The 52,384-nt window shown below is 42.8% G+C and overlaps 7 protein-coding genes across 10 annotated transcripts; 3 read left to right on the forward strand and 4 right to left on the reverse strand.

The window, feature by feature from the left end:
- Positions 1–12,123: 12,123 nt before the first annotated feature.
- On the reverse strand, positions 12,124–21,026 carry LOC130527625 (uncharacterized). Its single transcript, XM_057036299.1, has 6 exons — positions 20,849–21,026; positions 17,088–17,495; positions 16,876–17,016; positions 16,742–16,792; positions 12,861–12,926; positions 12,124–12,758 (listed from the first exon to the last, which is right to left on the reverse strand). Exons 1-6 carry the CDS (start codon positions 20,898–20,900, stop codon positions 12,688–12,690), a joined length of 789 nt encoding a protein of 262 aa, XP_056892279.1. The 5' UTR covers positions 20,901–21,026; the 3' UTR covers positions 12,124–12,687.
- Positions 21,027–21,934: 908 nt separating this feature from the next.
- On the reverse strand, positions 21,935–27,759 carry vps37c (VPS37C subunit of ESCRT-I). Of its 2 annotated transcripts, XR_008951084.1 has the most exons (6): positions 27,227–27,759; positions 26,766–26,875; positions 25,782–25,953; positions 24,933–25,015; positions 23,745–24,518; positions 21,935–22,580 (listed from the first exon to the last, which is right to left on the reverse strand). XR_008951084.1 is itself a non-coding variant. In XM_057036298.1 (5 exons), the coding sequence occupies exons 2-5, from the start codon at positions 26,856–26,858 to the stop codon at positions 23,805–23,807; spliced, it is 1,062 nt and encodes a 353-aa protein (XP_056892278.1). In that variant the 5' UTR covers positions 26,859–26,875; positions 27,227–27,759; the 3' UTR covers positions 21,935–23,804. The 2 variants fall into 2 exon arrangements, 1 of the variants encoding a protein (XP_056892278.1); XM_057036298.1 differs by having other exon boundaries at positions 21,935–24,518.
- A 1,473-nt stretch (positions 27,760–29,232) lies between these two features.
- On the reverse strand, positions 29,233–32,264 carry si:dkey-9i23.16 (uncharacterized protein LOC571915 homolog). The gene is made up of 7 exons (XM_057034998.1): positions 32,246–32,264; positions 31,999–32,104; positions 30,696–30,777; positions 30,500–30,610; positions 30,298–30,354; positions 29,860–30,036; positions 29,233–29,754 (listed from the first exon to the last, which is right to left on the reverse strand). The coding sequence occupies exons 3-7, from the start codon at positions 30,771–30,773 to the stop codon at positions 29,647–29,649; spliced, it is 531 nt and encodes a 176-aa protein (XP_056890978.1). The 5' UTR covers positions 30,774–30,777; positions 31,999–32,104; positions 32,246–32,264; the 3' UTR covers positions 29,233–29,646.
- On the forward strand, positions 32,038–36,064 carry tmem176 (transmembrane protein 176). The gene is made up of 7 exons (XM_057034995.1): positions 32,038–32,315; positions 32,594–32,722; positions 32,882–32,992; positions 33,127–33,183; positions 34,145–34,291; positions 35,490–35,606; positions 35,730–36,064. The coding sequence occupies exons 2-7, from the start codon at positions 32,597–32,599 to the stop codon at positions 35,781–35,783; spliced, it is 612 nt and encodes a 203-aa protein (XP_056890975.1). The 5' UTR covers positions 32,038–32,315; positions 32,594–32,596; the 3' UTR covers positions 35,784–36,064.
- Positions 36,065–36,468: 404 nt separating this feature from the next.
- On the forward strand, positions 36,469–37,732 carry tmem109 (transmembrane protein 109). Its single transcript, XM_057034994.1, has 3 exons — positions 36,469–36,759; positions 37,070–37,172; positions 37,257–37,732. Exons 1-3 carry the CDS (start codon positions 36,484–36,486, stop codon positions 37,628–37,630), a joined length of 753 nt encoding a protein of 250 aa, XP_056890974.1. The 5' UTR covers positions 36,469–36,483; the 3' UTR covers positions 37,631–37,732.
- Positions 37,733–39,420: 1,688 nt separating this feature from the next.
- On the reverse strand, positions 39,421–44,497 carry wu:fc21g02 (uncharacterized). 3 transcript variants are annotated; one of them, XR_008950906.1, is made up of 13 exons: positions 44,353–44,497; positions 42,904–42,952; positions 42,542–42,689; positions 42,402–42,459; positions 42,249–42,330; positions 41,579–41,694; positions 41,322–41,490; positions 41,096–41,226; positions 40,911–40,997; positions 40,800–40,823; positions 40,657–40,724; positions 40,429–40,554; positions 39,421–39,561 (listed from the first exon to the last, which is right to left on the reverse strand). XR_008950906.1 is itself a non-coding variant. In XM_057034992.1 (12 exons), exons 2-12 carry the CDS (start codon positions 42,950–42,952, stop codon positions 40,548–40,550), a joined length of 939 nt encoding a protein of 312 aa, XP_056890972.1. In that variant the 5' UTR covers positions 44,353–44,497; the 3' UTR covers positions 40,428–40,547. The 3 variants fall into 3 exon arrangements, 1 of the variants encoding a protein (XP_056890972.1); XR_008950905.1 differs by lacking the exon at positions 39,421–39,561 and adding an exon at positions 39,761–39,890; XM_057034992.1 differs by lacking the exon at positions 39,421–39,561 and having other exon boundaries at positions 40,428–40,554.
- Positions 44,498–44,979: 482 nt separating this feature from the next.
- stx3a (syntaxin 3a) lies at positions 44,980–50,791 on the forward strand. The gene is made up of 10 exons (XM_057034993.1): positions 44,980–45,398; positions 46,031–46,105; positions 46,201–46,300; positions 46,583–46,657; positions 46,823–46,893; positions 48,199–48,307; positions 48,500–48,573; positions 49,216–49,350; positions 49,951–50,061; positions 50,207–50,791. The coding sequence occupies exons 1-10, from the start codon at positions 45,369–45,371 to the stop codon at positions 50,282–50,284; spliced, it is 858 nt and encodes a 285-aa protein (XP_056890973.1). The 5' UTR covers positions 44,980–45,368; the 3' UTR covers positions 50,285–50,791.
- Positions 50,792–52,384: the final 1,593 nt, after the last annotated feature.

The following is a 52,384-nucleotide window of genomic DNA, read 5'->3' on the forward strand; positions in this document are numbered from 1 at the left end:
AAGAGCTCCATATTTGATCTCTTCACATGTTAAAAGGCTCTCGTTGAACTTGTGATCCATTTTATGCAGGCTTGTGAGCACGCATGACTTCAGTCGGGCCTCAGGGCGACATGCCCCGAGGGGGAGGGGGAGGGGGAGGGGGAGGGGGGGGTCACTGTGAAACCACTCAGAGGAAGGATGGATAGCCTTTAGTTATAACCCCTCTGTTGTCTTACCTACTTCAGGAACGCTGTGGTTCAGGAAGCTTTTCATCCATCTATTTTTCATGCACATGTAGTTTTCATCTGTATCGGGGGTGCAGCAGAATCTCTCTGTGTCTCCCCCCGCCCATAAAAATAAGAAACCCTTAATATCATCCACTACCTGCAACCCCTGTTTTCCTTTGTCTGTGCCTCCGGAGGGGGGAGAGAGCATTTGAATGTGTGCGTGTGCATGAGCGCAAGTGTGTTTAGGATGAACAAGTCACCTCAGAACTCGTCTCTATCCGGAACAAATGCTTTCTCATTGAATTTTGCTCTCAGCAGCATTTTCATCCCTCAAACAACCTCCCTTTTAGAGTGAGAAGGCATACACAAAATTACACACGCATTTGTACTTCCATCTTTGTGAGGACTTTAATTTGTGTGAAACAGTCCCCCACCCCTAGCCTGACTGGTGTCCATCCCAACTTAAAGCCTGACCCAACCGTGACCCTAAATTTTCCTGTCTTCAGAACTGAAGAGGCCACTTGGATGAGAGGTCAAACATCAACAGGAAACAACACGGAAGTCCAATTGACCCATTTCAGGCTGAAGAGTAGAGGTCTTTGACCTGGATGACCGACAATATTTATCGACACTTAACTGAAACCCAATTTTAACCTCAACTTAATAAAAAGCAAGTTCAGAAAAGCAGAGAGAGCCAGTTTTAATGGTATGGACATTTGGTCAGATGCCTCCCTGGAGAGTTGTTTCAGGCCCGTCCAACTGGGAGGCGTCCCCAGGGAAGACCTTGGATCCGCTGGAGAGATTATATCTCTCAATGGGCCTGGGAACATCTTCCCCAGGAGGAGCTGGTGGACGGTCTCAGGGAGAGGTGTGTCTCAGCCTCTCTCCTGAGGCTGCAGACTGCAACCTGGAACTGAACACTTGGCTAGAAGATGATAGGAGACCTTAAAACCAAGTTTAACCTTCAAACAAGCCTTTGAAGTTGGAAGAGCCCATCTAATGTCCTAGCTTTACAACTTCAATGCATGTGGCGTGCAAGTAAACACACATATGCTGACATTCTACTTGCCTCAGTTCAGGGGATGTTGTGTTCACCACTCTTGAACATGTACGAGTAGAAAAACTGGTGTCATGTCAAGAGTGACATTAGTGGAGCAGTGAAGTAGAAGGAGGGCAGGAGAGAAAAGGCAGAAGGGAAGTGTGTGTGTGTGTGGTGTGTGTGTGTGTGTGGTGTGTGTGTGTGTGTGTGTGTGTGTGTGTGTGTGTGTGTGTGTGTGTGTATGTGTGTGTGTGTGTGTGTTGGAGGAGTTGTAGATGACCGTATGTGATTGTGAATGCTGTTGTGATCCATCTTTGCAGCTTTAGAAGCTCGAATTATGACTTTGCTCTGTAATTCTGCACATTTAAGCAATGATGTCACATTCTATTTTACATCTCCATGACAAGTCAGGTGATTTATGTCTGTATGTTCTTGTGTTACTTTTGCCACAATGTTAACACAATGTATGGCTGGGCGAGTGCCCGGTAACAGCCATTGTTAAATAAAGTGCTCTTTTTTTAATCCTTCTCACCAGTTTGTGTCACCCAGCTGCTGTTATGTTCTTTTACCGTGTTTACACATTAATATTGTTTTTGTTGACCAGCCTGAGAGAAAAAGTGGAAGGCACTTGGCAAGGGAGCTGCCACAGACTGCAGCAACGACCCGTAGTCAAAGAAAGGCTGTTTGTGAGGAAGAGTGAAGGAAGGAAGTTTTTAAATCCTCCTGGTGAAACAAAAATAGAAAAATTTAATTTTGACTTGGAACAAAGATGGGAAGAGTTTAATTTGACTCGATAACAACCACAAGAGCATTGTTCTTCTGTAGCAAACTTTCATTTATTGGTCAGAAAGATTATTGTCTTGAGGAAATGTTCGGTTCACGATTAGTTTTGAGGCAGTTTTTCTAGTATTGAATACATATTTTGTGGGGAAAAGTTCCTGAGTTATTGGCTATTTTCTCCATTTGATTGAATAATCAAGTTGGTTAACAAAAAGTTTCTTGATTTGATGCTTGGGGGGGTTGAAGCCCAGGCCTCCAGGGGCCCAATCCAACCAGGTTTTCTAACCTACCTGCTAGAAAACTCTTTGATCCCGCTGTTTTCTGCCTGGGAGGCTAGAAAATCCGGCTGGATCACAGCCCCAGAGGACTGGGTTCCAGCACTTCTGCTCTGGACCTGTGCAGTAATACAACCTCTAAGCTTGGCTGTCTATTTCTCATCTGTTCTATAACACATATTTTGCACATCCATTGGTGCATCCTGATCAGCTAGTGGATATCATCAGCCTTTCGGTGCTGTCAGACTTGTTATTGAGCCGGCAAAGACGCCCCACAGGTCACGACTTGTCTCTTCTTGTGAGAACATGCAGGTAACATTGTGTAATATGTCCCTTCTCTAACCATTAGTCCATGGCCTGGGGTTTTGGCACAACTCCTGACCAGTGTGTGCAACCGTGCTCGGGCCATCCCGCCTCCTAATTGAATTATCGGAGTGCAAAAACAGGCATCAGGCAGGATTCATGTCAGACTTGCCCCTGAGCGCACAGCCAGCCAGTCAGGCATTTTCTGGTTATTTAAAGAGGAGAACTGTGTGTGTAAATGCACGAGAATCCCTGCTGCCCCGTCAGTGTGTGTGTTCATGCTTGTCTGTGTAAGTCCGAAGATTACGCGCATGCGTGTGTGCCGATAGGCTCCAAAGAGAGCACTCTAATTTGTGTCTCAGAGGAAAGTGTGATTGAACAGAAACCCTTTAGCCGGCGGGTCGAAACAGTCACTCGCTGCTGCAGCAGCACACAAGCAGATAAAAAAGCAGAAGTCTCATTTTAACCTCTATTTTCCCTCTGTCTTTTACGGCTTTTTCTGCTCTGTTTTCCTCCTATTTCATCTTTCACTTCCCTCGTTGCATTGAACATCTTTTAGTGCTTTCTAAAATTTGTTTTCTGCTTACACTGATTTGCTCTTAATTGCGTATTACAATGCACAAAGAGATTCAGCTCATCGGCTGTAATTCTAGTTAGCGTTGCTCTGCGTGAATGTGTTTGCATGCATGTGTGTGTGTTTGTGTGTTCCGAACCATCTGGTCATGGTCAGACCTGACCATGGACACAATCACGGCAGATTAGAATTTGGTGAAGGGGAAAGCTCCTCTCCTCTCCTTCATTTAACTCATCCCACCGTGACTCCTTCGCTTCATTTAACCTGCTCCACTTCTTAAAATTGGCTGCGAGCAACAGGGCGTGTGTGTCTGTGAGAGAGAGAGCGTGAGAGAGAGAGAGAGAGGAGAGAGAGAGAGAGAGAGAAGAGAGAGAGAGAGAGAGAGCCGTGTGTGCACCAAAGTTCGCTCTGAAATGTCACTCAAGTGCGATAATCTGGAATTGGTCAGTAACTGAGAACAAGTCACCTATTGGCCATTAACAGACTGTGTTTACCTTCTGAAGAATGTAGCTAACCGGGTCATCATTCTGCTCGTGTGGTGCTGGTAGGGGCGTTTCAACTGCTGGAGTTCCTGGTAAATCCTGGGGGCAGGAACTTTACAGGAAATGTTTACCGTCACACGGCAAGTCGCCAAAAGCAAAAATGGTGAAAAAGTGACGAGGAAGGAGGTAAACATGAAAGTAGCTGAGGCGGTGTCATATTCTAATAGTTTAGGATTTCCTACAGCTCGCTGAAGTCTGCAGTTACGGAGTTTTGCCCATGTAAACCTTTTTTTCCATTCCAGTCTATCACTGCAGTCTGTGTCTGTGTTTACATCAGTGTGTTCATAAATAACAATTATTGTGTTGTGTTTCTGGTAGTTGAATCGTAGCAACTGGACTGTTGGAGTTCCAAGAGGCTTCATCAGATCTAGTTGACTGCTGGGGAGGTCCAGATCCTTATACTCTTCAGGAGCCATGAACACCTTTGGAGCTTCAGTCGCCTGGTTGTTAGTTGCTCCACCCCTCATTATGAAGGTCGTTGAAACTTCACTGACACAGTGGGGTTCGTTAGTGTGAATGGCCTTTTCTTCTCCTGGGGAGGTTTTTCAGTACTGGATTGTAAACAGATGAGAGGTGTTGCCTCAGACCCCCACCTCTGGTTATGGATGATCTTTCCAGTTTGACATAGATGGCTTCTTTCACTCCTCTGGAACCATCTATCTTCCCTGGTGAAAAACCTGTACATCAATCAATCAATCAATCTTTATTTATATAGCGTCTTTTACAATCAAAATTGTTTCTGGGTGCTTTACAGAATCCCAGGACCTGACCCCCAACAAGCAACAGTGGCAGGAAAAACTCCACTTTAACAGGAAGAAACCTTGAGCAGGACCAGGCTCATATAGGGGGACCCTCCTGCTGATGGCCGGCTGGGTAGAGAGACGGGAGAAGGGGGAGGAGGACAGGTAGAGGAGACGAGTGTCCTTTGTCCTTCAGATGCAGGTAGACAGTGCTGCAGCACTGCTGGGTGGATGAGAGGTGAAACGTCTCCGTGGAACATCATGCTATGATTCAACTTCCAGAATTACCATGACCTGGATGACTGAGAACCTTATCGGACATATGTGTGGTATTTAAAAAATACAAAACATGACAGGCGGTTGCCGCATTTCTGGTATGTGTGTTTGTGCACACGGCGCTGCAGTGAACGAGGGGAAGCCTGTCTGCTAAGCTAATGCTCTTCTTCTGCCTGGTTCCATGTCACATCCTGCTCCAGGTTTAGCCAATTAGCACCAAGTAACCCTGGAGCAGGGACTCGGTTAGGCCCCTGTAAACATTCCCCTTTTGGGGAGGGGGGGTTCCTGCAGTGCACTGACTAAAAAGCTAATGGCTAAATTTTTGTTCATTTGAGCTTCATGCAAACAAACCAAGAGCACAGATACAACATGTTCAATATAAGAAGAGTCACAGGGGAAGAAGTGTGCATTGTTCACAGCGCCAGGGCTGCTGCAGAGCCATTGTGTCCTCCTGGGCGAGGCTGCGGGCTGTCAAACACATATTCACAGGATGAGGTGTGCATGATGGAGAGGCTTCACAAACCGACCTTGATGCTATGTCCTGTTGAGGAAGGGCTTTTTTTTTTAAACAAGAGCAATATGTGCCGTTCTTTAAAGCTTTAATAATTGCTAATCAACTCAAATTATTCTTGCTGTGTATCGCACAGATAATTTCTACATTCTTTATTATTGCACATCAATGATTGAAGTCCATTTTGTCAGTTTTGTCCATTTTCAGGAAGACAAAATACACAATAGTTTTAATTAAAAACTCAATCAGTGCTTAATAGGCAGGCAAACTAGCAGAGCATGCTGGGATTTGGAATCTTCAGAGCAAAAACAGAGCGGGCCTGCATTATTCTGCTTTTCCTGTCAATCAGTACAAAACAAAACACCACTAAAAGGGATTATGGGCCCATCAGTTTACCACTGGTTCCAGGACAGTTGTCCCACGCTCAGCCCAGGCAACCCAGCAGTGGCTGAGCACGGTCGAGCTCATCGTGGTGGAACGCAGCGGTGACACCACACCAACCAATGAAAATGAAAAATATTCAGACAGCTGCGCTTGTCGTGTTGTGTCTGAAAGGCGCGAGTCATTCATATTTTATTGAATACGTTGAACTGAAACCTGGGTTTTATCTGGTGCTGGCGCAACAATGAACCTGAGGGATGAGGAGAGGAGATGAGACGAGACGAGAGGAAGCCATTAACCAATGAGGAGAGAGATAGACATTCCCCCTTTTTTTAAACTTGGAAGTGCACTTGCTAACCCTCAACTTATTTGTCTTGTTCATGGCCATTGTGGCCTTGAATCAGGAGCTCAAACTCAGGCTAAAGCAAAGGACCCAGGTGTACTGCCTGTATCAGTGAAGACTTCACCATGATAGATGCTGTGTTGGTGATGCCAGTTTGATATGAAGAACAGCAGCCTCCTGCAATAAAGTCTGATGTTTTCTTGCCTCATTCCTCCACCCCTGACCCTCTATGATGACACATGCTTCTGCAATCACATTCACCGGACTTCCATTGAATTCATTCTGCAATGGTTTGGCAGGATTTATGAGCAAACAGGAATTTAAAAAATAAAAGTACAGATTACTCAATAAGATGAACTTGTCTCAGGGATTTCTCTCGTTTTGATGGAGCTCAGCCAGTGACAGCAGACTTTGTTTCACTGGTGTTTTTATTTTTCAGTGGAAAGCAAAGAGCCGTGGGGTCCAGGAGCTTTCTTTCCTTTCAATCCACAGCCCTTTGACTCAACACCTCTGAGTAAAACTTAAATACAAGTTTAGAAATTGCCGGATACTTAGATTAACAAAGAGTGCACATTTCATTTTCATTCAAGAATGGTTTTGTCTGCCGTCCCTTTATTACAAAAAATAAATAAAGGGATTTTGCATTTACATATAGATGTTTGTGTGAGGCATTCAGAATATTACTGCAGGACATTTTCACTCTTCTCTTTTCACACTTTTTCAACACACTAAAACTGTTATTTTTCCAGTTGCAAAGAGACAATTTTCCACACCTGAATACTATTAATACCCAGCGGTGGCTCCAGGGCTCGTCGTAACACAATAAAGTGTTGAATGGAGATGAGCCCTGACTTGTGATAACAAACGTGCCAAGCGTGCACGCTGCTTCTTTGGGGAGCAATGAATTGCAACATTGCCATCTAGTGGCGTTGGAAGCAACAGCAGCCTTAAAGTGGGCAGTGAAACTACCACCTCCACTTCAGTGCAGTGATATAAAAACGACCTTGTGTAAATCATCAGGGACATTAATTCAGGGACATTTTTTCAGGTATTTGATACAAGGAATATGCATTCGTGCACACGCACATGAGTGCATTCATGGATAGGAAATTGCTGCGTATAAGCGAAAGAGCTGAATGAAAACACTGAAATGAGACAAACACATTTAAATCATGTTACAAATTGGTGTTTTGCATTTCATATCCCATCTGAGGTTCTTTCATTTGCTTTCTTTCTCTGGTTTTATAAGGTAAAAGTCCTTGAAACACATTTAGCATATTCTTCCTCCTTTAGAGCTCGGATTTGGTGCTCCCAGGACTTGCTGCTGTTGTGTGGTGTGGAGCTTCATTTCATAGTTGCTGCTATAAAAGGAGCTCTTGTGCGTCTCGCTGCATTATCTGGGAGAAAATTGCCAACGATGGATTTGCAGCCAGCAGTGAGACCTCCCTTCAAAAATTCCCCTGATTCTTTTAAAAAGGCTCTTTTTTCCTTTTTAAGGAACAGTTCTGTGATGCCACGATTTGAACGTGATCACCTTTAATTCCTTCATCTCTTATGCCTGTCCTCTTCTGCTTTCTTTCTGTTCATCTGAATGGGTTTAACTCCTTCACCGTTTATTCTGCAGCCTTCGGGTTTGAAACCTGCTTTTCACATTTTTATTATTATCAGTCATTGCAATGAGTTTTTGTTGAATCTACTGGGAGTCTGCAACACAAGGAAATCTTAAATAAATGTACTCTGACAACTGAAAACGTCATTAATGAAATATGTAAATGCCCCCCACTGCTGCCTGGAAATGCATGAGACAAAGCACATGCAAAACACGCACACACACAGATTTCTGCACACTGACTCTGGGCTGCAGAGGGTAATCAAGCAGCTGACGTTTGACAGGTGGATGTAAACAGTGGTTGTTCCTCTGCAGGCCTTGGCCCCTCCCTCCATGCTGCGGACAAGCTCGAGCTGAAAACAGCAAAGCTGAAAATCCTGTGAATAACATCTGCACCGATACACACAGCCGGTGTCGAGAGAACTGTGCACGGGCTGCCAGAGAACCACACACACTCACACACACTAAAACAGGGTGCTTTGCATTTGTGACATTTATGGATGCCGGTGGTCACACCTCATCCGTTGCCACAGGATTCGCTAAAATATTAGCAGAAGGCAGTAACACAGGCTTTACATTTCAGGTCCCCATCAGGAAGCACAAGGATTTTATGGCTTGAAGAGCAAACAGGTCTTTGAACTGATCTGTTTCATTCTCTAATTACCTTTTATTGCAGGAGGAGCAGGTGTGACCAATCAGGTTCAGCCATTCCAGGAACTCAGCTGCCAAGTTAATGGCTTTAGACTTGGCAGATTGGGTCAATTGGACAATGTCTGGAAACTAAATCTGGTACATTTCCACACTCATCTGGACCAAAAAGGACCATTTTGCAAAAGCCACGCCGTGCTGTCTGCTACAGACGCACGTTTAAGTCACCTGGATTGCTTCCAAAAGCGTCATCTGTGTGTCCCAGTTTTGTGGCGCTCCGTGTTTGGTCAAAGCCGCTAATGTGGGTCGCAAGATCGGAGTCGAGGGATGATATTATTCCTGACTATTTTTAGTCAGGAATATTAGTCCTTATGTACAAAAGCCGGCATGGTCAAATAGTGCATTTTTATTGAGTCACCTGACAATAACTTTACCCCCTATACAAGGTCTTGTTCTGCACAACCCGGTAAAATATTGATTTTCTTTATTATTTAATTTTATTATGGAGCTCACTTTATATGATATGGTAGCACACAAACAACAATGTTTCCATTTGAGCTTCACAGTATACACAGCCCAGTCAGCGAGCAGCAGGAGGGTCCCCCCACACACATATGTGAGCCTGGTCCTGCTCAAGGTTTCTTCCTGTAAAACGAGAGTTTTTCCTGCCACTGTTGCTTGTAAAACACCTACAGACAGTATGTAAATGAAGAAAGAGAGCGAGAGAGAGATGCATACTCATACTCTCCTCTCATATCCTCTATAACTATATAACTACATCCATATATACAGTCTTAGGTCCTCCTCTATGTGTCCTGCCTGATGGTTCCATCCTCAACATCCTTTAATCAATATTATTATATATTTCCATATTTACAGCCTTTGGGCATGTCCAAACTATCCTCACTTCTGCCACCTCCAGTTCTTGTATCCTGTCCTTTGCGCCACTGTCTGTAAACTAAACACACTTCCTGGTCCAACCACCATCCTGTCGACACATCACATGTTTCTCTAACCTGTCCTCTCTAGGACACGCCTCCGTCTCTCTCGGCTCTCCTTCACCGGCACCCCGCACCACAAATCGCTACATCATCTGCAAGCATCAGCACTCATCAATGCAGCTGCCTCCCACCTCTTCTGTACTTCTCTGCCGCAACCTCAACACAAATATTGCATCTGGACGACTCCTCTTTGCTGTGGAACCATGCTGCTGCTCACAAATGCTCGCTAGTCTAGCTTCTACTGTTTTCCCGCAACTTCATTACACGGCTCATCGACTTAATTCCTCTGTAATTGCCACAGCTCTGTACATCTCCCTTATCCTCGAAGATCTGCACCAGCACACATCTCCTGCGTTCCTCAGGCATTTTCTCCCTCTCTAACCTCTTATTGATCAACCTAGTCAGGAAGTCAACAGTTAAATCCTTCAGATTCTTTTTATACCTCCACCAGTGTGTCATCAGCACCAACTGCCTTCCCACCTTCATCCTCTTCAATACACAAACGGCAAATATGTCGACATCGCGTAAAGCTGCATTGCAGTTTTTAACCAAACTTTACATGTGCAAATGAGATTAAACATGCTGAGGACGACTCTTCCACTTACTGAACCATGAGCCAGAATGACAGATCATTCGCACATTTACTGTCAGAAGTAATTTATATATAAGTATCATAGGATGTGGCTGCACCTCCTTCTGAAGGAAGCATTAGACATTAGAAACAAGTGAGAGAAAATAAGTCACATTGTGTGTGTGCGCGTGTGTGTGTGTGATGTACTAGATGTGAAGAATATAGAAGTTTGACCATCGAGGGCGCCGCTGGATAAAGTTCTCCATTCTTGTTTCTTCCTGATGTTCTGGCCGTTCAAAAGAGAAGAGATGCTGTTCCGATGGAAATGTCTGGAAGCAGCCCAAGGTGTGAAGAGGCTAACAATGCAGCCCAAAATATAATCCCCAAGCCTGATATATAAAATAGCCCAAAATATAACACAATAATTGTGTAATTTTAGGGCACAGCAAGAACACACTGCTACGTTCTACTTTGCTTCAATCATGTTCAAGTTGCCTCACTAAAGAAAGGGATGCTTCTCTTCAGTGGAAAATTATTCTTAAGACCTGAAGAGGCATCTTGGATGAGAGATCAAACACCATTGAGAAATTACAGAAAAGTCCAGTTGAACTGGTTTATCGCTATAGGCCTGAATTATTATTATCACATTATTCTTATTATCTTTGACCTAGATAACAAAGAACATTCACTGCCATAGAGAGGAAGGAACTTTACCCCTTGTCTACATATTTTTGGGCAAAAATGCAGTGTGAAAGAGGTCTATATCCTCTTAACTTCACTCCTCCTAATCTGTGCTACTTCCTACTCCATGTCTTCCTCTCTTCGCTCTCTTCATTAATGCTCCAAAATTCTCTTTCCATCTTCCTCTCACTTCCTGTCCTGGCATTCATCCATACTTTCTATCTCTATCCCCCATCAGCCTAACCTGCTGCATATCCTTACATCTTCATAGCTCTACCTGGCCAACCTTTATGAATCATTTTCTTCCTTCTTACTGTCCAACCTAGCATACAAGCCATCTTACGCCCTGTGGTTAGCCGTTACCTTCACTTTACACTGTATCTCTGTACATCTGCAGGAAACTCCTCTGGATGTTCTACCAGTCTGTGGTCGCCAGCATCTAGTCCTACGCTGTGGTGTGCTGGGGGGGAGTGTGACAAAAGCGGACCTCTCCAGGCTGGAGAAGCTGATCAGGCGGGCCAGCTCGGTGGTGGGGATGAAGCTGAAACCTCTGGCGACAGTGGCAGAGAGGAGAACTATTGACAAACTGCGGGGCATCATGGACAATGTCCGCCACCCTCTGCACACTGTCATCCACAGCCAGAGAAGCCTGATCAGCCAGAGGCTGCGCCTCCCCAAGTTCAGGACAAACAGACTGGGGAACTCATTCATCCCCCGAGCCATCAGACTGTTCAACTCCCCACTGGGGGGGAGGAGGGCCAACAGAGGGACTGGAATAACACTGGAATAACATAATACTGTGACATCCATTCATTCAGTTCATCCATCCATCTATTCATTTATTTGCATTTTTATAGTTTTATATTTATATTTATATTCTATTTTTAATTTATTCTATTTTATTTCTTATTTTATTCTATTTTTATTATCTTTAATAGGTTTAATGGTGTGTAATGGTGGTGGGTAATTTTGTACAGTGCTGTACGTTCTTTTTGGAGATGCTAATTTCCCTGATGGACACCCCCTAAAGGGATCAATAAAGTACTCAATCAATCAATCAATCAATCAATCTGTTGACTCTTTCTTCTTTCCTTAAACTTTCGTATTCCACCACCAAACCTTCTTATCTTCTTTCCATCTTGCTAAAACACCACAGTCTTCCTGAGAAGATGTCTACCTGTGTGCACATGTAATCCAGACTAATGTGCAGTGATACATTCTCTCACTTCCCAAATCAGTGCAATTACTTGTACTTCTTCACATGAGGCACTACGTTTTTAGCTAGTCCTCTGTACTGTGTACTCTGTACTCTATAATTGCACATTTGCTTTGCATTTGTCCCATTGGGGAGGAGAAAAGGATTTTCTTATTCCTAACAACCTCTTCACATCTCCAAGGTAACACATCTTCTCATCCTCACATGACAGCACACCTTGAACTCTGCAAATAAATGTCAAGCTTTACTGCTCTTCCATCCGGTCTATGAGACATTCCACCCTGTCTATGTCCACATTCCTGAACACAAAATATAGTCCGCCCTTTGCACAGTGTCCCTTAGCTCTGATAGAGAGACATATCGAGGGAGGGGAAAGAGAGAGAGGGAAAATAGAGGGTTTCTTCAGATTCATCCACAGTCATCCTAATCTGATTTAAAGTTTAATTAACTGGCAGCCGTCAAACAAACATTACACAGCAGTCAAAAGAAATAAAAAGTCAGACCTTTAGAATAAAGGCAGATGATAACAGAAAGGCAAAATGGGGACAGAGTTAGGAGGAGGGCTGCAGAGGTTGACGGAAACTCAAACAGGAACTGCTGTAAGCTGCAAGGAAAACCATTTTTCTGCACTTAGCAACCACCTGTGTCTCCCAGATGTCCTCCTCTGCAGCTTCTATGGTTTTCTTTCAGCTGCTTGAAACACTAAAATCTGGTCAACACTGACAACTGTCAACTTGAGATTTCTTTATGGAAAAGTCACAAAACATAAACAGTAGAATTGCATAGTGATCCCTCGTGAGTATTTTATCACAGTTTACAGACACTTGAATTAAATAGTTGACCTACTTGTGAAACCTGCATAGGGATTACATGTGTAGAATATACCCAGCTGCTGTGTATACATGGATATGACATGTCACAATTCAGTTATAATCATGTAATGAGTAGAGAGAAATAATAATGAGGAGGAGGAGGAAGAAGAGGAAGATGATCAGTAGTTGCAGTCACTATTTCTGTTCGACGAAGGCTCCCTGCTGTCGGTTACCATCAGTCGCTCCAGTGCTGGTTTGATAAACACAAAAAGAGAATTCAGTTATTTGGAGTTACAACTGAAATCATGGCTTTAACTCAGTTAATCACAGTTATCCTCAATGTGTGTGTTACCGGGGTAGGAGAGTCGCTTCTCTTTGTCATTGTTTTTAACGGCAGTTTGCTCTCGATGGTAAGACACTGAGACAGATAATGAAAGATGAAGTTAGGAAGATAAATCAAATGTTGTGTGTACCAGCTTTCAGGTCATTCGTTTTGAGCGACTCCAGTTATTGTACATTTCTTTAATCCACACTTTTTATTATACTCAGAGGTTTTTAATTTTTTTCAGAGCAAAGTTGAAGTGTGATTGTGTTTCAAAATAATGCTCTAAATCTCTTCCTCGCCCTGCGGGGCGGTGCCTCCTTCCTTCCTTCAGACTCGGGTCCTCTACCAGAGGCCTGGGAGTCTGAGGGTTCTGCACAGGATCTTAGTTGTTCCTAGGACTGCGCTTTTCTGGACAGAGATCTCTGATGTGGTTCCTGGTATCTGTTGGAGCCATCTACTCAGCTTGAGTGTTACTGCCCCTAGTGTCCCAATCACTACTGGGACCACTGTTGCCTTCATGCCCCACATTCTCTGTCTCCTCCTTCAGCCCTTGGTATTTCTCCAGCTTCTTGTGTTCCTTCTTCCTGATGCTGCTATCACTTGGGATTGCTACATCTATCACCACCACTGTCTTCTGGTGTTTATCCACCACCACTATGTCAGGCTGGTTGGCCACCACCATCTTGTCAGTCTGGATCTGGAAGTCCCACAGAATCTTGGCCTGCTTGTTCTCCAGCACTTTCAGGGGTGTCTCCCACCTGGACCCTGGGACCTCCAGTCCATACTCAGTGCAGATGTTCCTGTACACTATGCCAGCCACCTGGTTATGCCGCTCCATGTACGCCTTGCCTGCTAACATCCTGCACCCTGCTGTGATGTGCTGGACTATCTCAGGGGCATCTCCACACAGTCCGCACCTGGGGTCTTGTCTGGTATGGTAGACCCTGGCCTCTATTGCTCTGGTGCTCAGGGCCTGTTTTTGTGCAGCCATGAGTAGTGCTTCTGTGCTGTCTTTCACTTCGGCCTTTGTCAGCCACTGGTATGTTTTCTCGATATCAGCTACTTCCTCAATTTTTCGGTGGTACAGACCATGCAGGTGCTTGTCCTTCTATGATAGCCCCTCAGGTTCCTCCTCCTTGGTGGGCTTTTGTTGCATGAGGCATTCACTCAGCAGTTGGTCAGTGGGGGCCATCTTCTTGATGTACTCTCGGAGGCTTGTTGTTTCCTCCTGGACAGTAGTTCGGACACTTACTAGTCCTCAGCACCCTTCCTTTTGCTTTGTGTACAGCCTCAGGACACTGGACTTAGGGTGAAACCCTCCGTGCATGGTGAGGAGCTTCCTTGTCTTGATGTCAGTGGCTTGTATCTCTTCCAGTGGCCAGGGTATTATGCCAGAAGGGTATCTGATTTCTGGCAGGGCATAGGTGTTTATGGCCTGGATCTTATGCTTACCATTCAGCTGACTTTTCAGGACCTGTCTTAACCTCTGTAGGTATATGGCTGTGGCTGACCTCCTAGCTGCCTCCTCATGGTTACCATTTGCCTGCGGGATCCCCAGGTATTTGTAACTGTCCTGCACATCTGTGATGTTCCCTTCAGGTAGGTCAACCCCATCAGTTGCAATCACATTTCCTCTTCTAGATACCATCCGCCCACATTTATCTAGCCCAAATGACATCCTGATGTCCTTGCTGTAGATACTAGCGAGTTGAATCAGAGAGTCGATGTCACACTCATTCTTGGCATACAGCTTGATGTCATCCATGTAGAGGAGGTGGCTAACGGTTGTTCCACTTTGGAACTGGTACCCATAACCACTCTTGGTGATGATTTGGCTGAGGGGGTTTAGGCCTATGCAGAACAGCAGGGGGGACAGGGTATCTCCTTGATATATGCCACATCTGATGCTCACCCGTGCAATTGGCTTTGAGTTGGCCTCCAGAGTTGTGTTCCACAGCTTTATGGAGTTCTGGATGAACTCTCTTAGTGTCCTGTTGATGTTATACAGTTTTAGGCACTCCAGTATGGAGCTTATTCTGTGAGCTTTCTTGTAATCAATCCAGGCAGTGCACAGGTTGGTGTGCCGCGTCCTACATTCCTGGGCAATTGCCCTGTCGACCAGACGCTGGTGCCTGGCACCTCTGGTGTTGTTGCCTAAGCTTAGCGGCTATGATGCCTAATAGGAGCTTCCATGTGGTGCTGAGGCAGGTTATGGGCTGGTAGTGGGATGGTATTGTGCTCTTCTGGGGGTCCTTCATTATGAGGACTGTCCAGCCCTGGGTTAGGGACTCTGGGTGGTTTCCTGATGTCAGCAGCTGGTTCATCTTTGCTGCCAGGCGTTCATGAAGGGCAGTCAGCTTCTTAAGCCAGTAGGTGTGAATCTTGTCGGGCCCTGGTGCTGTCCAGCTCTTCATTTTGGATACTTTTTTTTGGATGGCTGTTAAGGTGATGACTATTGGATCCTGTTCTGGAGGTTAGGTGTGCTCTGTCTGTAGGTCTTGTAGGTCTATATATAGGTCTCTAAAGATTTATCAGTAAAGTGAATGATATCTGCAGTGCCAAACAAATAACAATAGACAATATGATATGAGATAACCCTTGACTCTTAAAAGACACAAGCCTTATACAATATTGTAGCATTAATCCTGGAATACGGCAGGGTTCTGTGTTTGGACCAGACCTCTTCAACTTTTACATTTTATTTGGAAGCATCTCATACATTTTCAGTGTTTACTTGTCTACCCATAACAGGCACAAAAACAGACAGTAAACTAAAGTTTGGTTTTTGTTTAGTTTTGAAAGACATAAAGCATTGAAAGAACATTTCCTTTTTGGTGCCAAACCCCACAGGAAAAAACTTACTGAATCTATCATTTCTCCTTTTTTTCTCTTTCAGTTCTGCTGTGAACTTGTCTTCATTGATTAGCAAAATGAGTGGAATACTCATTCCCTAAACCTGAATTCAACTGCACCCCTCTGTATTAGCGCAACCACCTCCTACCAACTAGGAAAGTGTACAATAGAACAAGCCAAGAGCACAATCAGAATGTCCAATAATCTCTACAGAGTGGCACAGATGTAAAGACCAACAATAGTGATGACAAGCAAGACTCCACCCAGAAGACTTAGCCATCAGTGAAGCCCCCACATATATAGAAAGAGTGTCAGACTATCAAGGACAGCACACCAGGAACCAGTCCAAGGGAAGGCAGAGCTAGGCACAAGGCCCCACATTAAGCTGATAGCTTTCACCTGTTTGGGATAGGTAGGAGACAGGAGCACAGTCCGGATCCTTGGTGTTCATAGACCAGTGTGATCTCTTCAGTTAAAATTTGGGCTCAACTCCTGGTCAACAGTAGCATCAAGATGGCCAAAGGCACTTATGCCCAGAAGATCAGTGATCCCATCACCTATCCACAGAGCAACTCCCACATCCATCTGTTGTTCCTGGCCTTCCAGCCTTGAAAGGGTCCCCCAGGATCAGGTACCTGTTGAACCCTATACACAACCCTAATATGTAGCTAAACCTGCCATCCTCTGTAACTCCATGTCTTTTCTTTGTGTGTGTTTCTTTCTGTTTTCTTTCCTCCCACGGTCTGTTTTTAGGTGTCACTGCATTTAGCTGTTTCAGCAGGGGGTCTCACTCTGAAGTTCTGTTACTGTTAGTGCTAAGAGACGGGTTGCGTTATATCTTCTAGAAATACATTTGAGATTAAAGACCAAGTGTATGAAAGCAATAAATGCACAATTGACAAGGAGAGTTGGCCAAGTTATCACCTCAAAGCCACAATATTTCGACTGTAAAACCATTGACGCTGTCTTTGACTAATTGGCGTTAAACTGGAACAGGAATATGTTTACACAACCATCTTTCACTGTCACTCTAGGTGTTTGCATGTTATCCTCACCACTGTGACTTTGCGTTGGTCCGATCCACCGATTCTGCCTCCTGTCAGATACTAAAACAAAAAAGTGCAAGTGAATATGACGATAAAAAATACATGCAAAGGAACATCCAGAGTGTGTGTATGCGTATACTCACATCGCTTCTGCAGCGCTTTGACTGTTGGTCTGGTGAAGCGAACCATTAACAGCAAAAGCAGCGCACAGCACAACAAAGCTGTCATCACTTTGAAGATCCGCAACTGACCCTTGATGTCTCCATCGGCTCCCTCAGCTGCAACTACACATACAGAATTCCACTGGTTTGGATGCATGCCCGAGAATAGATGTGTTAGTTTAGTTTTTACCTACCTGTGCATTGGACAGTGAGGGCCTCACAGCTGAGCACCGGCTTAATTCCATTATCTGTTAAGTTAACCCCATCCTCCGTGTTTTTGCCATTGGACCAGCGTGGCGCCCCTTTACAATTTCTCCTTTTCTGACACACAGTTTTAAAAATGCTGTCGATCTTCATCTGACTGCCGTGACACACAAGTGAGAGAAGGGAATGTTGGTAAAGCTCAACATCTCCTTTACATTCACTTGTCCATGTGACTTTGAGGAGACCCAGTTGTAGGAGACTGGAACTTGGTGTTGGGGATGAAGCAAGGACAGCACAGTTACAGTTCCTATGGATAGTTGTGGCCGGAGTGGGGTCGGAGGAGTTCCCCGTCCCATTCACCATGGCTCCTGCTGGTCTGAGCCCTATCTGCTGTGATCCTGGGAGATGACATGAAGGAGCAAAGAAAGAAAAGGATCATTTCTTCAGTATTGATGATTATGGATCACAATAATGTAACAATGTCATGTCCATGAAGTTTATCTATTCAGTCATAATTCCTTTCATAATATTTGAGAAAAAAGTCTTTGTGATGGTTTTGGGAGTACAAGGACACCAGATGGGTCTGGCCAAGCTGGCCATATTGTTGACTTTGTGTAATATTTTACAATGACCGGGAGGTTATTTTTTTGTATTATTTACATTTGTTACTTTAAGTTAATGTCAGCCAGTTTCATGTTTTCGACAGATGTGGATTAACATCAAGGAAATTAAGGTTAGAGTGGAGCCTCCTACACTAACACTGTGTCGTGATTCAAAGTGAAAGTACCGGTCATTCACTTTGTCATGCCACCTTTAAAGTTTGTGTAAAGTTTGGTAGTCTGCCATCTTCTAGGGTGACGTGAGGAGAAACTGCTAACTGTTCCTCACTCTGTGAGGGGTTCTTTCAATTTCTGCCTGAAATTCACCCTTCCGCCCTTTATATTATTGGCAATTGTACAAATGCCTGAATCATTGCAAACATTACAACAAATTCAGCCCCACTTTACGCAGGGGTGCATGGCTGAAGGAAACCAAAAACCTTCAGAGACGCAACCCAAATTCTTAGAAAACAGTCAAAACTTTTGGAAAAGAATGAACAAACGAGAAGAACTTTGAGACCTTTAAGAATGTGAGTACGTCTTTGGGATTTGCATGGCTAGAAGAGCACAAAATTATTGGGACTGCGTCATTTGGACAGAAATGGAGATCTTAGACCAGAGTGGATGAAGACAGGTTGTGTTAGGATTCAGAAGCTCTGCTGATTTGGGGAAAGAGCTCCTCAAGTGTCAAATAGGGACAATTCAGAAGCTCCTTCCCTGCTTTAGTTATGCCACCCAGGGGTTGCAACACAACTTTGCAAAAACCACAAAAGCAAAGTTGTCAAAATCATCAGAGATTTGAATTTTCATGGTGGCTCTTCAAGAAGACATGGTTAATTAAGTCTGCGCCTGTTTTTAAAAGAGCTCTAAATAAAATGATGGAGCTTCCAAAAAGAAATAAGAACATGCTAAACACAGCCACAGCTCTGTAACTTCACAGGTACAAAAGAGAATGAATTAAACAGACTAACTATAGCTCACACCATTTCGAATAAGTTGCTTTGAAAATGAATAAAATATGAATATTCGTGCTGGACTAATATTTGTCGCAGTGGGAATGGAAATATGTCCACGCAGTGGCTGCAAAGGTGAATCACATCATTCAAATTTCCTGTTACAGCTACAATGAACCTTCTTTTTGAGCCATATTATTACAGAATTATTACGAAGGTCACGTCGTAGAGCTGACAGACAGACGGAGAGACAGACAGAAAGTGTTGTGTGTCAGTCAGCTGCCACTATAACCATTAAAATCTCACTTATAATAGTCTCCTGTCTGTTCGCTGTTGACTGTACACATTTTATTTGTTAAGTTATGGGCTCATCTATAGTCCTACAGTTTATAAAGTAAAACGTCTCCATCACCACAACAGTAAAATAGCGGCTGTAAAGGTTTGTGGCTGAGACGCAGGAGAAGTGCAAGCTGCACTATTTCCTCCTGGTGGAAAAAAAGGTTGCTGTTGTATAACATAACTTTGCATTCTAACTTGACCCGCCGACTATGGCTCTATATTTGCTTACAAGTATACACCCCAAGGACATTAAAGCATTATTATAAAATGAAATTATTAACAATGTAACACTGAACTATTTGCGTATCTAATCTGTTCTTGAAGTCATAATCTGTGTTGACCTGTCTGTCGGCTGATCCGCAGACTTACCACTAAAGATTTTATAAAGAAGTGACACACTGCCCTGTTGGAATGAAAAAAAAATAGGCAAGTCTTAGGTGGCACTTAGTAGGTATGGATTTACAACCACACAGAAACATGGTTCTGATGGGCCAAACTGCATCCTCTGCCTGGAGACACTCTCAAACGAGGAGCTAAACGCCTCAAAACTACGCATCACCCTGCTGAATCTGAAAAGACAACAGATGAAAATAAGAGCATTTTACCATCATTATTGAACAATGTAAAAGTAAGAAAATCCACATTTCCTTATCCAATTAAATTAAATGAAACATGAGGCGATCATGAGATAACAAAGTATTGTCTCGGCTCGATGATTGTCTCTTACAGACATAACTGTAAACTTTCACAAGTGTTTTCGGAGCTGAGAATCTAAAGTCTTAGACGATGTTTGCTGTGTTGCCCCGATGAGATGAAGCTTAGAGCTCTGAAGACAAGTAAAGACATTCGTTATCATTTATTCATTCAGCATTTAGCGGCTGAGCAGGACAGCAGCAGCCGCTCAGCGTGGCCATCACACAGAAGCAGCCTGGCCTCCCCAGCTTTACATTACCGTTGACATTGTTGCTGATTTAGCTTTTCAACCTACTAGACAGATATTATATGATTATTACATATTATTATATGATATTTTAATAGAATTTATGATACAATGTTATACGTTGATATTTTTAATCGCTTAGCAGAAGTCAACGGAATTCAAAGGCGCGGTACTAAATATGGAGGTTTTATATATATGGAACAGGAAAACACTCCCCCACATACCCCCCCCCCCCCCTTCCAAAAACGCTGCAACATCAGTGAGCAACCGTGTGAGTGAGGGCATCTCCAAAGCCACCAAGTTTGATTATTTATCGTTTTATTCATTCAAACACACCGAAACTCGTCACATAATGAAGTGCTCTTGAATCTTTTGGAAAATGTATGCCAGCATAGGCTTCAGTTTATGGATTACCTTCATTTTTATTCATTTTAAGGGGAGGACGGGACACAAGATGACTGTTATTTGGGCGAGAATGGAAGCATTCAGTAATCTTTATCTTGTATCATCATTTCCATCTAGTTTTCCATTTCAGGTTTTATATCTTACTCACTTCTTTTTTCCATTTTTGAGAAACCTGCAGAGGAGTGAGAAGCTATCTCTAGTAACCAAATGATGCAGGAACCGCTCATGTCCTCATCTACGGAAGGACTTAAAAGGAAACGTATGTGCGTCAACGTAGAGGTGCTCAATGTCCTAACAACTCAAGTTCAGGTGCACTCACCTGTGCTTCTGTTGTGTTTGAGAGCTCTAGTAAGTAGCGTATTGATAGGACTGTAGCTTTGAAGGCTGAGCGAGGCCCTCCCTGATTATTATTATATAGTGGAGGACAGTGAAGAGCAGTCTCAGCTGACCCTGATCCATTGATCTGCCTCTATTTCACCCTCTCATATCCATAACCAGAACATGAAGGAACTCACCAGCAGTGATGAGGAAAACAGCCGCCATGCTTAGAACAGCCTGCACATCCATGATGAAGACAGCGAAAGGTGACTAAATCAGAACACGACAGCAGGGAAAAAAATACATCTGACAAAGGAAATGCACGAGTGTAAATCTCCCTCTCCGTGCTGCTGCAGAAGTGCAGATTTCCTCCCTTCAAAGCATGCTGGGTGGGTGAAGAGGGGGGGTGAAGACAGGAGGAAGAGGTGGGGAGAAGAGTTACGTGGCTAAACTTTCTTTTTAGTTTTTCTTTCTTTTTTTGCTTACTTTTCCAAACGTACTTTGTGCTCCACAATATATGAAAAGCGTGTGAATCAAAGAACAGCAACCCTTATCTGTGTCTGTAGTTACGCTGTAAGAGCGTGTTTTATTAAAGCTGGTCCAGCAGCGCCGGGCCTCCATCTGCACAATCAGAACTGTTTGGAGGTTTGTTGAAAAGTGAAGTTTCCTCACTGGACCTTTTACCCATGTTCAGTATTTGGGCATTCTTCAGGGTTGGCAGGTGAAGCCATCAATAGTCAGAATGAAACGATTAAAATGATACATTCTAGCTTACGGGTGGAACAAGTATGATTTATTCACTAAAAGAAAATAAAAACTGGATGTTTTAATAGAGGTTAAGAGTCTTGTCTATAATCAACATTCATCAATACATCACATCCTGCATTTTTTCCTAAAGATGCTGAAATACTACTATACCTGCTGTCCTCAGCAGATTTTAATCAATGCTTTGGATATGTGAAGCCGATCATGCTGCCGTCGTCTGAACTCACACAATCTGGCTGGTGGATTTATGTGTGTAAACAGTGAAGTCAGAGTTGTTAAGGAACTCCTGGTCTAAAGTGTCTGTTCAGGTTTATGTGGTTAGCATCTTTAGCTACTCTGGTCATTCTGGTTCGGCAGCTTGTGAAATTAAGTAATTTTTCCTTTGTGGGCCAAAGAAAGCCTATTTTACAATTTAAATGTAGCCTCTAGGGGGCCAGGCTAAATATAAAAGCAGTATAATTTATGACCAAGTGGTAAAAGCTGGAAAAGGAAACGTGTTTCTAAACACTGAGCACCAGTTAATGTTGCCTAACTTCATTTTATTCATCGAAGCACTCAGGAGATATGGGCATGTTTCAACATTTGTACATTCAGCACAATCGTGACCGCTCATACAGCTGCTGGCTTGGAGGAAGAGGAACAGCGGACAGTGATTTAGACTGCAGTACCCATCTTAACCATTGGGTGTCAGTGTTGCGAACAGATTTTTTAATGCACACGATCAAACGTCTTTGCAATTTCATGTTTGCAATCATGTTTTTTTCAATATATATTTTAGCCATCATTATCATCGTCATCACAACTACCACCATTTAATTTACTGTGTTCATTGAATACTTTTTGAAAACATAAATTAGTCCAGCTATCGATGCACATACAGCCCACAATAACTGAAAGCAATGCAACAGTGTGAAAGTAGTAATTGTGAGATTGAAAGAAAAAGATTTGAAGAATAATTCCCTTTTTTCCCCTCAGAATGCTGACAGCCTTACGATATTTGTGAAAGATACCTGTTTGATTTTTTTTCCCCAAGTTGAAAGCAACACATTGAATTTACAATAAATACATGTGATAAAATCAGCACTGTAGTTTCTGACATCACTGTAGCACCTCGGATGTCCCGCTCGTCGATCCAGCCCACCCGTCCAACTGATGACACTTGAACTGGGAGATAAATGTATTTATAAATTATCAAATTTATAAATACATGTATAAAATGTTAATAAAACCGTCTGGGAGGACAAGATTAACCATGATGAAAGTCAGATTTAGAAGGTGGCATCAACTTTGTTATATTACACAAGTCATTCTTAAATTACCAACATTGAATTTCATTGACTAGAGTTAAACTTGATACAGAACTTTATATGGTATATGGAAGCTTTATATGGTCATTCCACTCCACTTTACAATACATGTCCATGTTTAGTCCGTGAGACCGATAAAAACTATTTTCGTCTAGTTCTGGAGGTCTTTGACTGGCAGTTCTTGTTGGATGAAGCGACACAGAGGAGTGGAGGGATAGAGAGGTGGTCAGGATAGCTGTGATGTGGGTGACAGAGACTCCAGTAGGTATCATCGTCTCTAAATACGCTTCCCACGGTTGACGTCATTCTGCTGCTCTGAGCGCTAATTCCATATACTGTCTCAATGTAACTTGCATATATTGATAAAACTCTCAGGATCCATCTACACTCGTTTAAAGAAATAAAGTGTTTGAATTTAATTGCATTATTTTAAACATTGTGTTCAGGATATAGAGGAGAAAACTCCACCCCTTATTACAGTCTATTTGCTGAAAATGTTTCGACGCAGCGGGCAACCTCGACATTAAAAAGATGATCGATCAGCAGGATGAGGGTGGAGGTTTCTAGGGTGTAGTGGTACACTTCTGCATTGACGCACGAAGAAAGCTTCCTGCAACTCATCTCATTCATGTTTGGAACAAAGCTTCTAAGAAGGGAGCGACATATCGCAATCGGGATGGTCGACAACGCGGGCCGTCTTCTGCAGGCTGTGCTCTTACGTTACGTGTTATAACAGCTACCAGACACTGATGTAGAGTTTCAAATACTGATTTCTTTGTGTAGTTGTCATCAGACAGAGTGCACTTGTGTGTTTACGAGAAGTTTCTGATTGCCAAATAGCTATACACACATACACACCTGGAAATGGAGGAGGGGAGGGAGGGAGCAAATGGAGATACGAGCACTTTTACATTTTGACACAACCTGAGACTAGTATGGGTGGGTGAGTGTTGGGGGGAGGAAAGAGAGAACGAAATGAGAGATGTTCAAAGATAGTGCAAAGAGAAGTAAAGCAAGAAACCTCTTGTTTCCCCTGTCCTCCTCTTGTGGAGGATGAGAAGGTGAATGAGCAGTGGGGTTTTCAGGAGTAGGGCTGCGGCACGCCATATCCTGGTCTGAACCTCCCAGGAGGAGACTGTGAGCTGGAGTAGGCAGGCCTGGTTGGGTAGCTGTAGCCGCCATAATTGTAGGAAGCTGGGTAGGCCACTGAGCCACTCTGGGGGTTGACGGGGGTGTACTGGCCAAAGGCAGACTGTGGTTGAGGGGAAGGGAAGGAGGGCTGGGTTGGGTAAGGGCATACGGACGAAGCTACGGGCCCAAAAGCAGGCCGGGGACCGGAGTAGCTCCCTGCAGGGGAAAAAGGGGAACCAGATCCTGGGTATGGTGGGAACTGTGATGGGGGGTTGGGCGGACCAGAGCCTGCAGCCACGGGAGTTGGGTTTGGGGCAGCTGCGGGGTAGGGGGAGTACGGGAGGCCGGAGCAGCCCCCTGCAGATGGGGTGGGCTGCATGGTGTCCGGATAGCTGGAGGACTGAGAATTGGAGTTTGGTTGCTGTTGACTTGTTGTAGTTGTCCTTGGCGGCTGATTCCATGGCGATGGCGTGGAGGAGGGGTCTTGGTTAATGCTTGTCGACGTCGCCATGGCATTGGGGTTACCCTCAGATTTTTGTCGAAGCATCTCCTGGAGTTTCTCTATCCGCACGCGTCTTTTATGAGCAAGGGAACGGAGGGAAAGGAAATGGTCAAGGAAGGAGTCCAATGGCAGCAAACCTTCCAGATACTCATCAGCCAGGGCCTGAAACACACAGATATGCCTGAATACTGTACATGTTGATGAAAAAGGACTTCTAAACACAAATAAGCCACTGTAAGGCTACAGGTTGGTTGAGTTAACTTGTTTTTCTATTGTTTGTTTGGTCATAAAATATGTCACTGGAAAGATTCCAATTCCAACAAGCTAATAGGGAATATTAACTCCTTTAATGGCAGCACAAAATACATTGGACTATTAATCAATAATGCCCAAATGATTGTACCCTTCTATTACAGGGAAAACAGAGGTTAGGGCGTTATTAAAAGTTTCCACTCGTGTTCAAGGGTTAAAAATGCTATTTCCACATAACCATACAGCCAAAATGTGACAGAAGTTCCCCATTTTCATCAGAAAATGGGGCCTAAAATAGCCAGTGTGTATGTTCTGTGCTCTCACCTCTGACTCCGCTTCTGTTTTGCTACCCTCTGCCTGAAGTCTGGAGAATAATGCTTCTGGAGACACCTGACCAGCCATTCCATCTGCGAGGAGAGGGGGAAAACATGCAAAAATGTTTTTCTACACACTGATGAGAAACCGCTTATGATATTTGGATAATTTTTCTTTTTGCTCTTCCAATTACTGTAGATGGCACATGAACACTACAGTCGCTTTACATCTAGGTCAGCATTTTCCGATACTGGCCGGTAATCTGGCAGCATTTAGTATTAGAACATGGTGATGATATCAATCTCCAGTTTTTCCTGCACTGTCATTTCACTAATGTAGGTTTCAATCATCTTTCCTCCCTCCTTACAGGTCTTGATCTTCTCATCATTTCATTTCAAAACCGTGTGGTTGTTGCTATGTGCCATAGCAAAGTTAACAAGCGTTTAAATGCATTTATCTGCATGATGCTGGGAGGATACTTTCCAGATGGAGGTCCTCGACACACGTTTCCTTTAAAAAAAAAATCAGTCCCCGAGATCATGCTACAGTAATTAAAAATGACTATTAAGCCCCTAAACCTTTTTTTTGTCATTTTATTGGCTCTTACTGAAATAGGAGTTCAGGATAAAATGTGTCCATAGTTATACACAAGAATAGTTTTATTTTTACCTTTACTTTCATAGCCGGATTATATGTACCGGTAATAATACAAAAGAATTCCAGAAACTGATAACCAGTAAAGATTAACACACAGTAAAGTATGAAGGACTCTGTAGAAGAGAACACTCAATTCAAAATCAGGAATAAGATGAAATTACAGGTTACAGCTCAGACCGATCTACATCCATCAGGTCCTACCTCTGAGGGAACAGTGATTCCGATAGGTCTCTCTGACAGACTGCAGCTGAGCATATCTTTCCACCAGCACCTCCTTCTGTGACTCCAAACGAGGCTTCATGTCCAGATTTTGTTCGGCTAGACTGCGATTTGAGGCCAGGGCCATCTCTCTCTCGAGCTGAATATTCTGGATCTAAATGGAACAAGATGTACATTTCCTAAATAATGCTATAATCATTTCTGCAACCTAATTCAAGTTTGAGGAACTGAGCAACCGGGGAGCCCCGGTGATAACCAATTTCCGCTTGGGGGCTTGCATTAGTAGCAGGAATTGTGCATTTATCAGACATTAACAGTTCCTCTTTACCCAAAGCAGTAAACTTGGCATTTGTTTCAGCTAAATGATACTAATTAAACTGCACTTTCTACATGACTAAAAGGAGTCAATTCGACCTCCCTAAATGAATGATATTTGGTTCAAGAGCCGAAATGCTGAGCACTGGATGCCTATGCCAATCCATAATTCTACAATCTGCTGGTTTGGTATTTTGTTGATTTATTTTATTCAGTTATTCTTAAAACTGCTCTAGATTAAGCTTTCTGTACTTGGCTTGCCTCTTGTCTCTAGCGTATACATATCAAATGTTCTGGACTCATCTGTCTGTTGTTGGCTGTCATATTATTAGTCGTTTGTAAAACTGCATGAGGGTCCTATATCTTATTGCCTAAACATAGATTTTTATTTGCTGTTGTGGGCATCTAAAATACAACTGAAATGAACATGTTTACTACAATTAAAAGGTAACATTAAGTGCAAGGAGAAAAAGATGATATCAAAAGTAAATTAAAACTAGCTCTTTGCATGTAAACATACAAACCTACAGTGCATTTCCCAAGCATTGCCTTGTGTGGTTGAACAGTGTAAAGGACATGTGGAAGTTCTAGATTGTTTAACTGGGATTTGCTGTCTGTAGATGTTTTCCAGCAGTCATGACATGACTTTACCTCGTCAGACTCCAGCGCCATAGACTCCACCCTCTCGGGGTTGTCCAGGAGCTCCTGCAGCTCTGATTGGCTCAGGTCCTGAAGCTTATCCATTTGATTTGCCAGGATGACTGTCAGTCAAACAGGAACCAGGAAAGCGACATGGTAAAAACAATGTTTAGCCCCCTAAAGTTAACAATCGCAGGCATGTTTTCACTTAAGTCAGTATTGCTAAACTACTAAACGTAACACACACTGTAAACTTCCAACAGCTGCTACCGTGTTTATTAAATAACCACGTTCGAGCTAACTGGGTGAATTTCATCAGCATAAGCAGGCGTAACACGTTTATAACATTAGTGTTGTTAAAAGTCAAAGGAAACACCGAGCAGTGTTCAACAGATTCACCGTGGGGCCGCATGAAAAGGAACACAGAATAAGCCGTTCAAGCGAAACGCAAAGAAACGAGCAAGGATACTTACAAGACGCTAGCAAACCAAAGACCGGCTGATACCGACGGCTGGTGACATCCAACACCACCTATTTAATTCAGCTAAGCCAACTTGACACGCAGCCCCCCAATCCTCGGTACGCCTTGACGGAATCTGAATGATCGAGAAGCCGAACGCCCCTTTGTAATTGTCGGCGACCTGGTTAGCTTAGCTTGACGGTTCTGTCAACCTCCAATTCGGCGTGACGTTGGCGGATTCCAAGCGAGCCGATGACCAAAACAGTCGATGGGAAGACAATGTCACGCAGTTAGCCGTCGTCAACTTCGAGGAAAGCCCCAGCATTGAGCTACTAAAAACGGAATCCCGGAAGCTTCTGCCTCGTCCAGACCAACAGCAGCAACAGAAATTTTCGATGGGGTTTAATGCTCTGGTTAAAATGCACCTGTTGGTACTAAATCTACCCAGAACGTGCACATTAGGAAATTAAAAATAGGAAAGTTTTACACCATTTAGAAAGATATCGCCGCCATTTTAAGAACCGTCCACACTGTAGTGTATAATAGGGGTGCAATGGCCAAAGTACAGTGTTTTAACTGCGGCCCTTAAAAGGGACGAGTAATGGTATGGTCCGCAGATCAGCTGACACAAGGGGACTCCTATGTGACGGTTATGTTCAAGCAGCTGCACTTCCGTAATAAACTTAGAACGTCTCTCAGTTTGACCGTGACGTATTCAGCAGCTAAATATGCTTTAATTTAGAAAATATCACATCCCTCTATTTTCTGGGTACCCATTGTGTTCATGACATTGGCTCTATGTATAATACTTTTACTGTACATTAGGTAGTCTGTACAGTCAAAGTTTTAGGTGGAGCCTATAAATTCTACAGGGTCAGCACCCCCCATATATATATATATATATATATATATTATATATATATATATATATATATATATATAATATATATATATATACATATATAGATCCCTGATATAGATGCATTTTTGACAGTTGACCAAAACCTGAATTTAATGAACTGAAGTTATTGACTAACACTAAGTGCAAGGTGCGCACAAATCGTGTTTTCTTCTGGACGGTGTCACTTCAGAACTGCAAAGATAATGTTGGGGTTGGTTCTGTCATGTCTCCTGGGCAGCCTCTGTGGGTCTTAAGCTAGAATCATCCTTTCATCTATTTATCCAATCCAGGATAAATCCAAAGGGTTAGGCTTCAAAGGGCATGCAGCATTAAACCTAGGCCCTAGTAAACACGCAATTGTATGACTCTCAAACCAGACTGGTGAAAAGATTCTCTATGGGATTGCCCCAAATGGATAGGATCAGGAATTAGTCATAGTTCTGTAGTGGACAAATATCAATGTGTCTTTGACTAGTTATAATAGCTGCAGTCATAGTCAACAACAGTAGCACAGCTCTCACAGTATAACTAATGATGTTTACTTATAATCTTTCACTACTTATATTGAAAATTTTAAAAATATTCTAAAGAAATTATATTCTGCAGTCCACAGGGTTTTTAGGGTTCCCCAAAACATTTTTCTTCCCACCCACAATTTGCCTAAGTGTTTAAATTTCATGCAGATCTGGAGATATTTGGGCTCAGGATGTTGTGACAGGACTGCAGATTTGGATACGGTGTCGGTCAGAACACAATAGGAAGAGTTCGGGTGTTAAAGCTGTGAGATGTAAGTGGCGTTTACTTGCAACAAGCCGATCTTTAAAAGTAGTCCTAATCAATGCCAGTAACGTTGGGCTTATGTTTTTTGATATTTCTGCAGTTGCTGGCTGTCCAAACACCTTGTGAGTTTGTCATAATCTATGATGCTTTATAACAACCAAAGCTCCTTTGAACCTTTGCACTTGAAATATTGTGTGTTTTTGATCTTTAAACAATGTTTGCTCTTATTTCTGCTTGAGAAAAAATCCTGTCTTTCATGTACAAGATGAAGACAGAATAGTACATCTTGTTGAATGTGTCAAGCTGGCGATAAAATAAATGTAAAATGAGAAACTAGCTCCAAGATGTCACAGGGAGGTTTTATTTATTAGTATTTGAATGATCAAAAACGTGCCTGGCACACTAATTTGTATATCATTAATGTCCTAAATTTTGAATTACTATCAAATGAAAACAAAGTGCACTAATGTGCTTCCAAAACTGTGAAATACAGGAAGTATTTTCAGACTGCAGGGAAAATACTGGTAATTAATAGGCATTGAAAAATATTTAAAATATATTCCTTTACTTGAGATTATACATGTAAATATGCATTATTACCACCTCTCATTATTATTCAGAAAAACAAAGTGAACTACATATGCTTTCCCTCACTGACAAGGCCCCTTGCCAGCCTTACCAGCCATCCATCATATAACTATCCAACAAATTATGCCAATACATTTGTTGACTAGTGAATCCACAGACGTGATTCATGTTGCTTTCAATGTTTTGATGGCCGACAGGGACAGGAATCCATGGAGGAAGATGGCCCCACTGTTGTAGAGCAACAGCAGCATGATGATGCTCCAGGTGTAGGCCTGCAGGGGTGACATCACATCACATCACATCACACTTATTCCCTCGGCAACGTTTTCTCCAGTCAAGACAGTAAAAGTTAGTGATCGGAGGGCAAGACAACTGACCTCCATGAGTTCCAAAGGACATCCAAAATACGTTGACCTATAGTAATGGTAGGAGCTGGGAGTTGGGGGCAGCGGACACGTGGCCTTTGGCAACACGCTTAGGCTGTAGCAGTAGAGGCAGAAAGCCAACAGCGCCCCCACCAGGCCGGCTACATTGCTGCTCGCGCATTGCTGAAGCTGTGTTGAGGTCGACACATTTCTCATGTCATCTGCCATCATATTAAACTTAAAAACATCTAACTCAAACAAAAAAGATACTTTCACTGGCACTCAGGTGATCCACTCAGTATAACATGGTTGGTAGTAACAAATAGTTCCTTAATGGACTTGTTTAGGTCCCTTTAAATTAAATGTTAAATTGAGGAATGTGTTGAGACCTATGCAACAGTTTTATAAATCTTCCATTATTCTTTGTTTCAGGTTGTTATGGGAACATACCAGTGATCTACTGGGATTCCTCTCATTGGCCATGGTGAGGGATCCCCCTGCCATAATCTGTACACACACACACACACACACACACACACACACACACACACACACACACACACATACACAAGAGTAGCGGGTTTTACATTTTAAGCTGCTTTGTGTTGATTAAATGTTTTATGACACTTGAGGAGAATAAAATGAGACATACTAAAATCCCTAAAAGGAGTGGCAGGATGAAGATCTTTGGCAGAGTTGTGTCGGTGTAGACCAGCAGGGCTGACATTAGCACCTGGAACAGCCCCAGCAGTATGGTGACCACCTGTGCACAAACAAGGAAGCAACGCCACAGTCAGACAAATGCCTCTTAATATGGGGATTCTTGATTCTCGGCGAGTTGAGCTCACTGCAGCACTTTCAGGATCAAACCAGGGGAAGAGGCGATGTAACCTGGGCCCCCCCACTGGCACCTCCTCAGAGGACATAGCGCTGCAAAAGAGAATAAATATTTAAGTGCCCAACTCAATTTGTACAAGGTTTAAGTTGAAGCAAAGAGCGAAGAGGGGAAGTGTGCCGTTAATGGGGTGTTTAAGGAGCGATCTGACATAGCGTGGTGAAGTGTTCGGTGGCGACAGCACAGTCTTGTGAGGAACTGAGAAGCCGGAAGCTGACTTCAATACATTTGTTGTCTTCTGGATCCTTGGAATGCATTTGGCTTTCCATAAACTGCTTCCACAGAGTCGGGATGAGATCAGATGAATGGAAGTACAGAAGAAAATCAGGGACAATTTATTTATGGCCCAGAATCACGGCTCTTTACATTCTCCAGTAATTTATAACACAGATTCTGGGCAGTGCACTATTCAGTAGTAGCTCAACACAAACATTTAGTAAATAATTTTTGTTTGTTTATTCCAAATTATAAAAATGAAGTCTACCCAGGCCACTAATGCAGTGTGACGTACGTCAATACTTTAGTGCAGGTACGATGTTCAAAAAAACTACCAAAAAACGTATTCCTTTTTTATGGTTCACAGTTTAAGCTATCACGTGGAACACGTTGTAAACGGACACACAAGAGTCCAGAGAAATGGAGTTGTGTTCATAAACAAGGGATGAATGAGTCATGATCACGTTGCCAAAGGGGCCAGAACAAGCGGGAATCATGCTGGGATGAACAGCCGCTCTCTAGGCTTGTGCGTGCGGGCAAAATAACGAAGTTGCGAAACAGCGGAAGTGGAGATTGTGTTAGTTCATCAAAACCAAATGTCAGGGTCCTCTGACAAAAGGAGGAATGCAGCAAGATGAGAAGCAGATGTGGTGACAATCTGAGGGAAGCGGAAGGAGGAGGAGGAGGAGGAGGAGGAGGAGGAGGAGGAGGAGGAGGAGGAGGGATGCAGGGGGCGACTAGCAAAATGCAATAATACAAACACTATTTTATCCATTTGATAATTTTATGGTTTATTGTGGATTTTGTCTTATATCTAAAACGAAGATGTCTTCTCTCTTTCCACTCAGTGACATGTTGCACTGGGTTTTTTAGGAATCACGGCAACACACATGCCAAGATTTGATGATAGCATGAACGCAGCAAGAAAACATACACAAAACAATGATTATTTTTCGCCTGGATCTGGTCCAATGGAAATAAAATTGAGCCACAGTCCTAAAATACCCAAGCAATTCACATGAGAGGAGCGGCTTACTAACCTTTGGTGAGACGGTGAGCCCCAGAGACGTCTCTGAAGTGGAGAGATTGGATGTCTCTGACTTTCTCAGACGGAAAGCTGCTGTCCTTCACATCAACCTGTAATGGCTGAAAACAAAAAAAGCTGAATTTTGGAAATTAAAGCACGACGGGAAGAGGAGGAGCTCTGGGGATCTCACGCAGATACAAAAAACTTTGTTTGTAACAGGCAGATTTGCTGAGCAGAGCAAAGTGAGTCGCGGGAGGCACCTTCAAATCAGCCGTGATCCAGGGGGAGGTCAAAACTTTTCACGGACACATTTTCCAGACAGGCAAACCGGTAGGGATCCTTTTCATCACCCTTTAAACCCAATCTGAGGGAAATACGAGTGTATGAGTGTGTGAGGCTACTCTTAAAACTAAAAATCCAAATTACAACTGGAGTTCTGCTCATTTGCAAAACAGTGTAGCAAATGAAATAAATGGGTTTTTGTTTTTTTTAATCAAGTAGTTGGACATCATTAGCTGGGGCTGTAGAGTAGTCTCTGGGGGAAGGGCAGGGTTGCGTTCCTGAAGTTTTTGGGGGTGTGAACTAACTCCTGCCGCTGTCGTCTGCAGGAGATGGCTGTGGCAGTTTCCAGGGATCTGAAGGTGCACATGTTGGAGGATGTGAACACTACCAAGCTCGTAGACAGACAACAAGCTCTAAGAGCTGCCATTCAGAAAGGGGAGCCCAAATGTTTAGGGGTGAGCAGGCAGAAAGAATGTCCTGTGGGTGACACATTAACTTAATTGACTGTTAACAAACATTGATCTTTACATGATAAGATCAAAAACGTTGCTTTGAATGTGTTTGTACATTAAACACACATTTATCCTCATTCTCTCTTTGTCTGTGTGAGACAGGTAACCCAGCTGATGCTGGGGCTAATGGTCATGTCCTACTCGATTCCATTACACCTCACAGAGGTCACGGAGGTGGTTAGGCTCCTGGTCCCCTGGTGGAGTGGCCTGGCGGTATTGTAATATAATAGAGCCATATCAGAGAATCCAGTCTACATTAACATTGCTTGATTTGTGTTTTGATGCTTTCTTATTGAGTTTCAATGGGTGATTTCCATTGTGGTTGTGTGTCTTTCTGCGTCTCCTAGTTTTTAACAGCTGGAATATCTGGGATCATCTTGGACAAACACTGCAATATGAAGATAGTAAGTAGGAACACACAAGAAGCTTCCCATGAACAGCATTACACAACACCAACTCAACACCCCTTTCCTCATTCTCTGGTTCCTGCTGATGTCATCTGTCTGAAGAAATGAAACTTTTGTGCCTGTTTACTTGGTTTCAAATGTATCTTCAAACGTCTCATTTGGCTTTCTAGTTGTTTAATATTAGCTGCAGCGTATCTTATTAACTGAATTTTGGCAGCAGAGGAAAATACTATCAATTCAGTTCAAAGGTTTAAACTCTTCTTTTCATTACATTACAGAAACAAATAAATCCAGCAAGGTGGCACAATAGTTAATGTATGTCTTTCTGATTGTCAGTAATCAAAAAGTTATCAACAGATTGTAATGAAATGTTCAGGACATACAAATCATTAAAGTGGTGGCATTTGAAGTTCCAGAGGGACGTTGTCCGTTGAACTTACAAGGATTGAAGGCTGAAGGTTGAAGGCTTTCCTCAAAATGTCCATATGATGATCAATATGTTGAGAAATAAGTACCGTTATACACTCTTGAGATGGCTGTTATCATCTTCGCCATCGTTATCATCATTGTCATCATCACACACTGGAAAGTCAGTTTTGTAGGTTTGTAAGTCACTTTACAAAAAAATGTAATTTATGATAATATAATATACTTTCCCATGTCATTTTACATGGTATTTTGATAAAAGTCATCCTTGCACCATTTGAACCACACCACACCTATTGAATAAATTAAAGTCAACACACCAAGACCAGTGTAACCCAGCAGTCCAGCGACTGATGCTAGCATCGTTTCTCCACAGCCAACGTGACCAGCAACGTACATCACTTACTGACGGCTTCTATAAATTCCACATCGCTGAGCCATCCATCGAACCGCCAGGCTTCCTTTTACATGTCGCTAAAATGGCCACGACTCACACGTTCCCGTTATGATGATGGTGTTTGTGTTTCTGCAGCTGGGAACCTGTTTGATGACCAGTTTGGTGTCTGCTGTGCTCTCAGTGGTGGCTGTGGTCCTGTATTCTGTGGACTTGATCAGGAACCCTGAAGTGCCTTGTGTCAAGCTCCCGTATGACGCCTGTGATGACCAATATTATGCCGTAGTCAGTACACTATTTATTACTGTTGTACAATGAAAGCAGGATTTTAAAGATTATTTGTGTTAAACATGTACAAAATCACACACACCATCACCATTTACTTACTGGATATGTATTTTGCTTGTACATAATTCAGTGGGCTATTAACGTTTCTTTTTTTATTCATACAGTATAAGGACTGTTTATATGTATGACTGCTTTTTATGCATTGTTATAACAAACTATTCATCATAATAACAAATTAGAAATGGGAACTGCTCTTTGTATCCTAGTTTAGCTCATCCAGTCAAAGCCTGATTGTTACAAGAAGACAGGATTGTTTTACTGCTAACAACTCAAAGGATCAGTCATATATAATATTCCTATTATTATTTCACTTTTTCCATCACGCTGCTACAGGCAAAGTTGGAAATATATCCTTGAACTGCATCTTGGAAACAAGTGTTTTACTGTTATGCTTATGCTCTGATAAGACAAGGCCTTTATATAGTGGGGAAAAAAAATTCAAGGTGCTTCTCTGTATTTTAGGCTCATATTTTGTCCAAATATTGCCATTACCACAAGAAAAAAGTAACTGTTATCTATTTCCAGCTGTTTCTCTGTTCAGACACAGGGAGCACAAGGGGAACCTTATTTATCTACAGGAGAGAATGGACTACTGTATATTGTTGAAATGTAAGAAATAGTGTAAAATAGATGCTCGCCTTTAGTCTTCAGTGGGCCAACCCTGCTGACCCACTCAACTCTTATACCAGCAGTTTGTCATAGTTAATGTACTTGCTCGATCTCTGCCTATCCTCCCCCCTTCTCCTCTCTCTCTACCCAGCCGGCCATCAGCAGGAGGGTCCCCCTACATGAGCCTAGTCCCGTTCAAGGTTTCTTCCTGTTAAAGGGGAGTTTTTCCTTGCCACTGTTGCTTGTTGGGGGTCAGGCCCTGGGGTTCTGTAAAGCACCTAGAAACAATTTTGATTGTAACAGACGCTATATAAATAAAGATTGATTGATTGAAGAACAGCTGATTAAAAGCCCAGGACACCTCGCATCCATTGTCCAACCACAGATCACAGCACATCCTGGCTACTTATATCTCCTGCTTTAAAGCCACTCTGATCGTTATGCTATTTGGCATCCTGTGGCATCAGAAGTCTTTTTTGCCCCCAGCACTAGTATGAGTCAATGTTGCTGGTTGCTGTTTCCACAGAAGCTCAGCAGGGGAGTCAAATGGTCCCTATGTGTCTTCACATTGGCTGAGACAGTCGTCTCCCTCGTCCTCTGTGGCCTCCTCTTCAAGCGGAGACACAGCTTTGCACAGTATAATGTAAGAATTTTTTTTTTCAAACAACTTTTATTTATAAACACTGAAGAGCCATCAGGTCATGTGGCTTTTACATGTTTCTGAGTGCATTCGATGACGTATGCTGATGATTTTCTGTTTTTCTAGATGCTCACTCAAGCTGTTCCATCCTCCACACAAAGTACTGATCCCTTGAACTGAGCTGTTGTCTTGGAATTTACATCATCGTTGTGTTTTGTGTCATAGAATCGTCTATATGATCGTGTTTATACATTGATTTAATGATAGTGAACAATGTTTTAAGTAATAAACATGATCTTGAATGTGGTGTAACAGATCAACTCCATATATCTTTGTTATCTATGGAACTATGCAAATATTTTGATATAACAGATATTTGCATCAATGGATTAGAGAATATGAATCATATTAATGTGTCTGTATAACTGGCCTATAATAAATTGAAAAATGCTAAAAACACACATTAATTTCATTTTTCATTTCTAAGATGAAGAATAATTTCTAATCATATATTTCTGCATTTATACAGTATGCATGTGTGACTGCTTGTGGAACACATTTCTACTGTACCTATGAGCATTAGCTTTTATTTTGTTCACCCAAATGATACTATACAGAGCCTATACAAATCGTACTATCTCTTTTGATCTAGCACTTGAAGTCATATTAGCACTTTTTACAAATAGATTTATTCTTCAGGGTAATGAATGTCTAACTATCATTAGGAGTGTTCATTGAATGTATTAATGAAGGTACATATGGAATCCACCCACCAATGTGCAATAACCAATAACTTCTGGAATAGGTATATTTTCGCAACACCAACGAGTCAGTTATTACCCACGAGAGCCAGCAGGGGGCGGACGTTTGCCGATCTGTCATGCGCTCCAAAGTTTGTCCCCGTGACCACATCCTGTATGGAAGGAACTTTTCATCACCGCTGCAAATCCATGAGCAGATCATGGCTTTCTCCTGGGTAAGACGGGGCCTTTGGGTTCTCATCGCGGCCTTAATCTGCGTGTCGGCAGAGAGAGGTCCGGAGAGTCGGTCCGGTTTGATCCTGGAGCTCCAAGCGGCCCTGAATGAGTTGGTCGAAGACGGAAAGGGTTACTTGGGCAAGTTGGCCGGAAAGCAAACCGTACTGTCGGTGTCCAAGGTGAGTTATGGCAGGATTACAGAATTGTACACTTACATAAACGACTGGAAACAAGCCTTTAAGTTTGTGTTAATTTTTTTCATTCATATTTTTCCATGTATAAAGACTGAGTTCCATAAAGTAGAAACAATTTAACACAAGCTGTTCAAAAGGGGCAACTATGGACGCACCTTTATGTGGACCTGAAAACATATTTCGTACATAACTCTTTGTTTGGAGTTATTCCTACTTGTTTAATTTCTTTCATTAAAGCCTCATTAATATGTTGATATTTGCGAAAGGAAGTCAAGTGACCTGCACTCCTCCCCAGGCCTTCTCTCTGGTTCTGGCTTCTGTGGCAGAAAATGTGGCTGCAGGTCTAAATGTTCTTCTCCAGTATGTTTCACATTTCCTCCAGACTGCTGGGATTCAAGGTAGCTTCCATTCAACCCTCCCTCCCTCACATCCAACCATCTCTCTCTCTGTAATATGTTACCTATCTTTTCTTATTTCCACAGTGGACATTCCCATCCATGAAGTCACCCCCGAAGGTCTGGTCTTTGTCACCCAGTGGGTGCTGACTGCTCTCATCGGTTATTGGATGCTCTCGCTCGCGTTTCACCTGGTGACCAAGACTCTGAGACAGGCCTTCTGGCTTCTGAAAGTCAGTGCAGCTTTAGCCTGTTTTGTCTACATCCTGAGTGACCGCAGCGTGGCTACAGAGACCATAGCCATCCGAATGGGCGTTCTGGTGCTGGTCTGTTTCCTGTTGGGTGTTGGACCCTCAGGGGGCACAAATGTGACTGATAAGACATCTCAGTTGGAGGAGCAGGTGATGATCCTGGAGAACCGGCTGAGAGAGATGGAGAGGTGGAGAAGGAGAGATGAGTAACGCTGATCAGGCAGCTGCTGCTTGTTTTACATGTCTGCGGTATTTTTTGTTGTGATGATTTGATCGATTTTCTTTTACCAAAATAAATTCTCAGTGAGATGACTTCTTTTTTCTGTGTTTGGACTAATGGTTTAGCTTCTGCTAAAAACCTTCATAGATGATGTCTTGACTTCCACTGCTAACTTTTCCATTCCTCGCCAGTACCACAGTCTGGTTTGGGAACTGCTCTAAGATTTTGGAGCCTCTGGACCAAAACCACCAGGTTTGGGTAGTTTTTAACCCATCAAACACTATAATGCACATCAGGCTGGACGCTATCGATGGTCAAATCACCAGAAAATTCAGCATCAGAAGTTTAGCAAAAGAAAATCCAGTGATGCAATCCAAACAGTGATGCATTTTGGAAATGCATCATGTGGCCAATGAGGTAAAAATATGGTTTGGGGTTTATTTTGGCTACAATTAGGTGTTTGGAGAACAAAGGAACATCAGGGGTTGTTCAAAAGCCATCTCCATTATGTAACTTTATTCATGTACTGACATCAGGCAACTACACACTACAGTACAAAGGCAATGTTGTACAATATTAATATGTTGGAGCACGTCTCTTCCACATTCTCCTCGATGATATGACGGATCTATTGCACAAAGGTCAAAATAAAACAACTTATTTGCTGATTATCTGAGAGAGAGTGGTGAGATGAGAAGGCACTCACTGGGATGTCAGAATTGAGAACATCCGCTCGACTTTCCGATGGCAGTTGACAGCTTATTGTTCCAAACTAGCAACTGTAAACAACTGTTTTATTCCATTTACAGGTTGAGGATGACCCCTTGGCATCTCCCATATAAAGAAAGTAAAAACAGTAGTTGTGTTTTTCTGTATGAAAATTCTGCTGATTAAATACATTTTAAAAAATGCTACTTGCTGTTTTAATCTTGACCCTTCGCGAACACCGTATGTTTGGTTAAAATGTCAAATGATGGTCATTTACAAGACCACATCTGTTGAAGGTAACTGGAGGTTATAAAAGCTGGTTAACATACTTTTAACGGCTTCAAAAAGTTTCCCAGCTCTATGCAGAGGCAGGCACTGTAACAGTAACAGAGGTATTGATCAGGCTCGTAAGTAACTCTGGCATCACCAAGAGAGAGCTCAGACTTCATAAAAGGAAATCAGCAAAGTCAGACAACCAGTAAGACAAACATTCTCAACCTTTACGGTTGTCTCAATGGAGACAATACAGGTCAGATAGAATTGGTAATCCAAGACACGTTGATATTTGTCCACTACCAACAGAAAAAGTTGGACGTTTACTCCAGGTTTGGACCGATTATGAGCTGGAAACGATACAGCGCAATCATGCATATTATGAGTCTCCATCCCAAAGCCGAGAGTGAACAGGCTTGAGAGTTGGTGGTGGACCAGTGGTGCAAATGGACAAAAAACTTTTAAAACAATCATTCTAAAACACCCTACAAATACACAGTAGCAACAGGAACAAACCAGATCAGCTATGTTGACCTTGTAGACGCCCATAAACATGGTTTTGTTAGTTAGCAGTGAGAGTTAAGTGAGGCATTCTCTTTAACTCATTGGGCTGGGGTGGGGTGGGGTGGGGTTGGGTGGAGGGGGGGGGTGGTGTATTTATATTTGTATAGTTACGAGTCTTTTTTTAGAACATACCGACTAAAACATAACTAGCATTCATTCCCTTTGAAAGGTTGTTTTACATTTACATTTAAACGTGACTCTGAGTGGAAGAAGAGGGCATACAGGCGGGGGGCACAGTAACAGTGACAACAAACTCTTGTCAGCTTCCCTACAGGAAGTTGGTGGAGGTCTTCTCTCCATCGATCTCAAACTTGCAAGCACTGGCGGAAGGGTTGGTGAACGAGTGCTGCTCCGGGGCCAAGGAGGGATCTTTTTCCTGCAGACAGACAATCCAGTTATTTGGAACCCAAATTATCTCTGAGGATGAGAAGTGAGGATGCTGGATTATACTTTGGAAATGGTTATTGGCCTGACAAAGAAGTGCTCCTAACAGGTTCATTGGGGCAAATAGTGAAATATGAAACGGAGAAATAAGGAAGAAATTAGAAAGAAAGCGAGGAAGGCGGGTTTTAATACCTGTGCAGTTGAAGTCAGCAAAGTGTCGGTAGGCGAGGAAGCTTTGTTCTCCATTTTGATCTCTTCTCCGGCCTGATCAGTGTTTGGTGGTGGAGCAGAGCTGTACATGGCCGGAGCAGCCACGTAGCCCTGTTCATTCACAGGAAATCAGAGAGTCACCAACTTTTCAGAGAGGAGAACCACAGACCTGCTCTATGCAGATGCATAGGATGCTAACAGTCCCCCACCCCCACTTGGTAGGCCAGACAATAATCTGGTTGACTTTCGGCTCCTGCTAGTTATATTTGGAGGAGCACAACTATTTATAGGTGGACGTGGACGATAAGCTGAAATGGGCCAAAAACACTGATTCCCCCTACATGACGGGTGAGCGCTCATGTCCATTGACATCTGCCGGACAATGTTGAGGATGTTTTATGGGTTTGTGGTGGCCATTGCCATGCTTAGTGCTGGCATGCGTCAGGGCAGCAGAATGAGGGTGGATGCTATGTTGCAGGAGGGGAAGAAAAGAAGGACAATATTGGACGACTCTTGACGTCCTCTGCAGGACATGCTGGCCCACTGCAGCCAGAGACTCGTACCACAACGTTCTACCACAGAGCACCAAAGGAGAAGGTTAAAGGTCCCCTAATTCTCTCTTTTTCTGCCACATAGAATTTAACAATACCATTGGAACTGCAGGTCCAGGGGGGTACTGGCCCGGAGGTGGGCCGTTCCACTGTGGAGACGGCATCATCGTTGGATTGGTAGGAGGATAAATAGGATTCTGAGGTGGGTAGGCTGGATTCATGCCCTGAAAAAAAGATATTTCTTCCTTAATAAAAGAGAATGTATAAAAATAACATAGAAGTTAATGCTTTGGTGCCTCATTCACACAGCTTTGACCAATACTAACTGGGGCTGGTGGGGGTCCATTCCACTGTACTGGTCCAGTGTTTGTAGGGGGAGATGAACTGTAGGACCCTGTGAAGGAAAACAAAGAGACAGATCAGATGTGGAAAATCCCACAATGACACAATCTCTTAGGTTGTTACGCACCATGCCGGGACCATGGTGATACATCTGAAAACACAGCAGACACAACAAGCATTACAATACAGGTAGGAATCATATGGACCCTGTGGTGGAGTCAACGGCAAGGGTTCTTACATCTCCTGGTTGTCCAGGGGTGTTGAAGGGAGGACAAGGCCCAGCGGGACCACTGGGGACATAAGTGTGAGCTGGAGAAGGAGAAGTCTGACGAGGAGAAGTAAAAGACACAAAGGAATTTATAGATGAAGACCGTCTAAGGACAAGCAATAACATCCGATATCCTGAGCGCATGGCCGGTCTACCTGCAGTGTGGCAGCGGTGGTGGCCTTCTTCTTGAAGATCTTCTTTCGGCAGCAGCAACAGATTCCAGCTGGAATGCCCAGCAGGAGGAGAAGACCCAGAAGTGGGTTTCCCGCTGAGTAGTCATGGCGATCTGCGGTCAAAGACAGACGCGTGCTTGCATCAGAGTAAAACTGTGGCCTCCTCGTCAATCATCAGAAGGTTTTAGGTGCTCTGAGTGTGACCGACCTGTGATGTCCATCCTTGTGACAGACACAACCCGAAATCTTTGGTCTCTCAGAGTATAGTGCCCCTCGTCGGAGTAGTTGACATTCCTGATCTCAATGTTCGCCTTGTGGGTCAAAACCCGGTCCCAGTAGTTTGCCAGGTCCTGCGACACGCGAGCACCGCTATGCACCTGCGGAATCAATGGATGCAAATACATTTAACATATCATTTATAACCTCAACATTCATATCTGCCCCACCGATCACCCCTCCTCTCACCAGTGTGACGTTGCCATACTCCCCAGAGAAGGAGAGGTCAGCATCGGCCACTTCAATGCCTTCGAGCGAGATGTAGAGACTCTCTCCAGCTACGCATTTCACATAGTTACGTCTGGCTGTTGGGGACACAGCAAACCTCCCTCACGTCACATTTTTTCAGCATTTTACTGAATAATACATTTTTTCAAACAGACACCAGTGTTTTGGGGCCCCTGGTCAAGGGTTTTCTTGTGGGAACTTCAGGGTTCACCTACTCACTCAGTGAGTAAAGGTCCTGTCATCCGGATGCTCTAAAAACACTCAAATCAAACCTGAGCTCATTTGCGGTTGCCTCGGCAACTCCCAAACATCTGGGAAACCGGGGGGGGGGGGGGGGGATTACTGACTTCCCCATCACATTTTCCCTCATTCAGTGGCACATTTCAGAGAATAAATATACCCAAAAATCCCCACATGGTTCCGTCGTAACAACTGTGCTCAGATGTCACTGTTGGATTTCAGATCTGACATATTAGATTTTCTTCATTTGCTTGAGTTTTTCCAAGACACCGAGCCGGCGGTTGTTTGTTAAAAGTGAACTGTTGTCACACCTCATATACATCTGTGCATCATATACAGACACAGAACACAGAAGAGGTTTTTCTTTCCACGAACAGCTATGGAAACTCACGTGTGACGGCCACTCTGACGGTGGAGATCTCTTTGTTCCAGAAGTCGTTCAGAGTATATGTCCCCTCGTCCTTATATGTCACCTAAGGAAGCATACAGACGCCGAGAAATCCAATCAAAAGTTGACCTCTGCACCATCACATAACATCTGTACCTTGTCGATGTACCAGCGTCGGTCACTTCCTGTCCCAGACACCCTTCCTTTGCTTGCCCTTTAGAAAAACAGGAATAAGGATCATCGGAAACAGCAAAACCGGTGGAATAACCCATTTTAGGCTCCTTCCAGATCCCCACCTCAGTCCGCCACTCCTCCAGTATAGGCTGGTACTCCCAGGATCGCTGGCAGGAGTAAACTCAAGCTTCTCTGCACTTTTTGGCAGATAGATTTTCAGCTGGCGACCATGAACCAGACGCTCATGGAGATCACGGACAGCATAAGACTCTGTGACCGGAAATATCAAATATTAACATATGCAAAGGTGGTCTTTGTGGTCACACAGATCAGGTTGATATTTGTGGTTTTACAGATAAACATATAACACAGCTGGATGAGATGAAGGCAAGGCCAACACTGGATTATTTATATAATACAGTTTATACACAAGCCAGGTCAGGTCTGACTTTCAGCTGAGCAATGCATAGATTTTGATACTCACCCACACTGTGGGTGACAGCTCCCACAAGGAAGATCACGCTCCATATCATCTGCATAGGAACCAGAGGTTATTTGGATCAATGATGCCCTTACTGACTGCTTTTGTTTAAATAAAAATTAATTGCATTTACACTCCCCAAGCACATGGTGAGACAAAATAACCAAAGTGGCTTGATGCTTTCCTGGATTTTTTTGTGGTAGCTCAGTCTGTGGGAGGGCTGGGAGAGGAGCCGGAGGGTTTACAGGTCCAAACAAATGGAAAGGAGAGGGACAAGGTGCATCTCCAGTCATAAAAAATAGGTCTTTGGATGGAAAAGGGGCTTTTATGAAATATTATGTGTTTTATATACCGGTACCTGTATATGTTTTGGGGGTTTTAATACCAAGTGGGATGGGCAGAAGGGGTAAAAAGAACATTAGTAAGCCATTGGAACTGAGTTGTGACTATTGATTTGCAAGCCCTGAATGGATCTCTTGACTTGAAAGTCATTTTGGTGACTTGTGACTTATGATTCCTTCTCTCCATTAACTCATTCACTGACTCGCGGGCAGCTAACCGCAAAGAGAAGACACCATGAGACTCCTGCGTAACTACATTTATACAAATATATCAAGATAATCTCTCTAATAAAGCAACAGCTGTGTTTGTAGGAGACTAGGCTGAGAGTCAGAGGGTTTCTGGTTTAAGTCCCAGTTGGAATTAGGCTTGTCTGGAGCTGTCTGCCCAAATGTCCTTGATTGCATGTATGGTCTTGTATGGTCATGTATAATGCAACAAAAATGAGTCACATTAAGCACTATAGGAGCCAGTCCTCTCAAATTAATATTCAGACTAATTTAATTGGGCAAACGTTTCAAAGAGAAAATTGCAATTTTGGAATTTGTTTTGCAATCACGACCAAAAAACTAAAAATCCCGACAGCCCGTGAAGGCGTCTGCGTGCCTGCAGGCCTGCGGAGGGCGTTCCCTCTCCTGACAACATACATATAAATGTAACAAAGGGAGGCGCCAGGCAACCATTCCATCAGTAATTTCTGAAGGAAAAAAAAACAAAATGGCACAGATCCTTACGACTTTAATTGTGAGGCGCAGCAAAAAAAAAAAAAGTGTTTTGACGCAAGCTTACTCTATAATAAACTCGGTTTAGAATAGAAGGGTAGAAAATAGCAACAACAGCCATTACACAGGGCGCGACCACCACCGTGTGCCCCTCAACCACGCAACGTGATCAACCGTCCATATGGAGCCGCGTTGTACCTTATCGGGCACAGAATCTATTCCCCCAATTTAAACACAAATACATGCATCATTCTAATATGTCCAGTATGTCCTGTTGAATATTTGAGCTGCACGTTAAACACCTGGGTCTAATTAAACCGAGTCACTGGAAAATCCTTAGTTAAACTACATGGAAAAGAATCAAAAGGGTTTGTGTAGAGGTCTTACTCACCTTGCAATGCAGATAGTGTGAATTTGGAGTTGACACCGGTTTTCAGTGGGTGTTGCTGAGAAATGTAGAAGACAACCGCTGTAACCGGTCGGCGGTCAGGATGCACTGTTGCTTTCACGGACTGTCGGAAACATTCCCACAAGAGTCAGTCTGGTCTGGTTGGCGTTATCGTGGTACAAGGGTCTACAAACTGTTCTTTATGTCATTGCTGCTGCTGTTGGATTTCTCTCAAGTTAACAACGACAGATAAGAGTTTGAGGAGGAAGAGTAGCACTTTTCACTCAGAGAGGGGATTTATATATTATAAATTATAATGCCCTCCACCACCTGGCACACTGTTGGCAGGGTATTGGCAGACAGGAGATGTGGCTGCTGTTGGCACAATACTCAAAGAATAAAGAGGAGAAAGTAGTAAGTGGAAGTAAGTGTAACAGTTGTAGTAAGTGGTGCATTCTACGGTCAGTGCAAGACACCATCTGAAACAGTCAGCAAACCCCAACACTCAACATCCTAGTTTCAAGGTAAATTGTCTATCTAGTGGAACAGAAACCTGCCTGGATCGCGAGCAGCGTGTTTACTTCCCAGAAGAAATGGCCTTTATTCAGGAGTAACTTTTGCCAATCATGATCTCAGAGAACACGCATTTTTGCTTCAGTATGTTTTAATTGGTTGTAAAAAGCAGATTTGACAAATTCGAAAAGGAAAAGTCAATGTATAATAATAATAATAATAATAAAATTAGCCCAAATTAGTTAATGATATCCTGTAGTAAAAGCTCATGAGGAGCCAGAGAGCTGTAAAGGCTGTGGGAGGGGTGAGAGGTTTACTGTCTTAATCTGTTCTTAGAGGATAGAGGCTTAGTGGGACATCAGGTTAGGTTGACCACACATGTTATTGTCTCACAGTTGAACCTCTCGGCATTTGTCAGTCATCACAATTCTTTTGACTTTTAACAAATGTTCTGACACCAGAGTTGCTGGATTCTTGGTAAAAACTCTTTAAGCTACCTGAGCAAGATGAAGGACCGCCTGGCGCAGTTAAAAGAGGTAGGCTCCTGTCCGTTCTCCGTGATGCACTAGATTCTCTCTAATATTATGTCCAAACACTGTTAATTGCTAAAACTACCAGCTGCTACTCCGGTACTAACAATTGTTACCTCTTGGACTATATTCTGGATTGTGGAGGACATGTTCAACAGAAGCAAACATTTTTAGATTGTTAAATGTTAGATTAGAAATCTATGAGGGGGAACATTTCCAGGCTGGGAGAGATGAATAAATGGATGCAGAGTTTTTAAAATAAATGATTTGTTTTATACAATCATAGCAACTTAATACAAATTATGACACAAACTAAACACAAAGATGATCCAGTCCATACCACTGACACCATTTACACAAAGCTTGAGCGAGTACGCAGGACTAATCATGCTAAATAAGATTAATTCAGGTGTGTAGCGAGCAGTGGACTCGCTGACTAGATTAATTGACAGGAAATTGTTTACAGATATATTTAGTCTGGAGTGACCATCTGCCAGCTTAAAATGACATTTATTCACAATATATTAAAATGACAAATATTTATATTGAGAATCATGTCATTTGTGACAAAAGGAAATGTGTGTGTGTGTGCGTGTGTGTGTGCGCGCGCGTGTGTTATTGATCTCTGTGATCAACAGAAAAGTGATGCTGGAGGAGATGATGTTGAAATTCCCGTCGAAAATGAAGCTTTTATGGATGATTTCTTTGCTCAGGTATGGAACTTTATCGTAAATGTTTGAATTTCTAATAGATAATTAAATTGCGCACTTGCTGGTGTGTTGTGTGTGTGTGTGTGTGTGTGTTGCAGGCTGAAGACATTCGCACTAGCATCGATAAGATTGATGAGAGTATCACAGAGATCAAGAAACTCTACTCCATTATACTGTCGGCCCCCACATCGGACCAGAGTTCGTTTCTGAAAAATAACTCGAAAATTGAATTAATTTTTATATTTATGGTGTGCATCATCATCATCATAATTCAATGTGCAAAGGGCACCAGCTTAAATTAGATAATAATTAAAGATTAATAAATAAAGTTAGATTTTAATAACATGCAAGTCAAGCGTACATTTCTATGTGTTCTGCATGTCTAGTGGACGCATGGCAATATATGTGAATTTAAATATAGTGTATTTATTTTTACACAGATATAAACACGTGTGTGCTTTATGATTCGCTCTTATTCAGAAGTGCATGATGACGTCGAAGCTACGACCAACGAGATCAAGAAGGCCGCCAACAACGCCAGGAACAAGCTCAAGAGTCAGGCGGCTTCTGCTTTTCCTTACATTTGATTTCATCTTTGACAGAACACAAAATCAGTCAGGATGGGAAAAAAAATACTCAATGCTTAAAAGAAGATAAAATAAATAAATAAATCTGAGTGTCATAAATAATCAGGTTTGTTGTCATTTTCATGCACTGCAGGTATTGAGCGTCAGTTAGAGTCCAATACAGATGAGAGAGCATCAGCTGACCTTCGGATACGTAAATCACAGGTCAGGCATCTATCTATCTATCTATCTATCTATCTATCTATCTATCTATCTATCTATCTATATCTATCTATCTATCTATCTATCTATCATCTATCTATCTATCTATCTATCTACCTACCTACCTACCTACCTACCTACCTACCTACCTACCTACCTACCTACCTACTCCCATCATGCACTTCACCTACCTACCTACTCCCATCATGCACTTCACCTTATCTATTTTAAGTAACATGCATGTGTGGGGTGAGCAGGGGCGTGCACATGCATGTGTGCCTGCGCCTGCTTGGAGTTGCCTCTGTAGAAGAGTTTAGAAGAAGTGTACAGACTGATGCTGATCACTACACAGACAGAATCATGAGCTGGAGCCCCTCCAGAATGTGGGACCGGAGATGTTGGAATCTGGTGGAACTGGTGGAGGAGGTGGTGCCATTCTGCTGTGGCTGTGCATTGTTCCTTTACATGCTCCCGAGGCTCCCGAGGCAAAGAACAAAAAAAATCAGTCGTTGAATGAAGCAAGCACTGGTTGTTGTTTTTTATTCAAGGCCAAAGACAAAGGGAAAGGTTGGATTTCCAGGGAGTAAAAGGCACTGTGACACCCAGCACCCAGAGTTCATGTGCTCTTTGTGGTTCAGTTTCCTCCGTCATCACACATCACACAGGCTAGGTTGGCCTACAGGTCTTTGTTGCAATTAACAGTTGGTTCTCAATCGACTCACCTGGTTAAATAAAGGTTAGATAAAATAAAAGATGCTGCTGGGACAAATAACACTTGTTCTGGTGCCTTTGGAGGTCTCTGCTTCCAATGATTTGATTTTATTCACTAGTTGCTTTTCATCGGCACCGATGACATTTTTTGGTTTTTCCATGATGTCATCAAACACTGCAGTTAACCTGGCATGACTCAGTTAGCCCGCCCACCCAGAAGCTGTGTGATTGACAGGTCCTGGCTGACAGAGTACCAATGGGATGTGCCGATGGGCCGCGCCAAATGACCACTCAGCCAAACAGCTGGACCTAACACCAGCACCTAACTGCTTGTACAAAGTCTTCAGACTTCAATCTGAACATCTGAACAGCAAACAAGAAGACATTTTGGCAAAGATATCCTTGGCTGGTGACCTCACCCATCCACACTCCCTGCAAATGTGGCCCTAGTTAAAGGGGCTTTCCAACATTATAACATTTGGAGTTGAAAGTGATGAGAGCAAATGTCCTACGTTGCCATTGGCACCATATTCAGTGGTTATTTTTAAAGTCTCTTCCAAGTTTTATAAAATGAGACGTGTGTCCTGTGTTAAACAGCACGCCATCCTGGCCAAGAAGTTTGTGGAGGTGATGACAAAATACAACGAGGCTCAAATGGACTTCCGAGAAAAGAGCAAAGGACGAATCGCCCGGCAGCTGGAGATTAGTGAGTCATATAGTAAACAAAAAGTTTCATTTGGAGCCAATTTCAGACATGTGTTTTGGTGCCACACAAACATTCTGAGGCTGACTGTTCTCCACATTTCCATTTGAATTAAAAGAGATATAATCTATAACTACATTGTGCACTGTTGGGTCTCATGGTATTACTTGGTGCTGAATGTTCTTCTCTTCTAAGCTGGAAAAGCAACGACTGACGACGAGCTTGAGGAGATGCTGGAGGGAGGAAATGCGGCTGTTTTTACTGCTGGGGTAAGAATGTACAGCGACGGCCTGCGTCTCCTCTTAAAACACACACACACACACACCGGTTTGTCCTTTGAAGTTGTGAGGACCAGCAAAAATGTCCTCACTATGATAGTAGAATGCCTTTTTGGGACTCAATATGCAGCAAGTACAAGAACACAAACACATGACATTTTTTGGTATGAGGGAGTGGAAGAAGAGGAAGAATTGTTATTTAATGCTTTCGTGATAATTAGTTTCCTCCAGTTTGTTTCTGTTGAGAATTGTCTTTATCTTGTTATGTGTTTCACCATATGTTTCTGTCTTCTCTTAGAAGTTAGGCAAGGTAGACTCATTGGTAAATGTAATAAAAACAGAGACATTCCATTTGCAGGATTGTTGTTTGTTCTATTGTTATCTCAGGAGCCAGTCAGGCAGGGGGTGTCAAACACTCATTGTAAATGCGACATCAGGGGGGTTGATGATGATCACATTTGCATGAAGAATCAAATGTCAGCATGCATTTAACAATGTGCCAAACAGAAACCAACTCAATTTTTCTATTAATCATATCAAGTGTGTGTAGATAAACGCAACTAAACGTGGCCCACAGACATAAGCTAGAGCTCAGGCATCCTCGAGGGCTCATATTCTGCGTTTCTTTTGCAGATCATGGACTCCAAAATTAACCAACAAGCTCTGAATGAGATCGAAGCACGTCATAAAGACATCATGAGACTGGAAAGCAGCATCAAAGAACTCCACGACATGTTTGTTGATATCGCCATGCTGGTTGAGAACCAGGTAATAATTTAGATTAGTACAAGCAGCATCATGAGAAGTTGGTTGATTGGATTGGAAATACTGTACAGTAAAACACCATTTATAGGATTATAGTCACATTTGAAAAAGAAAAACATGGTGATTGATTTCCCACTGGTAATTACTCCACTCTTCAGACTTCCATTTTACAATAATAACATTAAATCAACATTGCAATTAATAAATACATCAGGATCAGAAGAATGAAGAAATGGAAATAGACATTGTTATTAGTGAGAAAAGGCTGGAGGTTGGTGTTTGTCAAATGCTCCAGTTTAGAGCTCAACTGGATTGTTTGTTGCCCCTCTCTGGCTTCTTGGATTGATTCTTATTCTTTTTCTTCAATGTGCACAACAATCTCTGTTTAGCAGCTTGATTTGACTTTTTACATTTCTAAACCTTAAAATTCAATACTATTTTAGAAAATCTTTCTACTCTAATGATAGTAATATGAAGGTGCTTGTTTACAGTTTTGTTTACACATTACCTGAATCTAGAATTACATTATTTTTCCTATTTTTCTAGCGTGTTCATTTCATTGCGACAAACATCCGTTGTCTTGTCTGTCCTCGTGTCCTGCAGGGAAGCATGATAGACAGGATTGAGAGCAACATGGACCAGTCGGTGGGTTTTGTCGAAAGGGCTGTGGCCGACACCAAAAAGGCAGCCAAATTCCAGCAGGAGGCACGAAGGGTAAGTTAAGGAGGTTTGTTATTAAAATGTTTATTGTAGAAGAAATACTAGTTCCCTCTGATGGTTATCTGGCAGCCATTCAGCCCTTTCTAACATCCAAGATCTAACATGATGGTTCTGTGTCCTTTCTCATCCTATCCCTTAGAAACAAATGATGATCTTCTGCTGTTGTGTGATCTTGGCTCTCATCCTCGGCTCATTTGTCTACAGCTTCTTTAAATAGAACATGATTGAACAGTAAAGCAAAGAGTGAGAATTGCTGCAAGGGATGCCACCATTGCACCTCTCAATATATATAAAGCCTAAAAATGTTTACTGTGAAAATGTCATTGCAGCATCCAGGGAGAAGCACAGCTCAACACTGGATATTTGAGCTTTTGTTTTGAGGGGACATTTTATAATGTGTTCCCAGAGATAGATCATATTCTTGGGCAAAGTTATAAATAGATACATTGGATGATAAAACTAGTGTTAAATAAAATGAGGTTTTTTTTGTTTTCTTTGTTGTTTTCTTGGTGTGAATGACACTTGGTCCAGTGCTTTGTATCTTGGTAGGTGTGTACTGTATGTGTAGGGTTTTTTTGGGTTTTTTTTGTGAGAATTGTGGTCATCAGTGCGTGCAAACCAGAAATAACTACAACTATAAAGCCAGTAAAATCATTTTATTTTATTCTGTTATCATGTTGGCATTATGTCTGTTTCTACACAATAAAAGAGTACATTATTTCGATTATTTTCCATTATTTCGGTACAATTTACACAGTTCACATGTAGATATTGTATTTATACTGTACATATAGATGCACAAATTCCTACATTTACACACAAGCATGCTTAAACATGCTTAAACATATAATTTATACTTTAATAGAACAGTTTTAAGGCTTATTTTCAGTTGAGTTTTGTAGAGCAGAAGCCAGTATTAACAGTATATTTGCCACAGGGGTTAAAGTGGGCAAACCGGTAAGAATACAAACAAAGATATGGACTATTTGGATTTAATCATTTACAATAGACAATTTATTGAATATGAGTACCGAATACAGCTGTATGATGCATTTGTTGCTGTTGTTGAACATTCAATTTTACGTGCTGTGCTCTGATGACCTTTGAACCCTGACTGAAACAAACTACCAGTCAAAGGCAAAAATATCCCTGAGTAAGCATGTTGGAATGGGGACATGGTGGTGTAGAGTTACGGTACTATTTGTAGACAACAGCTATTAAAGTGTTTAAGATGTTTCTGTTTATTAGCATGTAACAGCTGGATTATGATCTGATTGATGTTCTGGAATACTTTGAATATAATGAGTGAAGAAATCTCTAAAGGCTGAGTCTAAGTAGTGGAGACTAGGTAGTCTGCTTATGGCATGGCTGACATTTCAAGGGATAATTTCTTTAAATTTAGCTACAGAAATACCTCACAAACATCTGCTGTGTATTAATTAATTATTGTAATGTAAATAAATGCGTTACCTCGCTTTTTTAGGATTATATTGTTACAAACTGCCGTTTGACAATGGGTTTTTGAGTATATAGCACCTGAGCATAAAAAATGTAAGTGATTAAAGTAAACAAAATCGGATCAATAATAATAATAATAATAATAATAATAATAATAACGCCTGGGAGAGTCTCTTGTCAGAAGGAGATTCAACTCACACCTCCCGGAGAAGATGATGGTGTGCTGCTGACCTCAACCCAGGATGTTGTGGATCGTTGGAAGGAATACTTCGAGGACCTCCTCAATCCCACCAACACGCCTTCCAGTGAGGAAGTAGGGCCTGGGGACCTGGGGATAGGCTCTCATATCTCGGGGCTGAAGTTGCCGAGGTAGTCAAAAAACTCCTCGGTGGCAAGGCCCCGGGGGTGGATGAGATCCGCCCAGAGTTCCTTAAGGCTCTGGATGTTGTAGGGCAGTCGTGGTTGACTCGACTCTGCAACATCGCTTGGACATCGGGGGCAGTGCCGCTGGATTGGCAGACCGGGGTGGTAGTCCCTCTTTTTAAGAAGGGGGACCGGAGGGTGTGTTCCAACTATAGGGCGATCACACTCCTCAGCCTCCCTGGTAAGGTCTATTCAGGGGTACTGGAGAGGAGGGTCCGCCGGATAGTCGAACCTCGGATTCAGGAGGAGCAATTTCTAGGTACAGTCATGGTGTTGACGGGGTCCGGTTTGGTGACCTCAGGATCGGGTCTCTGCTTTTTGCAGATGATGTGGTGCTGTTGGCGTCATTGGCCCGTGACCTCCAACTATCACTGGATCGGTTCCCCGCCGCATGTGAAGCGGCTGGGATGAAAATCAGCACCTCCAAATCCGAGGC

Source organism: Takifugu flavidus, chromosome 6 (genome assembly GCF_003711565.1).
Source record: "Takifugu flavidus isolate HTHZ2018 chromosome 6, ASM371156v2, whole genome shotgun sequence".
NCBI lineage: Eukaryota > Metazoa > Chordata > Actinopteri > Tetraodontiformes > Tetraodontidae > Takifugu > Takifugu flavidus.

Bases quoted from the DNA above. Each gene is read 5' to 3' on its own strand.
- LOC130527625 (XM_057036299.1), bottom strand. From the start codon at position 20,900: ATGGATGTGCAGGCTGTTCTAAGCATGGCGGCTGTTTTCCTCATCACT. The intron at 17,496-20,848 runs GTGAGTTCCTTC...GTCATCTCCCAG, and splicing joins TGTTTTCCTCATCACTGCTG to GATCACAGCAGATAGGGCTC. The intron at 12,759-12,860 runs GTAACACACACA...TTATCAAACCAG, and splicing joins GAAGCGACTCTCCTACCCCG to CACTGGAGCGACTGATGGTA.
- vps37c (XM_057036298.1), bottom strand. From the start codon at position 26,858: ATGGATAAGCTTCAGGACCTGAGCCAATCAGAGCTGCAGGAGCTCCTG. The intron at 25,954-26,765 runs GTAAAGTCATGT...TGTTCCATTTAG, and splicing joins TGGCGCTGGAGTCTGACGAG to ATCCAGAATATTCAGCTCGA. The intron at 25,016-25,781 runs GTAGGACCTGAT...CTCTCCTCGCAG, and splicing joins GAATCACTGTTCCCTCAGAG to ATGGAATGGCTGGTCAGGTG.
- si:dkey-9i23.16 (XM_057034998.1), bottom strand. From the start codon at position 30,773: ATGTCCTCTGAGGAGGTGCCAGTGGGGGGGCCCAGGTTACATCGCCTC. The intron at 30,611-30,695 runs GTGAGCTCAACT...GTTTGTGCACAG, and splicing joins TTGATCCTGAAAGTGCTGCA to GTGGTCACCATACTGCTGGG. The intron at 30,355-30,499 runs GTATGTCTCATT...GTGTGTGTACAG, and splicing joins CACTCCTTTTAGGGATTTTA to ATTATGGCAGGGGGATCCCT.
- tmem176 (XM_057034995.1), top strand. From the start codon at position 32,597: ATGGCTGTGGCAGTTTCCAGGGATCTGAAGGTGCACATGTTGGAGGAT. The intron at 33,184-34,144 runs GTAAGTAGGAAC...GTGTTTCTGCAG, and splicing joins AACACTGCAATATGAAGATA to CTGGGAACCTGTTTGATGAC. The intron at 35,607-35,729 runs GTAAGAATTTTT...CTGTTTTTCTAG, and splicing joins ACAGCTTTGCACAGTATAAT to ATGCTCACTCAAGCTGTTCC.
- tmem109 (XM_057034994.1), top strand. From the start codon at position 36,484: ATGCGCTCCAAAGTTTGTCCCCGTGACCACATCCTGTATGGAAGGAAC. The intron at 36,760-37,069 runs GTGAGTTATGGC...ACTCCTCCCCAG, and splicing joins CCGTACTGTCGGTGTCCAAG to GCCTTCTCTCTGGTTCTGGC. The intron at 37,173-37,256 runs GTAGCTTCCATT...TTATTTCCACAG, and splicing joins CCAGACTGCTGGGATTCAAG to TGGACATTCCCATCCATGAA.
- wu:fc21g02 (XM_057034992.1), bottom strand. From the start codon at position 42,952: ATGATATGGAGCGTGATCTTCCTTGTGGGAGCTGTCACCCACAGTGTG. The intron at 41,491-41,578 runs GTGAGAGGAGGG...TTGATTCCGCAG, and splicing joins AGTATGGCAACGTCACACTG to GTGCATAGCGGTGCTCGCGT. The intron at 41,227-41,321 runs GTCGGTCACACT...CTTTGACCGCAG, and splicing joins CACAAGGATGGACATCACAG to ATCGCCATGACTACTCAGCG.
- stx3a (XM_057034993.1), top strand. From the start codon at position 45,369: ATGAAGGACCGCCTGGCGCAGTTAAAAGAG. The intron at 45,399-46,030 runs GTAGGCTCCTGT...TGTGATCAACAG, and splicing joins GCCTGGCGCAGTTAAAAGAG to AAAAGTGATGCTGGAGGAGA. The intron at 46,894-48,198 runs GTCAGGCATCTA...TGTGTTAAACAG, and splicing joins TTCGGATACGTAAATCACAG to CACGCCATCCTGGCCAAGAA.